Source organism: Trachemys scripta, chromosome 12, assembly GCF_013100865.1.
Source record: "Trachemys scripta elegans isolate TJP31775 chromosome 12, CAS_Tse_1.0, whole genome shotgun sequence".
NCBI lineage: Eukaryota > Metazoa > Chordata > Testudines > Emydidae > Trachemys > Trachemys scripta.
Genome location: NC_048309.1, coordinates 10,416,646 through 10,477,593, shown reverse-complemented (window position 1 = coordinate 10,477,593; position 60,948 = coordinate 10,416,646). Strand labels below are relative to the sequence as shown.

Sequence of the window (60,948 nt, the reverse complement as noted above, 5' to 3'; positions counted from 1 at the left end):
TCCCAAACAGGAACTAATTTAGAGAGCTCTGACAGAGAGGTCCTGAGATGCTAAAGAGGTAAGATTGGAAAGGTCCAGAGAAACTGAAGAGGTGAGAGAAGCGGCATCCTGAAAGGTGAGGTCAGAGAGGTCCAGAAAGGGTGAAGAGATGAGATTAGAAGCATCCAGAGAGGTTGATAAGGATAAATCAGAGGAACGCTGAGATGTTAAAGTGTTAAAATCAGTGAGGTCTAGTGAGGGTGAAGAGGTCGAAGAGGTGAGATCAGATACATTCAGAGAGGGTGAAGAGACTCCATAAGGAAGGTCCAAGGAAGTTGAAGAGGTATGACTGGAGAAGTCTAGGGAGGGTGAAGATGAGAGACTGGAGAGATCCAAGGAGGCAGAAGAAGTGGGACTGGAGAGGTCCAAGGATACTGAAGAGCTGGGATTAGAAAGGTCCAGAGAGCCCGAAAAGGTGAGACTGGAAAGGTCCAATGAAACTGAAGAAGTGAGACTGGAGAGTTGCAAGGAATCTGAAGATGTGAGACTGGAGAGCTCCAAGGAAAGTGAAGTGGTGATGCTGGAGACATCCAGAGAGGCCAAAGAGCTGCAACTAGAGAGGTCCAGAGAAGATGAAGAGGCGAGATCAGAGAGGTCCAGGGAGGATGAAGAAGTGTTGCTTGAGAGGTCCAAAGAATCTGAGGAGCTCAGACTGGAGAGGTCCAATGAATCTGAAAAGGTGAATTTGGAAAGTTCTAAGGAGGCTGAAGACTCAAAAATGGAGGGGTCCAGGGAGGCCAAAAAGGTGAGACCACGGAGATCCAGGGAGGCTGAAGAGACTGAAAAGCCAAGTAAATCCACAAAATGATTGGTGTTTTATACGATCGTAGGCAGGTTCAGCTAACACTCTCCAACAATTAAAATGCTAAGAAAATATAAAACAATGAGAACATGAAAACCAATTAATATTACTACTGAAAGTAACTAAACACTGATTTCACTCGGGGATTTTAATCAACTAAATTCTAATATTATAAGCTCACAACATTATCCCTTAGAACAGTGGTCTCCAAAGTGGGGTGCGCAAGAGGATCCTTGGGGTGCGTGGCAGGAGGAGCGCTATTTTTGTTTGTTTTGTTTGCTTTTTTGCTTTGTCAGTTCGGGCGGGAGTCCGAGTGGCTTTTTTTTTTCTTTTTCTTTTTCTTTTTTTGCTTCGTCAAAAATGGTAGAGCCGGCGTGGCAGGGGGTGCGTGCTCAAAATTTTTTTACTGATAGGGGTGCGTGATCAAAAAAGTTTGGAGACCGCTGCCTTAGGATACTAGCATTTCCCAGAATCCCAGACAAGTAAATGCATAGAAGCATTTGTGCATCAGTATGTATCTGTCTTTCTAAGTGTAGCTATGTCTCTAGACCATAGTATGTGCAAAATCTTAGCACAGGACCCTCCAAATACCCTCCTGTTACATACACAAGCTCATCACCTGGCCTGATGATTTAAAATAAAATAATAATTAAATAAGAGAATGAAAGTTACTAAACCTTCTTTTCAACTTCTGGTCTCCAGATACCAGAGCGCATTCAGATGCCATAGTGATTAGAGTGGAATAAATGCCATTGCTGACAGATAGATAGGTTTTTAATGGCTTACAGTTAAAACAAATATGTAGTTGTAAATGGCAAGTGTGAGTCCTACTTGGCCTATCACTATAAAGATATGATGGATCATTTCTTTCTCATCTGAATCAATGCTGAGAGAGGCAGCAGCATACTTCAGCAAAGTGCATCTCCTTGAGGGCATTAATAGAGATGGAAAAGAAAATAGTAATTCTCTCAGCAATAAGTGTTGATTTATTTTGGGGGGCAATGTCATTCCAAATTGCCTTCACAACTAATTAAGAAACGTATTGAAAAGGTCTGGCAGCTTCTATTATGCTCTTTTATTTATTTTATATACTGGTCCCATCTGATCACTTGTTATTTTTTTCTTTGGGTGTAATTCTTAAAAAAATAATGATGATCTTTAATTTGTGGGCACTCTGGCTGCCTTAATAAACTACTGAAGAGATCAATTATGATAAAAAGACATTTTAATCCTAGAGTGAGAACAAAGTTTGGCAAATGCTCAGCAAAACCACAGAACATAAGCAATGTATAGCTAAAAAGGGAACTGAAAACTTCAGCTTCTAGTTCAGAATGGTGCCCTTTAATATAGTTTGGGATAGATCACAAGATGGAAATTTTACAGGTGCAGGCCCTGCTCCTAGCCCCTCAAGACTGCACAGCAAGACAGTCAGCAGTTCCAATCTTACTGACACCAGTTGTCATGATGGGACACATGGCAACAGATGTATTTAAAAAAAATCATTACAAACATATATTCACTCACAATTGTGTTCAAACACAGTATAATGGGCCAGGACATGTAAAGCATGCACTCATGATGCAAGGCTGCAGTTTCTCAGGTGGTTAGGAACACAACTGAACTTTGTCTGTATCGTCGTCTGACTGAGGTGCAGACACACGCATAGTTGATTTAACATCATCACTCCCACTAAGTGAAGAGAAGTCAACAGGAGTTTAGTTGTAGCATGTACAGACTAAGGACCACAGGAATTTGGCACAATATGAAAAATATTTAATTCTACAAAATAAAATCCACATATGCAACAACACAAGGCCTAAACAATACCGAATTACCAAATAAACTTTACATTTATTTTTAATAAACCTGTGATTTTAGAGGTCATCCAATATAATTGTCATTTTATCAAGTGTACACAGTATATGGATCAGGATGGCAAAATACATGAAAATCTCTTGCCACACAGGTTTCAGTAGTGTTTATGATGAGCATATAAATCACTCTCCTTCTTCCCTTGCACACTATGATGAAACAACAAAAATTATGAACCATCTCTGAGAAATCCTTTCCCATCTAACGAATAAGGATCCATCATTCTGTGACTCTCTCTCTCTTCAGATTAAAAAGTTTCACGCATGCACATTACAACAGAAAACAAATAATTATAACTAAGCTAATCACAACACAATGAAAAGCCGATGTTGACATGATTTTCCAACACACTACAGATTCCAGTGTCCCTTCACTGTGTCTCTTCTGCATTTGTTTAGAGTGGCAAAGCTACTCTGCTTTTCCTGTGAAATGACACACATTGGAGAAACACGGAAGCATAGTCATTACTGCACAGAACATAGAGAGCGCTTTAATAATACTTCATACCTTCTCTAGTTGTGGATTTGTCACCTTTCTTCCCTAGTGTGAGCCATATTGGGCCCTGCTGTTAAAGCTCTGCTGTGCTTCCTGAAAATGACCCTAATCTGTTCAACAGCTACTGGAAATCATGCCATGCTGATTAAAATACAGGTAATCTTCTGGTAAATCCCTTACTGCCGCAATGAAGCACTCAGCATGGAGCACTAGTACATAATACTGTATTCTGAAATCATCTACACTTTTAATGTAAGGTTGCAGTTCTGTATTGTTTTCTGTTACAGAGCTAGATGTTGGAGATGAGCTGGTGATGTGGATGAACCCATTAGGTGTTTTTTAACTTTTGGACATTTGGATTCAACGCCTGGTTTAGACTGTAAGTAAAAATGACTTTGGCAGTGAAATTCTAATTTTCAGTTGTCCACTCTGCAAATTAGACACAATTTGGCAGGCTTGGCTGACTATTCTCAGTCTAGAGAGCCGTAGGTTTGGCATAATAAAGAAATTGTGGGTCAGGATTCAGTCCACATTTACTAGTTACAAATAACTATTGTAAATGATGTTAATGACTTTTTCTTGTTCTTTTAATTTAAAATATATTTAACAGTCTTATGCCCTGTCTGTTGTAATATAACATAATAATATAGGGTTTTTTTCCGTAAATGTCAAAGCGTTTTACAGAAGATAGTAAATAACACTGGGTACAATTTTCTAAAGCACCTACGTGACTTAAGAGCCTCATCAAAAGCAACTAAGACACTTAGATGTGGATTCACAAAGGTACTTAGGCACCTAACTGCCCTTGAAATCACTAAATACCTTTGTGAATCCAAACCTTAGAAGACTAAGTGTTTGCTACGCAGTGCATTAGTCCACTCTAGAGGGGTGTAAATGCTATGTGCACTAACTGGCCCATATGGACCCCGTTGGTGTGCATTAAAAATTCGCTAGTGTGTATTAACGTAGTACTGTTTGAAACTGGACTACATTAATATGCATTAGGGAACTTTTTAGCGCATGCCAGCAGGGTCCACACGAGCCAGTTAGTGTGCAACATGCTAGAATTCACACCTCTCTAGTGCGGACTAAGGCACCATGTAGACAAGCCCTAAGTTCCAGTGAAAGTCAGTGAGACTTAGGCTGCTAAGCCACTTAGCCACATTTGAAAATGTTACCCATTTTACAGATGGGGAAATTGAGGCACAGAGCAATAAAGTTGCTTGTCTAAAATCAGACAGTGGCAAAATCAGAATTATAACCCAGGTCCCCTGACTCCCAATCCGACGTCCTATATATTAGACCACACTGCTGCTACTAGTTGTAAATAAGTTTAAAACTGTCTGCAAACATGGTTATGCCCAAGCATAATTGTAACACAGCTCTGAGTTAAGCAGAACAGTGCTTGTTTTCAAATATGGTTGTACTCAAGCCAGGCTCTTTTGATGCTCCAGAATGTAAATGGCTTTAGGACCCGATACTCTTCAAGTTGCTGTAAACTGAGCTCTTCACCTCAAGCCATGCTACTGCTTCTATATTTTGCATTCTCTTAGTGGTTTGGGACATAGCTGCTTTGGAAGAGGAAAAGGGTTTTAAAAATTCTTCGTCAGAAGCAGGTTACTTATTCATCTCAATTTCAATGCAGGGAATATAAAAACATCAATCCCAGAGTCCCGACACCTTTGACTGCAATCCAGTGAAGACACAAACAGCAGCAACAAGCTCATAAACTGACTCCACAGAAAAGAAGTCACTGCACACAGCTGAAATTTCCCCACCTCACTTCCCACAAAACACTAGTCTAGCCCTAAATAAACTTCACACCCCAGCTGAACATTTTATTGTGCAACTCCCCTGTGACTAAACACTATTTCCATTCGTTTCCTAAATGTTTGGTTTGTTGACAAGAATAATTTCAGCTCAAACCCCAGCAACAGGCGAAGCAGCAAACATGCACTGGCTCAGCTTGAAGCGAACCTGCCAGCTGATAGGAAAGCCACAAAGGCTGTACAATCTTTACATGACGTCATATTTATTTTAAATACATTGAAAAATAAGACAAAAAACAAGCCAAAAAATCCCCAGGCTGCCAGCGAATCAGATGTCTCCCCCTTTCACTGGAATTTTACAAAGATTATTAACTGTATATGTAGCCCCATATGTTTACATTACAAACATAGGCCCTGGTCCTGCAAACCTCTCCATTGGAGCAGACCACTATACCTGCATAGAACCCACATTGACGGAGATTTGCCCAGTGGAGCTGCTTGCAGGATCAGGGCCATAAAACAGAACAAGTTTCTTTCTCTGTCTTTGAAATCTACAAAGTTCTAGGAATTTCTTTAAAGTCCACACTGGGCTCAATCCTGCTCCAATTTACTTCAGTGAGAACAAGATTTGGCCCATTGTTTGCAGGAAAAATTATTTACTATACTCATATGATTGAGTTTATGATCTCTAGTTGATAGCATAATAATAAAGGAAGAACTTTGATGGGCTACTAAGCGTTCCCAAGCTAGTCTTTTCTCTGTGCAGCATCACGTATTGGTATATTGCATATACCAGAGAGAGGATCACAAATTTACACTCAGTTAGAAGCATTAGGCTTTATGTGAAAGGGTACATCTACACTGCAATAAAAGACCCGTGGCATCAAGTCTCAGAGGCCCGGTCAACAGACTTGGGGTCATGGGACTAAAAATAGCAGTGTAGTTATTCTGGCTCATCCTGGAGCTGGGGCTTTGAAACCCAATAGGAGAGGGTCTCAGAATCCAGACTCCAGACCAAGCCTGAATGGCTATATTGTTATTTTTAGGCCTACAGATAGAGCTCAGATCAGCCTGGGCTCTGAGACTTGTTGCCGTGGGCTTTTTATTACAGTGTAGACATACCCACAATGTAGAAAGAAGCTACCAGGGCTAGATCCATGAAGGGACTTAGGCGTGATGTAGCTTTTAGGTACCCGGCCACCCAATGGAATCCACAGCCCTGAATTAGATTCCCTATACAATGCATGGGGAATGTCAGGCACCAGGGGGTTCACAGAAGCCAGCAAGATGAGTAGGGAGCCACTCGAGCTAGTCAGTAGGAAATGCCAAGAGGGGAGTGGCCTAAGCCCTACCCCTCTACAGCAGCTAGGTGCACATCACCACTTGGGATTCACAGCTGTGAACCCTCTCCTGGATTGATGCCTAAATCAGGACAGCCCTTTATTGTGAAAAAACAGAGACAGCCTGACCCTTGCCCCAGCCACTCCCCAATTATTACAACTAATAGTTACAACTAGTGGTTTGGACACTCACCCGGGATGTAGGTGAATCAGGTTCAAGTTCCTAATCTGCTTGTTTTGAACTGGGGTTTCCTACATCTCGTGGAGTGTTCTTCTCGTTCTGTCTCAATGAATATTATTTGTACAAAGGGAAGAGCTTCAACAGGAAAGACTGAGCGAGCCCCACTCCAGACAACCCAAAAGCTTGCTGGTTAGGGCATTCACCTGGACTGTAGGTGACCCACGTCCCTGCTCCAAATCAGATTTGAAAACAACCTCGCACACTTTAGGTGAGGGCCCTAACCATTGAACTATTGGGTATTCTGGGACATAGCCTCAGCCCCTAAAAAATCCTGATCTGGTTGCCCTAAGGCTGCCTTTTGTACAGATTAGGTATGGTCTGAGCATACCTACCAAATTGGGCCCCACTGGAAAACCTTTGTGTGAGCATCCCACCAGGGCTTATCTATGAGCTAGGGCATCAAGCAGTTCAACAGGACTTGGGCAGCTTTGCACATACCCACCAGTGGAAACACAGGCTCCTAGGAAACTTTACTGGCAAAAACAGCTGGTGCTTAGAGAATTTGGATGTTAGGCAGATTTTGAGAATCTCAGTGGCACCTAAATGTTGGACTTAGGTGCCTAAAATGGCAGTTAAGGACGTACGTCCTTTTGTGGCTCTAACCCGAAGTGCTTTGAGAGAGGGAAAAAGTGAAATGAAAGAGCAGCCGCTAACTATGAAGTTGAGGAGCTCTGAAATGACAGCTTTCACGAGGTCTCCTTGCATGCACTTCCTCCACTGGGTCATAAACCTGGTTCTGAACGTTGGCAGCAGGTTGATCTTTCCTCTGAATGGGATACCCATCAGTGTTTGGTAGTTTTCAAAGGATGCAATTAGGTATTTAGACTCTTAGACTTACTGTACATTAGACTGTTCTCAGGAATGGGTTAAGCTACACACTGTTTAATGGCAAGCCTAGACAGGACAAGTTATTTAGCACTCTTTTAGGAAATGGTGGTTGAAACTTGCTCAGAGCAGATCTTCCAAAATAGCCTGAACACAGCTTGGGCTGGTCTCCGGTTGCCGTTAAATTGTGTATAACTGAACTGATGCTGACACCCACTGTCAGCAATGGGTAATATTTCCTAAGTAAACTAGGATTTAGTTTTGCAAGTATTTCATTTCCATCAGTGTCTAGGAACCACTTAAGGGTGTATTTTAATATTTGTACTGACAAATACAACTGACTTTGCTGTCATAGCAAGTTCAGTCATTTGCATTGTGGTAGGCTAGATAGCTTTACTTTTAGCTGTTCAGATAGTGAATTGATATGTACTGTACTTCTTTCAGAAGAGCACTATTTTCACTCGGTTAGAAAGATTTTAATGCAGGATGAATTATACCCCAGTGCGGAGGACAAATGCAAAAAGTTTTCTGCACCATTTAAGACCTAAATGGGTGGGTGGGCAGACAGCTGCACACAGCTGCTGCATGCATGCCATGGAAGGGGGCTCCATGATGGAGGGTGTGGCAGGGTTGAGGGTTTGCTAGAGCCACCCTTATGTGGAAACCCCAAAAGTTGAGGGGGGCAAACTCCATCACTGGAACCCTGGATTAGATACTCACCCTAAAGCCTATGTAAATGATGCAGTGGGGGTGTGGGGGGAGAAGAGTAAACACCCATAGTGAAATTGTTTACTAAAACAAAAAAATCCCAAAACACTAGATTAACTAACCCACTAAACCCAAAGAAAAATACTGTTTTGCTCTTTTATTATTTTTAAATACACATTGCAGCCTTCAGCCATACAGTAGGAGCATGATTTTAAAAGGCAATATCCTTGATTAGCTAGAGTGACCAGTTAAAGGTATTCATAGAATATCAGGGTTGGAAGGGACCTCAGGAGGTCATCTAGTCCAACCCCCTGCTCAAAGCAGGACTAATCCCCAGACAGATTTTTGCCTGCAATCCCTAAATGGCCCCCTCAAGGATTGAACTCACAACCCTGGGTTTAGCAGGCCAATGTGCAAACCACTGAGCTATCCCTCCCCCCAAAATGAATAGCAGAAGCCATTTACTTAAAGAAACTGATGCGCCAAGCAAGGCTTGAACTCTCAACCTCAGCATCACTCCCGACAACACTGCTCTATAAGTACTGTGCACTACCCTATTGTGGGGACAAAAACTCATTGAACAGATTATAAAATTCGGTTGAAAATAATAGCAGTGGGGTAACAACCTAGATAGTAAATTTCAGTAGGACCTGAGATTAAATTGGCCAATGTATCATATTCCCAAATTTGATTTAAAATGTAAATTTCAAAGAAGATTAACTACAGCAGCACTAGTGGGCTTCACTCACATTAAAGAATCCACTAGAACTCTATTGGGTCCCTCTAAACAGGAATCCTCAGTTCAGGACGCAGTGGTTCTCAAACCTTTTTACTGGTCACCCTTCACATAGCAAGCCTCTGAGTGCGATCCTCCGTAAAATATATAAAAATGTGTTTTTAATTTAAATACTATTATAAATGCTGGAGGCAAAGCAGGGTTTGGGGTGGAGGCTGATAGCTCATGACGCCATGGCGTCCCAACCCCCAGTTGGAGAACCCCTGTGCTAGAAGGTCTGCTATGGAAACAGAACAGGAAAAATCTGACAGTATTGCATCCAAAATAGCTGAGAAGACAAATATAAAGTGGCAATAATAGTATGCTAGGCTTGGTTATGAACTTGGAAAGCAGACAGTGAGCACACAACACTGAGGAACCAACAACAGGCAGAATGGGCTCTGGCCTATCTTTATTTCTTTCTGGCTGCCTTCTGAGGGCCTGTCTATAAAACTCACACAGCCAGTGTACAGTTGTCTGGCAGGCTTTGAGTATATTTTTGCTTGTTGTATACATACAATATTGCTATTGAACTATTATTCCCTTGTAACAGTGTAGACTTGTAGTGTATAGTTTTGAGTAGGAGAAAAGTGATTTGGGGCCTATTGAGGATGATAAATTTGACCACTACATCCCTAGGATCTGGCAACTCCTACATTAAAAATTTACTCTGAATTCATAATGCAGCAACTTTGAAGCAGAACTCCTACTGAACTCAATAATGGTGATCTGCTTAAAAACTGATAGCACAATATGGCTCTTTATTAAGGATATCTAATTTCCTGGTTCAAATTAGGCATTTTAAACTCTGGACCAGATCCTCCATGCTATGCTCACAGCAAACCCGTGTCAGCCTAGTGGCTTTAAGTCACTTTTGTGCCTAAAGTCATTTGTGTGCCAGTCGCAGTATCCAGCATAAACCAGCTTCAGGGTTGCTGTAAATTAAGACAGCTGCTGATACCCCCCCAGAGGCTATTCAAATAGCTGTGGGTCAGCTAGATACAGGGGGGCCCTGGCTGCTCTCTACCTTGGGAGCTGGATAGAAGTGGTACAGGAGGCACTCTGGAGACTCTGCACCAACCAGTACTTCTCCTAAGCAAAGGAAATCATCCATTAGCTGGGTAAACTATTTAGGACTGCTTTGCACAGTTGGCATGGTACAAAAACAGCTTTACCACAGGGGAGAAATGAGCCCATTAGATCCAAAGCAAACCACTGAAAATGGTGAAAAGTCTACCACCCTCCTTCCTTGCTCCCTCTCCCATGAATGGCCTCACCATGTGAATAAGCCAACCTTTCAAAGCAGTTAAAAATGGTTTCACCTAAACCTATTTCTAAGTCTGGCCAGCCTACTAGTTAAAACATTTTTTAAAAACACGTTCCTAGACTGGTTAGGAACTAAGAAACTAGGTCCCAGGCCAGCTTTCTATAACCCAAGGGTTTAATGCCACGGTGATAGAGAAAGCAAACAGGTATAAAAAAAGAACCACGTTACTATGGTAACTGTGGTTCACAGTGTTGTCGCTCCCTAGTCACACTTGCAGGATGTTACCCCCAGTGCCACGGAGCTTTAGGAAATTTCTGGAAAGTAGTTCTTGTTGGAGGTCACAAGCTCAGAGCAGAAAGGGCTGCACAGCCCCTATGGCTTCAGTTCCCTGTTAACCCCAAGAAAGGTGAGCAGATATTGCAAAGAAACATGCAGACTCCAATGGACTTGGAACTGGGCTGCAGGTTAATGCCTGGTGGTCTTACAGAAAAGATACTTGGCAGTACAGAAAGGTTATAGGAACTGTTTGTGCTTAACTTATTAGTGCCTCTGTAAATTTGGGGATATGCTATTTAATAAGTAAATTAGAAAGCAGAGTGTCTCTTCCCCTGCATTCAGTGCTCTCCCTCCGCTACAGAACAGTGAAGAAAAGAATCAGTAGCCTTCAAACTGACTGCTACTCTAAAGGGCATATAGGATCTCATGACCTGACTGATTTCTTACAAACTAGCCAACACTCAGCCACAATTTTATTTAAAATAAAAAAAATTCACACACAAAAGCACTACCCTGCTCAGGAAGAGCACAAAAGCCTACTAAATATAGTCAGTTCAAGTTAGTTGGTCCACAGCGCAGCAAAATGAGGAAAATGTATATTGAGTTTAAAAAGCACAGAATTAAGCTAGGTTTAAGAGAAAAGGTACAAGTTTAAAAAGTTTCTAATCACTAATTTGAGCATTGCAACTTTTATCACAAGATACAGTATGACTACAGAAATTTTATCAAGTAGCAACATTTACTAATCTTTAGTTGAAATATAATTTCAGTTGTATGAACAATCTCCATGTGTAAAAAAAAGCCACAAACCCTAATGGATTTGAGTTGCTTTTACAAATGTACTAACAAAGTCTCTAATTAAAACTTCATAGGTTTTAAGTAGAAAAAAATATTAAATTTTAAGTAGGTAAATTTTATTTTGTTGCATTACACACACACACACACACAGTGTCTTTCTTCTATATAAAATCTCATTGAAGTTTGTGTTCCCACTATATTGAGCACTGTTAAACTAAGAAAAGATCTAGTTTTGTGTCACTAACACACAATATTCAATATGCAACTTTAGTATCACAGAAAAATGGCATATAACAGAAAATACTAAACAGGTGACATCTAATATTCTGAAAAACGACACAAAACAACATATGATTAGGATTAGGTCTGAAATGCCAAATGGACCCTTATGGCACCAGAATTCAGGATTTCCGACCAGTAAATCATTAGTGCAGTTTCTTTAATGCTACATTTTGCACTTTTCCCCCACACTGAAGGGTGCGTTAGGATTTGTCTACACTGGCACTTTACAGTGCTGCAACTTTCTCGCTCAGGGGTGTGAAAAAACACCCCTGTGCACTGCAAGTTTCAGCACTGTAACGTACCAGTATAGACAGTGCACCAGCGCTGGTAGCTACGCCCCTCGTGAAGTGGGTTTTTTAGCTGTGCCATGACTACACAAACCATGTAGGCAAGCCAGTGTAGACAAGACCTTATTTTATGAGATTGATTTACTGATTCCAATGGAATTATCTGCAGAGTAATATGGCACTTGACTTCAGTACAGTTGGCAAAAATCTGACAGTTAATGATAAGCTGTGGGAACTCAAGAATGAGACAGCACCAAGAATCTGTGGCCAGTACCAAGAGACAAGATTATCGAACCCTCTTCTAAATTCTGATTCCTGTCTTTCATTCAAAAGCCTTCTTTGTAAGCAGACATTTCAATAAGATATAAAAGAGGCACACAAAGCATTACATAGAAAATTAAATGCAAAATACTGTTTTTAAATTAAAGGACAGCCAAATAGTCCATGATGCCATGCTTAAAGAGTATTTTTGAAGCATGATTAGGCAACATTTTAAACATGTTTAGCGATGTAACAACTCCTGTAAACATACGAGGAAGTATCTCAGTCTCACTTCTACAATTCTATAAAGTTCCTCTAACATCTTCAAGGAAGTTTTTCTTCTGAATTTCAAAATACATTTCTACTTTTCTATGAAGCTTTAATGGTCTACAAAATTACATGTTAAAATGCACATGTGGTTACAGTACCCTTCTACATAGAGGTTGTTTTCCTTTGTATTGTGATGGTGGACGAAAAATAAATAAGCCACATAGGGCTAAATTCTTCCCCCAGTTATTGGCATGTAACACTCAATTTCATATTTAAGGACAGAACTTGGGCCTCAGCAGGTAAGTACACTATTCAAAACTATGACTTTTATTGTGAGTTTTAAGATGCTGTTTGATGGATATAGTTAACTTTAAAAGTACCGTTTTAGCTTAGCTATCCAATAACTTTTTAACAGCAGTTTATCAAAACAAGTATTTTTATACAAACATTCATTTATACTTCAGACTTCAAGTAATAAAACTTCCATCTAAATCAAGTTATATCATTCAACTGCCCAAGACAAACATAACACCAACTTTGCTAGAACAAGCCATTTTGCTTAATTATGGGCTTGGTCCCAAAAGAGGTAGAGTCCATGAATCAAACCACTAAATTCCACCCAAGTAGGATTCACTAACATGTCAATCTCCTGCAACATCTGCGACCTTACCTAGGATAAAAACTATTTTATATAAGTGTTCATTAAATACAGGAATGAGCTCTGAATGTTAGGAGGTTATTTCATTTGAAACAAACGTTCAGCCCAATGGAACTAACATGTCAGTGAAGCCCCAGCACATAACCTTCAGTCACAAGAATTTGTAACTTCTCTCCAAGTTTTAATTTAAAAACTACCTAATATACAAATATGCCTTTAAATAACAAATATAAGAATAAATATATTTCAACTTGGAGAGAAGTTTTAGTTTGCTTATTTCACTTAGACCTATTAATTGATATAGCTGTATTCACTATTATTTCTCCACAAATGCTGCCGCTGCCATAGAAGTCCTCATGCTTCCTCTTGCTGAAGCTGTGAACTCCTCAATTTCAGCATTCAATTTACTGATTACCCATTCCAATGCTTCACGGCCCTGCAATTAAAAAATACCAACGATTATTGAACAACTTATTCAAACATTTATGAAGAAAGGAAAGGTTTGTAAGTAAATGGCCAGGCATCATATTTTCTTGAAGACTAGCTAGAACAGAACAGTTGAAACTGGCCCTAGTTGTTTTTTTTTTTGTTTTTTTTATAAAGAGAAATTCTCTGTACAATGATGCTGTCAACATCAAGGACAAAGCTACTGACAAAGAGGAAACAGGGCATTCTCAAGAACAGGACCAAGGCTTCAGAGTGTACTCCACAGGAGATTAAAATTATCACAAATATTACAGCCTTCAGAATTAAGTGAAAACTCACTTCAGTTTCTCTCTCCTACAACTGCAATAAAAACCACAAAGAAGATGACAAGAAAAAAGGTATAGAAAAAAGGAAGAGAAAAATCAGAAAATGAATAGTACAACAATGAGAAAAGAGAACATTCACATAAAAACAGTTTAAAAAAAATTCACGTGACTGACAGATGGGAAAGCAAGGAGGAAAATTAGGTCTCTAGCTGTTCATAGATTGGATTTCAAATTCTTTGGGAGACACTCATAATTAAAATGATGGGCACTATTATAAAAACCATAAGAGAGAAATATTAGAGGGACCATAGATAAAATTATTATAAATGGCAATACAATTATCCAGTTTTGTCTTCTTGTCTCTGGCACCAGCAAATATAATGGATTATATTTTAGGGCTGAAATTTATCCCCATGCAGGAGGCCCACACAAAGCCTTACAAGTCCCTTATTCCCTATTTTAAAAGACAAACTATACCTAAGTTGTCACATGAAACAATGCGCAGAGCATCTTTGCACCGAGGTGAATACTATGTGAAGTAGTATTTTTTTTAATTAGGTTTATATTTACTGCCTTTTCATTTTGTCTGTCCCAAAGTTCTGTATTCTATGACAATATCAAAAGCTAGGGGTGACGAAGACCATTCATATAACTAATAAATTAAGTTTTAGCAAACCAAAGTTGAAGAATTTATTTTCTATAGAACTCAAGATGTAAATTAAATGAGACCTCAACACACACTGTTTCAACAAATAAAGCAAACAACCAAAGTATCAAGGAAATAAGTGCATCTTTTCATTAAAAAAAAAAAAAATAGATTTTCTTTAGTTTAGCAATGCTTAAATTATGATCTGCAAAGTTGCTTCTGTCAAACCTATGCTTCCCAACTGCTGTAGCGCAGTCCATGACCTATTTGGATTTCCAGAGGCTAGCTGACCAGTTGCACTAAAAAGAAGCAACTTTTTGCATCTGCTTCACATCTGCCGGATGTAAAATTTTGGATGGCACTTGAACTGGAGGAATAGTAAACAGTAAATAGTAAACATATAGAACAGAACCAAAGTTCAAAGTGACCTGGAGATGCTAGCCCAGGAAGCATGGGGATATTTAGTACTAATAAATATACAGTCAATGAGGGGGAAAAAACCCTAAAGGTTCACAGAGAGATGTGATCAAGCAGCCACACCCATCATGCTAAAACGTGCTTATTTTCATTTTGTCATCTTAAACATTAGGACAATATTAACAAAGTGCTATTGTTACGCTAGGGAAGGTGCAGAATCAGGATTGAGAAGTTGAGCATGGATATGTCTATGACAGGATCTGTATTTTAAGAAGTGATTCACACTACGATCCCTTTTGAGAAGCCCTGCTCTATTTTTTTCAAAAGTAAACTAAATGTAATACGAATTAAAAAAAAAAAAGTTTTTTTTTTATTATTATATACACAACTCCACAAATCAAGAAGCCAGAAGTCATAAAGAACATATATGTAGGAGTCATACTTACTTTATTCGCATTGGAAGAGATAGTGTTTTCCATTAATCCTTCTAGATAACTGCTGACACTGACACCTTTCACAGAGATTATTGCTTCTTGAGTCAAAATGGTTCTGAGTAAAGAAAAAAAAAATCACTATTTTTTCACATTATAAAAACAAGTACAGTATTATTTATAAAAATAGCTTCCTCCCCCCTTCCAAATTCCCTGCTTCCACAGATCTACCTGGCAAAATTGTTTCTCTCTCTTGCTTCTAGAATGCTGGAACAGAAAAGCATATACACACTCCCCACAATGGCTAATTGTTTTGAAATGGCCTATGTTGCTGTGAGGCTGGGTGTGCATGATTCTCTGTTCCAGCATTCCAGAAATAAGATACAGTAATTCCCACCCACCCACAAATGTCCCTTACTTCTTCTTGAATCCTTTAATTCTCCATAGTAAAGGGTAAAAGGGAGGGTCAACATGGATCTGCAGAGGGAATACATTCAAAGAACAAAAGTCACCTCTCTTTCTCCCTTACGACATTGCCAGGACATATTCCCACTGAGAGAGACTAAGTAGCAGCAACAATTTTCCAGGAGGGGGCTGTGGAATATTACTAGCTACAAAATGATAACACAGCTCTCCCAAAAGGAGCAACTAATCTGATCTACAATTACGTTAGTCGTTCTAAAAGAAATCCAGATGCAGATAGAGGTGTATGGTCTGTGTGCACTCAGGTTGATGGAAAGAGGGGGAGGGAAGAAAAAAAAGAGTAGAAACCCATGAAATTCCTTTTATTTTATTACAGTTTTTCATTTTATTTTCCTGCAATTTTGTGTTATTTAATTTTATCCATTTTATCAACATGGGGAGAGGGGTGATGGGTCTTGCCAAGGGAAGTCACAGAGCAAGCCTGCCCTGCACTCACCTGGCAGTGGCATCATGACGACAGAGGGGTGGCCGGGCCAAACCTGAAATGGCACTGAGAAACCATGCACCAAGTCACAACACCCCAGAGCAAGGAGATAGGCCCAGCCCCATGGGACAGAAGCCATAGCTGCAGGTGAGTTTTTTGCTTTATATGTTGTTTTTCATTTTATTTCATATTTGTAAAAAACACAGGACTCTGGAAATGAGAGACAGTTGGGAGACCGGGGATTTTTATACCCTTCATTTTAAAATGCTGAAACAGAGGGGCATATGCTCACTCCCTGAACAGCTGCTTTGAAATGGACTCCACTGTCATATGGAAGGGCATGCAATCTCAGTGGGGATTTGCAGAAGCAATGCCATTAAGGATAATGTAAATTTATTTTACTCTTCTAAGGTGCAATCTTGAAGACAAATATACATGTGCTTACTTTTCTGGCTCTTGAGGATGTGGTTTATAGATAAGCCTCTCATCTACTGATACCAGATTTGTAAATGAAATCTATGGAATAAAATGAGTTAGATTGTCATCACATAAATACAAAAAAAAAATTTAATTAAGATGATGAAATAAACACAACTAGAACAACCTAAGACCTTAACACTCAAATATCTGATTTTAAACACCATCCTTCAATGTGGTATTCTAATTTATTATTCTAAAATTACAGCTGAAATACTATTTAACAAAACTGGCATAATCATACACAAAAGAAATAAATCCTAAAGTTCAAGCTTGCTAAACTACTTTTTCTTCTTATGTCCTTCAACATGAACGGTAAGGGGGGGGGGGGGGGGGGGGGGGGGAAGAGGGATAGCTCAGTGGTTTAAGCATTGGCCTGCTAAGCCCAGGGTTTAACAATGACCATGTACAAATGATATACAGTACTGAGCAAAGTACTACACATTAAGGTAGCAGCAATACTACAAAATAATTTTTGAAACAAAGTGGGATGCTTTGTATTTGCTAATCACTAATCATTTCTAGTGCAGGTGTTTCATAACAAAGCTGGCAAAAAAGTTCCTTTACTACAATAGGCTGTTGAGAATATGAGGTATGCTATTTTCAAGATAAAATTTTCTCTTTCAAACTGTTTATACAATTTAAACATGTTAGTCAACTAATGACTTTTTAGCATTATTGATTAAAGAAATTACAATACGTACGTTACTTGACTTAAGTTCCATTGTTTTTTCCACAGGGTCAACTACAGAGTGTTCCTGAACATATGTCTTTGTTCTACAAGCACCGATGAGCTACAAGAAAGACACCCAAGATTATACACACAAACACACTGCAATAACTATTCTGAAAAGTTTAAAGATTTGTATTTACTTTTTTCCTTTCATTTCAACATACACCTCTACCCCAATATAACACGAATTCTGATATAACGCAGTAAAGCAGTGCTCCGGGGGGAGGGTGGGGCTGCGCACTCCGGCAGATCAAAGCAAGTTCGATATAACGTGGTAAGATTTTTTGGCTCCCGAGGACAGCGTTATATCGAGGTGGAGGTGTACTATGGAATATCAAAGTAAACATTACTATACTGAATAAAGAGTAAGAAATGCAACTAGCCTTAAAATGACAAAGTTGGTATTTATTTCCTGCTTAAAATAATAGGTATAATTTAATTCAATTTATTTAAAAGAAGACCATCGGTTTGAAATCTATCAATTAAAGAAAAAAGCTAAAAGTCCCACTGTTCTTCCCTCTGACAGTTTTAAAACCACATGCTCCTATTAAAAAAACTTCTCACCCATTATGCTGCAAAAAATGATTATGCAGGGGAAAGGGTGAATTTGTCCATAGACAGTTGTCAAATGTGCAGGGAAAAATAAAATAATTTTTCTATCATTCTTTTCAGTTATAGCAACTGTGTTACTTTTAACAACTGCAGGTAAAACAGTTTATATTGAAATGTGATTTAAGTTAACATCCTTTTAAACTTTGGAAAAGTATGCAACAGTCTAAACTATATTATCTACTGCTTACAAAACAGAATTCTGTTCAACATTTAAAAGTAATATCACAAAAAAAAAACAGAAGAATGCTATTTTCTCAACTAGATGAGAAATAACTGGCATGGTTTCCCAAGTCCAACCTTATTCTTCCAGAACATAAAATAAGAGCACTAGGTATTAAAAGGAAATAATACTACTCCCTTACCCCAACCTTTGTCTGTCTTGTCTAGTCAGACTGAATTTGGGGCAAGAACAGTCTCTGACCTTGTGTATGTAAAGTGCAACAATGGGATCCAATCTTGATTTACGGGGTATTTAAAACTGATAATAAGGAAGCATGTGGTTCTTCCACCAAGCTAATAAAGAAACTCATCATGAGGAAAGCCATGGTAATACATTGGGAATGATTTATGTACCTTTCAGGACCAAAGTATACTACAAAACTTCTTCAAGGATCAAACCACAGTACAAGAATGTCAGTGTGTCTGACAATCCAATACAAATTTGCCATTTTTGGAATAGGACACCTTAAGAGAACAGCTGTTAACCAGATTACTTGAAAAGCAGCAGCAGTAACCAAGCAATAAGATACAAGAGTTGTTGCTGCAAGCAAAGACATGAAAGGTCATATTGGGCTTTACCTCCACCTGCCTACACAAAGCAAGAATTAGATAGAAGAGCAGCTTCTGTGCTTGAGGGTGGGTAAAGTTACTGCTCCCTCCTAGTGCCACAAGGACATAAATAATTGTAAAGGAGATAGGGACGTGGGATGGCACTAAGGAATCATGCAGTACGTATGATCCCCCAGGCCCTGTGTTGTCCCAAAAAGAGCTGGATTGTAAATTATATACGGTTTTGATTATTTATAAAAATGAGATAACTCATACGTACTTTCTCAAGTCTTGTAATAATGTACTTACTGATTTTACGATAGAAGGCATCCCCCATTCTGTACTGAGCAGTCTATGGCTATGCAACTTTCCACTGGGGTCTACGTGTCTGTCTAGTACATCAACTCCAATCACACTAGGGTTCATGGGATTTGGGTATTTCTGCATAGCAGCTGTTGTCACGGTTTCCCAGGGGTGGCTGACAAAATAAATCAAAATTAACACATTTATAAATTACATACATTAGTTTGTCATACTTGCTATTACATCATAAAAAAAGATGCAGTTTACAGTTTGCTTTAAAAATACAGGTCCAAAACATATTCAGTTGAAACCATACATAAACAAACCAAACAATTATTTGTGAAATACCAGAGTAGCGAAGATTTCTTAATTATTGGCTTTATTGTAACAGAGCAGTTCTCAAGCGGTGGGTCATGACCAGGGCTGGCTTAGGTCTGGTCTATACTACCCGCCTGAATCGGCGGGTAGAAATCGACCTCTCGGGGATCGATTTATCGCGTCCCGTCGGGACGCGACAATCGATCCCCAAATCGGCGCTCTAACTCCACCAGCGGAGGTGGGAGTAAGCGCCGCCGACAAAAAGCGGCAGAAGTCGATTTTGCCGCCGTCCTCACAACGGGGTAAGTCGGCTGCAATATGTCGAATTCAGCTACGCTATTCACGTAGCTGAATTTGCGTATCTTAAATCGACTCCCCGCTGTAGTGTAGATGTACCCTTAGACTGGCTGGGGCTTGGGGAAGCCAGAGCCCCACAACCCTAGGCAGCGGGGCACAGGTTACAGGCCCCCTGGCTGGAGATAAAGCCTGGGAAATGGGTTTTGACCCCTTCCTCGCCCAGGGTGGCGAGGCTCAGGCTTTGCGCCCCCACGCCACCCGGGGCAGTGGGACTGAGGCGGGCTCAGGCTTCGGGCCCCCCCCGCGGGTCGTGGAGCAATTTTTGTTGTCAGAAGGCGGTCGCAGGGCAATGGCGTTTGAGAACCCCCCGCCCCACCTGAATAACAACTATGTAAGGCCCTAGCCCGCACCCACAATCCGCGACGGGCCCCCCCGTCCCAACGCCCGCCGGTCGCTACACCGGCCCGGCTGGGGAACAAGCCTCTCCAAGCGGGCCCAGGCCCCACCGGGCTCGCTCACCCCCCGCACAGCGCGCGCGCGGCCCCGCGGCCGTTGCCCCTCTTCGCCCAGCCCTTACTCGAAGACATGCTCCGAGGTCCAGATCTTCATGGTGCCGGCGGTGACCGGCCCGGGGCGGGGCGGGGCGGGCGGTGCTGCGGCCGCGCGTCTCCTCCTCACGCGGCGCCCCTGCCGTCCCTGCGAATGGAATGGAGGCCAGAGCCGGCGGCGGGCCCTGCGCCTGCGCCGTGAGGAGAGTGAGGCCCTGCTGGGGGTGGGTGGGAGACTCCCGTCTCCCCTCTGACGCTCTTGCGTCAGTGTGACATCAGAAGGGAAGCGCCGCTCGTCGGCAGGGCACGCAGCGGGCCACGTGCTGCGCTGGCTCCCCTCCCCAGGCAGACGCGCCCGCCGGCGACTGTCTCGTGACATAATTGCACTCAGGACGCATGCGTGCCTAGAGGCCGGCTAACCCCGCAAGAGCCCCCCGCCCCTTCGTGGTTGTTTCTCGCGCATGCGGCTGCGCAGCCTTGGAACTGGCTCCCACTGAGTCAGAGAGAGTGTGGTTCCCTCGCCGGCCTGGCTGGGGCGGTGTGCGGGGGGAGGCGAGTGGGCCCAGCGGGGTGGGGGGGCAGACAAGTACCTTTAGCACTGCACTGAGGGGGGAGGGGGGTGCAGTGTAAGGGACTCGCTGGCCCTTTCGCTGCAGAGGCGGGCAGGTAGCACTTGTCCAGTGCGCATAGGCTGATCAGACAGCAAATGTGAAAAATCGGGACGGGGGTGGGGGGGTAATAGGAGCCTATATAAGAAAAAGACCCAAAAATCGGGACTATCCCTATAAAATCGGGACATCTGGTCACCCTAAGACTGCGCTTTGCAGCACAGCTCGCTCGCTCGCCCTCTTACACAGCCAACCCCACTGTCCTCTCACAGCAGCGTTATGTGCAAACAAGAGGCAAGGGGGGTGTTACCTACTGCAAAGTCAATGGACTCCACCCATGCTGCATAGGTAAAAGTAGCAATTACGATGCAGAAGGTTCCTTTTAAGCGGGAAGGTGGCATGTGCTCTCAGAGCTTGTAGAGAAACATCAGATTGAATAGGGGAGGGAAAACACAATTATCCAATTAAATTTATACAAAAAGCAAACAACTCTAGGTAGTATTAGCACTTGCTTTATTTCTAAAAATGAATTAACTCCTAGCCATTTAAATATTACATTCAGGACAAGCTATTTCCCACTACCTCTCTACCCTGAGCCTTAAGACCTACAACACTAGTGTTTTTTTTCTTTCCAGCGTCACAAAAAGTTCTCTACGTTAGTGTCTAATACTCCCCAGTCCTGTTAATTCTAATAAACTGAATCCTAATCGGATTTAAAAAAATCCAGCCATCTCAGAAAAGCACCAGTAGTCAATATTCCAGAGTGAGAATGTCTTTTCTTGGAAGTACGAGTTTATTGTTCAGCTGCTTTATAAACTGGTGGGAAAATCCTCCTTGAATTCTTCTTAACCCATGGATGTTTTATTATTTCTTTGAGAGAGAGCCTCAAAGAAGGAGTGCGCTTAAGTGTTTTTGAAATAAGGTCCTTCGCACCATCAGGCATCCATGTGGGAAATGTGAATTTAACCTGGAGGGAGGGAGGTGAGGAAAAAAAAAAAAGATTAGTTCCACAAGGTAACAACAGGTATGATGCAAGTACAATGAATAGTATATCACCACCTAAGAGCCTGCATCATGGACCAGGATCCCAATGCACTAGGTGCTGTACAAACAGAATGAAGGTGTTGGGGGAGATATAGTTCGATTGCAAGCTTTCTCGAGCAAAGTCTAAGTCCACGAAAGCTTATGCTCTAATAAATTTGTTAGTCTCTAAGGTGCCACAAGTACTCCTGTTCTTCTTAAGACAAACTGACACAGGAGACAGCACTGGTCAGCACAATAGACTGTGGTCTCGACAATTGCTCGGTGTCTAGTGTGTTAAGTTTTTGTAGTCTTCACAGCTACAAAAAGTACTGCTTAACGGGTAATGAGTGATGTAACAATATTACCAAAGCCAGGTAATTCCATGATAGTAAATTAGTGTCTTAAAAAAAACCTACGAAAATGCAAGCGTGTTACTGACTTGGAATGCATACAAGTCTGATAGCGTATAGTTGGGTTATGATGACAACAACTGAATTTCAATGAAAAGTAAGATTCTTTGTGTGCTCCAGAATTACACTGCAACATTTTCTATACCAGATCATTGTCAGAGCAGCCACAGAATAGATCTAGTCACAAGAACTTTATCTGATATACTTTTAACCCTGATTAATGTGCAAAATAAGATCGATGTTTCTGGCATAATACACTTCCAATTATCTGTGATACAGTGTGCACATTATAGTCACACAGTCAAGGACACTAGCTGATAGTGTTCACTGGAATAAATTGGTTGGCTGCTTAATTTTAAAGAGACGTTTTGTACTGAGCAGTGTAGAAGACAGAATTAATGAAGGAGAGTAATCTTCATTGAATAAGGCCAGTATTAGAACCAACTGCTACATTTTGTATCTGTATCCCTAGTCTTCAATATATTTATCTACATTTGTTCATCCCCCTCCACCAGGTCAATTTTGCAGATAGAAAAGATATTACAGCCTCAGTCTTGCTCCCATTCAAATCAATGGCAAAATTCCGTAGATATATGGGTACAAGACAAGGCCCCAAATCTATATCCAAGATGATCCACTGTTTCAAATTAGGTAGTTTACATCTTGTCACCACTTTTCACCCCAAACTCCGTACAAAAAAGGAGCAGCTGTCCGAAACACATCCAACACTAATTTAGATTTAACAGTTTTGCCATATGTATTGCCAGTTGAAGTGCCACAGTATGTGTTTGTGCTATTTTTAGTAACTAGGTAGCACAATTGATGAGTGCTTCAGTAAAAGGGAGTGCCTCACATTACTATTTAAGGACTCTTGTTGATTTAAGAATGAGCCCATGTGCTCTGAAGGCATTTTTATCCAACCCTGCTCAACTACAGACTTTGAAGAGGGAAATGGTGAGGGCAAGAAAAACTAACCAAGATTTTCTTGTAATAAACAAACAATGTTATTTTGACATTGTTCTGAAGATTTTAACTGGGAATGTCAGGGACCCTAATGAATACAGAGATGGTATCAAACAAGATGCCCAGTTCTCTGTAATGCACTCTGACAGTGCTTTAACCAGTCATGTTTGAGGCCAACGAAATCAAAACCCAGGCAGTGTCTGATTCTAAAGAAGAGAATTTATTGGCCTGGTTATCAGTGGTGCTGACAGTTGTGGGTTCCTAGTCTAATCTTTTATATGATTAGGTTATTTGTAGGCTTGCCAGAATTTGATTTTTATATAATTCAATAAATATCAAATGTTTAAGCTTTTTTCCATTTTTATCAATTTAAATTTTCAGTTGCAGAAAATGGGGGGGGGGGGAGAAAAATCAGACAATTATTTAATGACAGATGGCGAGATTCAAAAAGTTAAAGCGTTATAACCATTAAAACACAAGTTGTCAACATCAGTCAAAATATACAAAGTAAATATCCTTAAAGCACAAAGTTCTCAAGCAGCATTTTTCGTACTTTGCCTATCTGTAAACTTTGATCATCATCAATTAAGCTATTATTTCATTAGTTTGTGCGTACCATGAAATCATCTTTCCCTGATTTTAAAAAAAAAAAAAAAAAAATCCTTCCGAGCCTAATTATTTGTTTGCCTGTGGGAGGTGGTTTTCTTTGCTCTCAAACCAAGTAACCTCTTCCATGGATTTAGGAAAGCTTACCTCTGCAATTCTTTTGTATGTTTCATTGCGGGTGGGTGCTTCAAATGGCGCATACCCCACAAGACACTCAAAACATAGAACACCAACACACCAGACATCAACATTTTCATCATGGGTTCTCCCATCAATCATTTCTGGGGCAAGGTAATCTGTTGTGCCACAAAATGTTGTCCTCCTGTTTAAAAAAATAAATCACCAGTCATTTTGTTGCATTCAAATAAGGTAGAGTAAATTTATCAATAACTGATTTACTACGGACATCCACACCCAATTTAGAATTTTAGGGGCCAGATTTGGACCCACTAGAATCAGAGCTGTTTTGAAGATCTTGCCCTAGGTAGGATGTCAGCTTTGTGGCCTAGGTGTGGGGAAAGTAGATTAGCTTCTGTCTCAATCCTAGGAAGTGCTTTACTTACCCAGCAATTAACCTTCTGACCAATTAAGGCCCAAACTTTCAAAATTGTGTATGCAAGCTGGGTGGCTCCATGCATACAATTTCTTAAGTTTCAGTCTAAAGGAGTAGTTTTGATTAGGGACTAGACATAACTCCTGAAGCCAGAGATCTAGATTAGGTCAAACAGAAGCTACATGAGGGGTTGGGCTACAGAGTCAAAAACATTCTCTTAGTGCTTTATGAAAGACAAGAGGCACTTATATGGCTCCATGACAGTAATATTACAGACTATAGTCTGTGTCGCAAGAATCTTTGGAAAAAATAAAGATTCTAATATCTAAGAAAAGCCATATGCACTGTTTTGCTTTCTTTCCTCAAAGTGCCAGTCAAGGTGTAGAGATAGCCAGCCTTGAAGGAGAGCTTCTCTCAGCTGTTGGTCCTGGGGCTGCTGACAAACCTCCCTGCTCATGCTGTCTCAAGGACCATGTAGTGGAAGCAAAGCAGGGCACAAGGACTATACTTTTCATGCCTTTGTAGAGGCCAGGAGGATTCATTTCAGTGCTCAAGGGACCACACAACCTTGAACCAATCCTGCTCCTCCTTGCTCACCATCAGTGGTGTCACAATCCAATGATTGTCCACAGTTCATTTCTTTGGAGACAATTATGTGGCATCAGTGAATCAAGATGAGAGGATTAGGATATTAGACAGATTTTTACCCAAATGTTGTCAGTGGAGGAGCTGTAAATACAGGATAGTCGAATAGAGACTGAGTCCATATAGTAGTGGTCTTACAACTGAAAAGAGGAGTCAGACTCACCTGAGTGATGGAGCATGCACGGACCAGCCAAAGTCTGCTAACTTCAGTTCCCCTTTAAGTCCTAGCAGGAGGTTTTCAGGCTTGATATCTCGGTGGATCACTTTCTGAGCATGGCAGTATATCAGAGCATCAGATATTTCTTCTACATACTGCAGAATGTGCCACACCCAAGAGAATGATACAGTCAAACACAGTTTATGTAGTGGTTTTCTATAGGAAATATGATTTAGCCATTTAGTAAGTTGAATACAAACCTTGTTGTGGCTCAGCAGTGAGTGATTTGGTTTGATATTTACCATGTTTGTTTTGACATTGCTTGTAAGAGTTGCGTAGAAAGCTAATGGTAGTACTATATAAAACCAGGGATGGATGTACTGAACCTTTGAAGATTAGAAAGGAGCCTTGCCACATCTTGGCAATTCCTGGCTCTATCCAGGAACTGGAACGTTGGGAGTCACGCGAGACACTTTGTGAGCAAGATATTTCCAACTAGTTTTACTTAGGCAAGATGATTTGTTCTGCATACAAACCCAGAGTGTATGCCTACAGTGCATACATTATAGTAGTTCCAAGATGAGATTCCATTCCCCTTCACAAAACATAAGCAGCATCAACGCTTTACTCACCGTGGCAGTTCTAGTCTCCTCAAAATGCTCATGTTTTTGCAACTCTTTGTACAGCTCCCCTCCTGGAGCATATTCCAACATCAGGTAGATCCGTGTTCTGTCGTGAAAGTAGTTATAAAATCTCAAAATATTTGGATGCCTAAAAAAGCCAGAAAGGACACATTTGGTAGCTGAAAATCAAACAAGTATCACAACACTGAAGCCAGATGTTAAGCTAGTTTCTTGATTCCCGCCACCACATTCCTATTCAGTTGGATCAGGAGTGTTATGAAAGCTTGCACATGTGGGAAAATAATAATCCCATAGTTTAGTTGGTCTAGTGATTAATTAAATGGATCAGGTACGTAAAAAACAGACGATACATTAACGTCAGTTGTCCTATTGTCCTTCTGTTAGTAATTAGCATTGGCTGCTGATTTAACAGGAGTAGAAGCCATGCTGTAGAAATGGTGCTTGTTATTTCAGAGGTCTGGGGGGAAGAAGGCTAGAAAATTCCCCCCAGGGTTAGTGTGATGGATTTGGAGCGGCTATGTGACAATTTATGAATGCTGTATGTGACCTGGCTTTTGGCATGTTTACTGCACTGAGTTTATTTGATAATAGGATTGTCAGAAAATGCAGGAAGCCAGGACAATTGCCCAGAGAAGAGACTTTCAGCAAGCACCCAGGAATATGGACCTTAATGTTACTACCCCACTCTTCTTGAGCTATCTGAACTGGTTTAACTAGGCTCAGAAAACACAGGAGAACAATAAAACTTGGGGCTGGATAAAGAGTCACTCAAGAGAGGGAGGGTGAAGCCAGACTCCAGAAGTTGAGTGTCTGGGTAGGTCTCTGCTAAGGGACAGCAAGCCTTTAAGGCAAGACAGATATGTAGGTAGCCCTTTTATTGCTTTAACAAACCTTTGTCTTATGCTTTGTTCATGCTCTTAAGATTAAATTCTTTCCACTAGTCACAAGCTCCCAAAAGGGAAGAACCACAGGTACCCAAACCTACTTGGACCTGTTGGGGTGAGCACAGACAATACACAGGGTATTGTCCCCTAGGAGTTGGTGGGAGAAGGGCACAAGGCCTAACACCTGACGGGGTGCACTCAGCTCAGAGGCACAGTTAGCCTTGTAACTGCGACAGTCAGGAATTAGGTTAGTCAGAAGCATGCTGAGATTGGCACAACTGAACCACATTAGAAATCAAGACAACAAGCTCAGCATCTCAGCTTTCCCAATGAGATCCTCTTTAGTTCACAACTGAACCGTGATCAAAATTAGGACCCTCAAGATTCTAGCCTTAAGTAGACAACTGAAAAAGGCAAAGGAACAATTTCTTGAAGGCATGGGTGGAGAGTGAGGCCCACCAGCAGCACACCATTTTGTTTGCTGTATATTTCTTAGAGGATAGCAATTAGTTTGTAGGGATAGATCTCAGAGATTTTCCTCACCCATATGACAAACTAATGAGCAGGACTACCTTCTTTCCCACCTCTCAAGTTCACCAATTCAGGTTAATTTGTTTTTGAAGTAAGGTAATCACGTTTTCCACTTCTCTGTATCACCAAAAAGGCAACCCAGAAGACTGGCGCCAGTTTGTTGAGCTTGCCACTAGGGTGGTCTAGAATGAACTACAGTCTGGCTTTTGCTAAAGTGGAGGGTGCCAAGACTAAGTCAGCCAGGGATACCAGCATTCCTCAGGCTGTAAGTCCCACTCCATGGTTTTTATTTAATTTCAGCACAGGTTCTTACCTGAGATGACTCAGAATTTCTATTTCTCTTCGGAGCTGGTGCTCCAATTGTGATTTCTCCAGGGCAGACTTGAAGATGACTTTTAGGGCTAGGATGAAGTGGGTATTTTGTTCACGAGCCAAATAAACGGTTCCAAATCTACCTTTCCCAAGTGGTCGCCCAATTTCAAAGTCATCAATGCCCCACATTTTCCTGCATGCAGTACAAGAGTCAGTATTAAAGTTATAACATTAGTAATTCCCAGTAAATGGAGAACTATCCGTCAAATTCAATCTTAGTGTAAAACAGATGTCACTGCACCTGCTTAGCCCTATCATGAAGGTGTCAGTATATTTCAACATGCTTAAGTTTCCTATTGACTACATTTAGATATTCAATAGAATATAAGTGAATGGGTAGACAAAGTTACTGATGACAGTCAACACAGCCTAAAACAGAGCCTTTCCCCAGTGTAAGCCCTCCATGCTAAAACAGTCCTACTATTTTAGCAAAGTAAAGGTGTATAAATAAAGTCTTGGTAGACTCAATTCTAATCACCAACTTACTTGAAAAAAATAGGGCTCAGGTTATCAAGGTCATACATGCACCTGTATGTTCAGTTGTGCTTAATTTGTATATGCAAATGGAGAGTTGGATACTTGACTGCCCATTCATGCTCACATCTGCCATGATTTCACATATACGTCTCTGCACTTTTGCATGTGCACATTTCTGAAAAATCTAGGCCTTAGATACTAGTCTCTACAATGTAAGATATAGAGAGTTCTAAATATCTTAGGGGAAAGGCCCTTTAAATATCTGTATCTTTTAAAACCAACTTGGGAAATCGGCAAGACAATTCTTACACAGAAAAAAGCTAGTAGTTTTGTAGTATCTAGAGGTTTGGGATGATCTGGAGACTTATACAGCAAACAATATTAATGCTCCAGAAACAGCATATTGAGATATTTTCTGAATAGTTACCTGGGCAGCTGAGAAACAGAGGTACGTTTGGTGTCCATTTTTGAACCATCTTCCTCGTCTGTAAAACAAATGCATCAGCTTTAGAACAGAAATTGTGTCTTTTTATGCTGTAGCTTGTAGAGTGGATCTGAGAGCTTTTGGATGGATGAATGGGGGAAGGAAGTCTTCACTGAATAGGAATTCTACAGTGAAAACAGACAGCCCTAGGAGTGTTTGGACATAGCGTTAGACATCATGTCACCCATTAATTGTGGTGGCAATAAAGTACAATTTAAAACAGTAGGATGAAGATGGAAGAGGTGGGAGAGTAATGACCAGAGCCCAGAGGAAAAACAGTGATCACTATCTCATGATGGAAGGGGACTGAAGAAGCTGGCATGCCCAGGCAACTCTTGCATCCTTGAATAGGAAGATGATCACTGAAACTACCAGCATGTTTAACGTAAGAGTCAAGGGGGAATATCAGACGGTCCTTAAAGGAAAATTGCACCTAATTTTATTAATCAGTCTAAAGGTGTGTGGAGTACAATAAGCATCAAATATCTCTGGGCCAATTTCTGCCCCTTGGTACATGGAGCTCCAGCCGACTAGGAATAAACACACCATTAAAAAAAAAAGTTTCAAAGGCTCATTTGTATCTTTGTAGAAGGTCCTATGTCTTTTGTACCATTAAATACGGAGAGTTCTTTTTAAGGCTGAACTGCCCTTTATGTATTGCTGACATTTGTATTGTTTCTGCATTTCTTTATCAAATAAGAGACCATGAACTGGGAAGCAACACTTCTTTGCTCAGGAACCCACTGAAACTGAGTTATTGAAAGGGTGGAGCAGCTTATCCTTGCCCGCTTTGTCGGAGCTCAGCTAGGTTACTTTTGACCAGGTGAAAAAGCACCCTTATTTCAGTTACTTCTGCTGTTGTCACCTAGCTTACATGTTTTTTTAAGCAATGAAAGTATTTCACAAGCTTCTTGGTGCACATAAACTCCTTAACAGTGAAAGTTATAGGACTAGTGCCTACATTTGAAGCTTTCAGAGCCAGTCAAGTCTCAACCAGATTTTTAAGGGAAGTAGAGAATCCTGTTTCACCCTCACACCACCAAAGAAGTCACTGGCCAAATAACTGCTGGATTACTCCTTGACCAATTTCAGCTCCACTACCTTGACTCTATATTTTTTGAAGTTATGGTTGAGACTTTAAGCAGTTCTTTGGCAAGTGGGTGACCCCTTCAGGATGTCTGGGAACTGGAAAATTCCCAACTCCACATAACCTGTGGGATGGGTCCAGCTATGGTTTGAGTAAGTAACATACCCTTTGACTCTGATCCTGCTTTGGCTTTGCTTATGATATTCTTGATTGTTGGAGAAGATGGCCCCTTGCAGGAAAACACTGAAATGCAGGAACTACTCAAATATTTTCTCATGTTCTTCTGGTCCACATCTGAGCTGCTTACAGTCATTGGCTTTGGAGACAACTTCAACAGTGAAAATCCAAGAGATAAGATTAGATTAAAAATTCTTTGGGACAGGGACTATCTTTTTCTTCTGTGTCTGTATAATCCACTGCTATTGTCACCTGGCTGTTCTCCATTGCCCCTCTGATTTAAATGCCTGCCACAGCCCAACCCCCCCCCCCCCAACATCTCACTTTCAGGAAGTTTCCTATTAGCATGGATATAAGGGGGTAAGAGGATGAAACTAGAATTCTTTGGCCTCCATGCTGTTCTCAGAAGTGGTTACTGATTTTGGGTGCCTAATTTTAGAACAGCCCCAATTTTTCAGCACTCTCCCTATGAAAATCAGGCCCTTTTAAGGTGTCCCAAGCTGGGTACCTATAATCACATTGAAATCTTAGGCTATCCTTTGCAAGCTGCTATGTTCCTTCATTAGTCACCATGAGCATGTAGCAATTTTACCCAATCACTTACACCTGGTAAGATAGTTAGACCAGATCTCATTTAATCAGACACACGCATTTCACAAGAGCTGAGGCTTTAACAAGAAAATAGGCACACCAGTCACACATAAACCTGCTCTAACAAGTACTTTATAGATATCAAACAGACCAAAGCTTGGCCAGAAACTAAGCTGCACTTCTGTAGTTTTAGATAGACATGTTATTATTTAAGAACATTTTGTAAGAGATTGCCCAGAGGCATTAAAACCTTCTAAATTAGCATTTTAGGATTCATTAACATATGTATTGAGTACTAAGTTTTATTTCTAATACAATAGCAAAATATACCTATATTAAAACATGGATGTCCACAATTAAGGGGTTTTGTGTGTTCCAGGACCCCTGATAACTTTCTAATGAAACCAACTAAAATAAAATAAATAGACCAGATTGGCAGCACTCCACTGGCTCAGGGCACTACGATAAGGCTGTAGATCTAGAGATATGCCTGAATCTCAGTTCTGACCTTCAGTAGATTCTACTCTCTCTCCCCTCACCAGCTAACATTGGAAACACAAATTAGTTCTAAAAGCTCCCTTTATATAGAAGGCCAGGGTCATATGACCTTAGGCCTTAAAGTCAGACTCCCCACATCTGATTTCTAAATTGTGAAACTGAGGCACAGAGGCTTGCCCAGAGTCACACAGTAAGTCAATCATAGAGCCAGAAAAAGGATCCAAATCTTGTTCCAGGCCTGTGCCTAATGTTAATATAATATAATTAGATTTAGAAATGGGCCAAGGAATGAACAGCGCTTTAGGGAAGATTGCTTTGATTCATTACAGAGGAATAAATTACAGATCTTTACACACATGCTTTGAATCAACACACAACTTAATGCACTATATAACCCTAAATAAAGGCAGAGAAATTCCTTTTCTGATGAATGAATTAATATTTTGCAAAGTGTTTGGGAATCAGTGTGACAGGTTAAAAGCTATTGTATTACTCATTATTATTATTAGCAATGGACCAAACCCCTGAATCTCAGCATCTCCAACAGTGGGGTAGGGTTGGAATCTGAACCCAGAACTAGTTCTCAGTTTTGAGGCCAGCCCTGAGTTCTACAGTCTCAAATCCCAATTCTAAACTTTAAGGAATCAGAATCCAATCCTGGATTTGAATGTCACAGTTCATCCCTCACTCTAGGACAGGCAAACCCATGACATCAAAACTGAAAATCCCAGTATATGTTGATTCCTGTGCACATTTCTAATCACAATTATATTTATATATCAATGTTAGGCAGCAACTGCCTGGGAGTGAGGAGACCTTGGGGCTGTTCCTGTCTCTGATACTGATTCATGGTGCAACTTTTGTCAACTAATTTTCTTTCTTTGTGCCTCAGTTTTTCTACCTGCAAAATGGGGATAATGATTCTTACCTATCTTTGCAAAATGCTTTGAGATCTACAGGTGAAATAAGTGTTATGATTATAATTACATTTAGTGGTTTCTTCAAGTGGTCATAACTGGGAAATATGACAAACCGGAATTACCTGGGGAAAGACACCTCTCCAGGGGCCAGTTATAGACTACCTTGTATACATGTTAAGGCCATGGCCCTGCAAACACTTGTGCACACACTTGAATAGTCCAGTTGAAATCAATGAAACTGCTCCTAAGCATAAAATGAAGAATGTGCTTAAGTTTTTGCAGGGCCAGGATCTAAGTGCTGTAATTTTATATAATATATTTTTTAAAATATTATTTTTCAGTCCTGGGCAAATTAATTGCAGTATTAACAATCTTCATGATTTTATCACCAACCTTGTGATATTTAATATTTTTTTCTGAAAGCTCCAACTTCTGGAGATGTTATTTCATGAGAAGCTCAGGGATGGGCTTTGTTTTGTTTAAGCAAGTTTCTGTTCTTCACAGTTGCAGAGAAAGGCCAGAAAACATAACCCAAATGCACTCTAAAGCTCAGAAATCAAAAGAATGTCACATTTATCATTTGTTAAAAATCCCATGATTTCTAAGACTATCTCATGATTCTTCTGGCCCTAATTCATGATTTTTGCCTGCCTGGGTTAGCAGTACAGAAATTGCTCCACATAACATACTAAATATTAGCAAAATAGTTTTTAAAAATGCATTCGAAGAACAACATTTGGAAGGCTACCATGAACTGAAAACACCAAAACAATATTTCCTTTCAACTTGAAATGGCTTACACCTGGGCGACAAAGCCCATCTTTTCATAAGGACGTTAAGTAGGGTGTGGGGTGAGATGGAGATATGTATGGGCAGTCCTTTGTTTATGTGAGCTCATTTTTAATTTATGGAATAGGTGCCCAGAGCGCTGGATGGGCAATTGTAGTTGTATTTGGTACATATAAATCAATACAGATACCAATCCATTGCTATGTAATCAAGCCATCTATTTCCAGCATTGTTGAGCACCTATCCTCATAGCATTTAAGCACCTATATGGAGCCTGCAGACTGTTGGAAGCTAAATCTTTCCTATCAAATATAAGCTTCTAACAAGTGAGAACATTAAAAGTAAGTTTAATAAGAGAGTCTATATTAGGGTCCTTGCTCTTGATTGCACATTACCTTTATGAGCAGCAGAGTTAATACTGAGTGAAAATCATCACAGTTGCAAGGAATCTTCTCAGCTCTTCAGCTGAGCTGGAATGTTGCATGGAAAATACTTCACTTCTTCAAACCAATGGTGCTGGCCCTGACACTGAGTACTGCTGTTCTTTGTATTTGCATTCTGTGTTGAGGGAGCCTGAATGCCAAGCCAAAACATTCTGTGGAGGAGAGAGGCTCCCTAGACAAGAGGATTGCAGAGGGCTGGATCTTCTTCAGCTTGTAGCACAGTATTGTTTTCTGAAACAATGCACTGTGTCCTGGTTCATGGGCCATATTTACTCAGAGGAACATAGTCAACTACAGGGTCACTCATGTAATTCATAAAGCTTTGTTCTCTATTTTGGGATAGGGTCACCAAGCAAACAGCCTGTCTCACTGCAGAATTGTATTTTTCATTCGTGACAGGGGAGGGTTTCCTGAAGAGTTGTCCTCTGTCTCCACCTGGCATGAAGCAGTTGGCACTAGAGTTCCAGCACTCAGCAGTGCGTTTTGTTATTTGCTTTTCACAAATGGGAGAGCTACTAGAAAGGTACTGGAAACGGGACAGAGTACAGGAGTTAGGTAGCAGACATATATTAAATGGATATTGATCAACTGAGTGATAGATGCCTTCCATGTTAGAAGCAACAGAGAGTCCTGTGGCACCTTTAAGGCTAACAGATGTATTGGAGCATAATCTTTCTCCGTCTGACGAAGTGGGTATTCACCCACGAAAGCTTACGCTCCAATACATCTGTTAGTCTTAAAGGTGCCACAGGACTCTCTCTTGCTTTTTACAGATCCAGACTAACATGGCTACCTCTCTGAAACTTGACTTCCATGTCAGGTATCTGTGGTGCTACAAATGTTGGATTCTGAACAGATATATAGATATACATTTCATTAAAAACTATACTAAAATAATGTTATTTAGGTTTCAATGTCAAGAATTCAAAAGTTAGGAAATGCCAGAGTTAGTATTGCCTCTGTCTCTTGATTGTGTCCATCCTGTGCACTGAATGAGGCAGGAGTCCCATGGGGAAAAAAACAGTATATGATCATGTCATTGACAACAGCATCATAATGTAAATGCATAGCAGGGCCGAACAAAGGTTATACACAGGTGTTAAGGCTTAATTTAGTTTCTGAAGCACACTACAATTAAAACGTGCTATAGAACGTATTGTCATTACTAAGCAACAGAGGGTCCTGTGGCACCTTTAAGACTAACAGAAGTATTGGAGCATAAGCTTTCGTGGGTGAATGCCCGCTTCATCAGACGCTTATGCTCCAATACTTCTGTTAGTCTTAAAGGTGCCACAGGACCCTCTGTTGCTTTTTACAGATTCAGACTAACACGGCTACCCCTCTGATAATTGTCATTACTATTTCTTATGCTGTTCCTGTTTATTGCTCTTTACTGGCTTGAATGTCTGATGTCGGTTTTGCACACGTAAACACATACAAAACCTCAATCATTACTCAGTCATTGAGGACTTTGTTTTATTGACATTGTTAAATATATTTTTTAATAAACTGAAACTAAGTATCACTTAGCACTTTAATAGTGCTTTACATATCCAAAGCACTGTACAGATATTAACTACTGAATCTTCCCCCAATCTAAAATGGTTTCATGTTACAGTTAACTAGACATTCAGTCTTCCTAACGGTATAGAGAGTACACTTATAAAGTTTGCGAACAATGCCAAGCTGGGAGGGGTTGCAAGTGCTTTGGAGGATGGAATTAAAATTCAAAATGATCAGGACAAACTGGAGAAATGGTCTGAAGGAAACAGGTTGAAATTCAATAAGGACAAATGCAAGGTACTCCACATAGGAAGGAACAATCAGTTGCACACATACAAAATGGGAAATGACTGAGGAAGGAGTACTGTGGAAAAGGATCTGGGGGTCACAGAGAATCACAAGCTAAATATGAGTCATCAGTGTAAACACTGTTGCAAAAAAAGCAAACATCATTCTGGGCTGTATTAGCAGGAGTGTTGTAAGCAAGACAGGAGAAGTAATTCTTCCGCTCTACTCTGCGCTGATTAGGCCTCCACTGGAGTATTGTGTCCAGTTCTGGGCCCCACATTTCTGGAAAAATGTGGACAAATTGAAGAAAGTCCAGAGAAGAGCAACAAAAATGATTAAAGATGTAGAAAAGATGACCTATTAGGGAAGATTGAAAAAATTGGATTTGTTTAGTCTGGAGAAGTGAAGATTGAGAGGGGACATGATAACAGTTTTCAAGTACATAAAAGGTTGTTACACGTAGGAGGGAGAACATTTTTTCCTCATTAACCTCTGAGGATAGGACAAGAAGCAATGTGCTTAAATTGCAGCAAGGGCGGTTTAGGTTGGACATTAGGAAAAACTTCCTAGCTGTCAGGGTAGATAAGCACTGGAATAAATTGCCTGGGGAGGTCATGGAATCTCGTCATTGGAGATTTTTAAAAGCAGGTTAGACAAACACCTGTCAGGGATGGTCTAGATAATATTTAGTCCTGCTTTGACTAGAAGATCTCTAAAGGTCCTTTTCAATACTAAGATTCTATGATTCCCTATTTCAAGTTCCTTGTACTCCAGTATATCACCATGTATGGCATCCTTTCTGAGTCCAATCTTGACATGTGTCAAACCATTGCAGTTATCTTTCTTAAATCAATTTCTTGCCATAGCCATTTTCTTATCACTTCATTTTATTTTCTGCAGTTATGAAAGTCTCAATATTCCCTTCAGCCAGTTCATTTTTACAGTCAACATCTTATATTCATCAGCTTTCCTCATACTCCAACATTCTGCCATGACAATTGTTTCATACACACCAATTTTGATTTTTATCTAAATGTCTTTAGATTTTCAAATCTTACAGAGTTTTCTAAATGCAACAGCAGCTAGTCCAAGGTTCCTTTTTATGTCATCTTCACAATTCCCATTCTTCGATACTAAACCTCCAATGGACACAAATTTTTCCACTGTTCTAGTTCTTTGTCTCCGACTTTTATCTATGCCTCTTCCCTGTCTTCCTATTGCCACAGGCTTTTGTCTTTGCCACACTGATCTTCAGTCTGAATTTTCTGCCTTCCCAGTCTACCTTGTAAGTTATTCTCCGTAAATACTCCTTAATCAATCCTATGAGGCCAATATCACCTGAAATCTATGCTTATTCACTGTCCTCCGACATAACTCATGTCATGTCATGTTAACTAGGTGTATTTAATTTAATTTTTACTGTACAGTATTTGAAAACAGATCTATTTGACACTAAACTGGGAGGCGTGGTAGATACACTAGAGGGTAGGGATTGCATACAGAGAGACCTAGACAAATTAGAGGATTGGGCCAAAAAAACCCTGATGAGGTTCAACAAGGACAAGTGCAGAGTCCTGCACTTAGGACGGAAGAATCCCATGCACTGCTACAGACTAGGGACCGAATGGCTAGGTAGCAGTTCTGCAGAAAAGGACCTGGGGTCACAGTGGACGAGAAGCTGGATATGAGTCAACAGTGTGCTCTTGTTGCCAAGAAGGCTAATGGCATTTTGGGCTGTATAAGTAGGGGCATTGCCAGCAGATCGAGGAACGTGATCGTTCCCCTTTATTCGACATTGGTGAGGCCTCATCTGGAGTACTGTGTCCAGTTTTGGGCCCCACACTACAAGAAGGATGTGGAAAAATTGGAAAGAGTCCAGCGGAGGGCAACAAAAATGATTAGGGGTCTGGAGCACATGACTTATGAGGAGAGGCTGAGGGAACTGGGATTGTTTAGTCTCCAGAAGAGAAGAATGAGGGGGGATTTGATAGCTGCTTTCAACTACCTGAGGTGGGTTCCAAAGAGGATGGAGCTCGGCTGTTCTCAGTGGTGGCAGACGACAGAACAAGGAGCAATAGTCTCAAGTTGCAGTCGGGGAGGTCTAGATTGGATATTAAGAAACACTATTTCACTAGGAGGGTGGTGAAGCACTAGAATGCGTTACCTAGGGAGGTGGTGGAATCTCCTTCCTTAGAGGTTTTTAAGGCCCGGCTTGGCAAAGCCCTGTCTGGGATGATTTAGTTGGGAATTGGTCCTGCTTTGAGCAGGGGGTTGAACTAGATGACTGCCTGAGGTCCCTTCCAACCCTGATAGTCTATGATTCTATGATTCCGTTTGCCTATCAACCACTAGAGGGCACAGGGATGCTGTGAATCCCATTGATAGAGCTAGAATGATGCCTTTGGAGAGGTGATAACATGTATAAACATTATTTATACTGGTTTATTCATGATCATCCCAGACTCTACCCACAGCAATTTTTTTGGTGTTAGCCAAATTGTTTTGTAACCCTGCTGGCTGGGAGTTGTTTTATAACTAGTAGTTATAAAACAGCTTCTTTCATTATCTTCTCTGGCATTTTCCTCTTGTTACAGAGCACCTATTCCAGAAGATAATTGCTTTCTGTTGTCTGTTCTGGCCAGTCATTCCTATATATTTCTGGAGTGAAACAGAAGTGATTTATAAGCATAATAAAACACACTCACACACACAAAAATCCAGCTGTAGCCACAAAAAAGGTCTCCTAAAGATTGTTGACATGTGCTTTAATCAGCATTTCCCTTCACAGTTATAAATATCACATGAAGTAGGAAGTGACTTGATTTGTGCAAAAATGAATCCAATATTTTTTTAAAAGGGAAGAATATTACAGGCCATTATTATAGTGCACTCTCTAAATGGCCGAGATAAGAGATCTAAATGTATGTCACTGGCTGTTTTCATTTCTCAGACTTTGGGTTTTAAATAGAAATCATATGAAAAAAATAAAAAACAACAAAAAAACAAGAGGATCTCATCTTTAATTGTTCTGGGACAGATTCTGCCACCCTGACTTACGCTGAGTAATAACTTCATCCATCATTTCAATGGGACTATTCATAGTGCAAGGTGTTAACAGACAAGAGTTAGTGACAGCATGGGGCTCTTACAATTCTTGAAAGGAGCCAAACTGAGAGCTCTGGAGACAGGGGCGCCAAGCTCTGGAGCACCAGCGCGTCAAGCTGCAATTCGGCCGAAGGCTGCCTCACTGCCATGCTTGGGGCGGCAAAATACTGTCTGGAGTGTGAAGTTCTTTCTCCCCAGAGTATATGTAGCATGGGCAGCAGCAGTACAAGCTTCCCCACAACAATGAGCCAATATGTCTCAAAGCTGCATTAGGGAAGAAAGAATAGTTCAGTCTCAATGGCTCAGTGTCCCTGGCTTCTCTGTTGAGACTGCCACAAAAGGGCCAAGCAGTGCCAACTGAGATGGTGGTTGTTTTACATGGACAACCCTCAACTAGGAACTGATTGATAACTACTAACCTGTGCAGCGCTGATGACTTACCACTAGTTGACACGGTTTAGGAAGGAAATTCCACATGGACTGGTTATTTCAGAATTGTCCGACGTGAAGTTTCTAGCACCTTCTTCTGAAGCATCTGATACTGGCCATTCTGTTGGGAGTCTCACATCCAGTTATTAAGCTGGCTTCTTATTTGCTATGGTCCTGTTCACAGTAAGGGTCAAATACAACAGTCCTTACTCAGAAAATTACCATTGAATTCAAGGTGAGTGGAGTTTGGGGACTGCCTGGTTTGGCCCTAAGAAAATACCCATTATAGACGGACCCATATTTAAAAATGGACTCTGCTAACGCCATTTAAAAATGCTTTTCCTACTCAATATGGACTAAATTAAATTCACTTTAAAAGGTGCTTTAAATTGACTAGGGACCTAGTTATACAGTTTAATGCACAGTTACATAGTTTACAGGACCTCATTTTTTGCGAAAGGCTAGGTAGGAATAGAGGGATTGGCTTTAACACACTTTTGCTATGTCCAGACAAAAAACCTAGTTCCTGTCAAAACATATTTTCTTAGAGCCTGATTCTGTGAGGTGTTAAGTGTCAGAGTTACCAGGCTAACTGTATGTCTGACCTCTCTTGGTCTTTCGAACACCACCCCTACTGCCCTAAATTAGAACGCTGAGCCCAATCAGCAGCTGGTGAGACTCAGCATAGCTCCAATGAAATCAATAAAGCTAGATAAATTTATACCAGCAGATGATCTGGCCCTAGCTCTAAACTAATTCCTCCCTTCTTCCTGTGTCATTAGGGACATATATTGCCTTACTTATGCCGCAATCCAGCCTTTAAACAGCGTTGAAGCACTATAGAATTAATCTCTTATTTCAGAAGAGATATTATAGGGTTGCCAATTTTGGTTGGACATATTTCTGGAGGTTTCATCACATGACGTAATCTTTAATTGAAGATGAATCTTTAATTCCTGGAGACTCCAGGACAATCCTAAAGGCTTGACAACCCTATGATATTACCCTTAGTGGGAGAAACTTGATAACAGTTTAAAACTGATTTGGAGATTGGGTCAGATTCCTAGCTGGTGTAAGTCAGGATAGGCCCACAGACTTCAAGATTCTGGCCTGGTATCTTCTTAAAGTGCAGGTCTAGTCTGAAAAACCATTCTGTAAAAATGACATTGTGGGGCTCCATGTTTCCTGTATGTCAATGTTTTCTGTATCACATGTGCTCAGTTTACAAGTGACAATAATGTTTTTCCTAACTGCCAGCTTTGCAAATTCAGCCTGGGCTCTCAGCATAAAGTGGGTCTCTTTCCTTCTTTTATCTTCATCAATAATGAAGGGTGTGCAGACCACACTGGGATCTTGGTTACCTCTGCATAAATAAATGGAGATGTCCTATCTCCTAGAACTTGGAGGGAGCTTTGAAAGGTCATTGAGTCCAGCCCCCTGCCTTCCCTAGCAGGACCAAGTATGGATTGTGCCCCAAATCCTTAAATGGCCCCCCTCAAGGATTGAACTTACAACCTTGGGTTTAGCAGGCCAATGCTCAAACCTCTGAGCTATCCCTCCCCCCAAATAAATCTACTGCCTTTGAATGATGCCCTCTGACGCATGTGCAAATCCATTGTCTTCAATGGCGTTGCACAGAGCTGACTGGAACTTTGTAAACAATTCTGTGGATAATGCACAAGAGCCCAGTTCCTTCTCTGTTAGCTTGGTGGAGCCAATACAGCTAAGAGGAGTAAAAGTAGTGAAAACTTATTTTTGTCATTGAAGCCAGTAGATCTGATGCTGAATGCACTCAGGGGGCAGATCTGTTGAGTAAAGAGCTATACTTATTTATTGTTATTTTTCAGAGAAAACTGTACTTTAAAAGCTTCTTCAAAAACTTCTGTCTAGAAGCATTTGTGATCCTTAGCAATTCCATGTGCATATTTGCGTATGTTGCTAAATGAAAGTGAAAGAAAATGGCAGTCTTCACAATTATATCAGTTTAGTTTGAAGATTGGCAGAGGGACTAAAGAAAAGTAGAACAGATTAAAATCATTATATACCATCAAGAGAAGAAAAAATGATTCAGAATGTCTTATGAAACATCTCTGGTTGAATTTTAAATTGTTCCAGAGGATCCTCCAAAGACATTTGATTTGAAAAAAAAAAAAAAAAAAGCAGCATGTTTAATCTGTTCCATCCACTCACTTGTAAATTTTGTTTATTACATTTCTCAGATTTTTTTTGTTTATAAGTGATTGGTTTACTTTTCTTTCTTTTTTTTTCCATTTCAGGCAATTCAAATTATAATTCTCACCCTCCTTCCCCCCCCCCAACCATCACGTTTTATTCAATGTGACATTTCACTCAAGCTGCCTCGTTTTCCTTGCTTGAAGTGAGCACCAGGTTGCAATGAAATACATGTCAAAACTGTTTCAGGGAGCCAAATTCTGTGTTGGAATGCAGGTATGTGGTCTGAACATAGAGGTGAACCAGAGCTGCACACATGCTTCAGAAGGTGGTTTTGTGGTTATTCAAAAGTATGTGTAATAGCTCTTAGTCCATTCACGGCTCTTGTGTGGAAAATCCATGGCGGGGGGAATGGGAGAAGTAGGAGGAAATCTCGATGAAGTTCTTCTCATTGAGAATTGTTGCTAGTCATTCCACAAGGAAAAGGACAGGACTTGCCCTCATAAAACAGGCTACAGGACTCACTCCAAACCCTGTGTATCCCAGGGGATCAGTTGGCACAGGGTTATCTGAAGGAAGTCCTGTGTCTCCACACTGGCTCTGTGACCCTAATGGCATCACAGCTGTATTGGTGCTACCCTTCCAGGGCTCCCACAGCCAACAGCTGCCCCAAGGTAGCCTGTCCACGGAGTCTACAGGAGGTTTTCCTCTAGAGGTGGGTGAGTCCTTACTTCCATGTGTGTGTGAGTGATATCCACAGATAGAGGGTCCCCTCTGTAAGTGGACCAGGGAGATACAATTAGGCCTTTTGTTAATAGTTCGTAACAGGAAATAAGAAGATGATAAAAATAACCAGAATTCACCAAAATAAGGAACCACGCCCTGGAATGACCCTTAGTCATGTCAGTTGCCACATCTCTGTCAAGAAAACTATTCATGTAATCTACTCCTACAAGGAAGGGCTGCAGCATCAGAGCTTAATACGTCCCTTTAAAAATAATAAATGCTCCCTGCTGTGCATGTTCTATCTTGTTTAGATTCCTGACTTCATATTAATTATCTGCAAAGCACCTCAGTGCGTCTGAGTACCAGGTAGACTTGATCATTCCAATTTTACAAGGCATTTCACATACAACACTTTCATAGAATCATAGAACTGGAAGGGACCTCGAGTCCAGTCATCTAGTCAAGTCCCCTGCACTCAAGGCAGGACTAAGTATTATCTAGATCAGGGATCGGCAACCTTTGGCACACGGCCTGCCAGGGTAAGCACGCTGGCTGGCCGATCCGGTTTATTTACCTGCCGCATCCGCAAGTTTGGCCAATCGCAGCTCCCACTGGCCGCAGTTCGCCGTTCAAGGCCAATGGGGGCGGAGGGAAGCGGTGGCCAGCACATCCCTTGGTCCATGCTGCTTCCCACAGCCCCCATTCGCCTGGAGCGGCGAACTGCGGCCAGTGGGAGCCGCGATTGGCCAAACCTGCCGCATGCTAAAGGTTGCCGATGCCTGATCTAGACCATCCCTGACAGGTGTTTGTCCAATTTGCTCTTAAAAATCCCCAATGATGGAGATTCCACAACCTCCCTAGATAATTTATTCCAGTGCTTAACCATACTGACAGTTAGGAAGATTTTCCTAATGTCCAATCTAAACTGCGCTTGCTGCAGTTTAAGCCCATTGCTTCTTGTCTTATCCTCTGAGGTTCAGAAGAAGAATTTTTCTCCCTCCTCCTTGTAACAACCTTTTATGTACCTGAAAACTGTTATGTCCCCTCTAAGTCTTCTCTTCTCTAGACTAAACAAACCCAATTTTTTAAATCTTCCCTCATAGGTCATGTTTCTAGAACTTTAATAATTTTTGTTGCTCTTCTCTGGACTTTCTCCAAATTTTTCCTGAAATGTGGCGCCCAGAACTGGACACAATACTCCAGTTGAGGCCTAATCAGCCTTTCAGCTATTTAAGTAGAAAAAGCATAGACGTACATGGGACTTGCACATTATTTTGTACAGAGTGTATATATGAAGTATGCCTGATTCTCCACTGCCCTGCACAATTACATCTCTGCAAAATGGGCATAAAACAGTACCAAATCACAGTGGTAGTATTACACATCACTTTGACGAGGTGTAAAATGACTACACAAGGTGCAAGGCAGTGGTAGCATGTAATTCATGCTGAAAACCCTAGGCCTGATTCTTAATTGCCCTGACCCTTTACGTTAGAGTAAAATGAGTACAAATCAGAACGGCAGCGATTCACATCCACTTTGCACTCACCTTGCACTGGCGTAAATGACTACGGAGGATGCAGAGTAACTGAGAATCTGGCTCCTTATGCTGGTAATGTGCAATGAATGCTTAACACAAAGAAAAAAAAATCCATTGCCTGATCTTCTATAGTTTAATCCCGCCAATGTCTTGCTGACGAGATTAAAGGAAATAGAAGAGCTTCAAGTAAAATAACAATCTCCTAAAATGTGTACAGCCTCAACCCTGCATCTGCCTTGATCACAGTGGGTATGTGGAGATATGGAACATACAGTAGGACTCCTGTGAGTAAGCATTACTCAGAATATGTGATTTGGGGACACTCTGGACAGATGCTATAGATTTATTTTCCAGATATTTTCCTTTAATTTTCATGTACAAATGTAGAATGGAAACAAAGCGCACAAAAGCCTGTTGTTCATTGGACAGTACCATATTTATGGCTTGCACAGTTTGATGCTTTGCTTTACATATAGCTTCATATGTATTATTAACTTACTAAAGTAACAGACTGCATTGGAGCTCAAGCAATATAATATGACCTTCCCCTCCCGCTTCACTTCTTGCCTTTTAAAAACACAAAAGAAGAGGGAGCGTATCACTATTCATTCTAAGCTATGTTTTTTCTTGTTTCTCTGACTGCTTCACTGGGGCGGGGGGGGGACGGACTAGACATTTCCCCCCATGCGTAACAAGGCATAATGGGTCTTTTTCTGCGTTTGATGGCAGAGTTCCAGTAAGGATTGCAGTAAAGTGTTGTATGCTGATCATCCCGTAAGCCTTGTATGGTAGCATGATTTTTCTATTACCAAGAGCTTGTAATATCAAGGCAGCAGCCAAAACTCTGCTTTCATGTATAGTAATCTCATGGGACACTGAACCCCCCCCCACACTCTATTATAATATTTTTTGTTCTAAAAATGACATTTTTCTTTTTAGGTCATATTCAAGCTGTAAAATTCCCCCCAACATCACTGAGCTCAAAGATGGCATGTGATCTTTGTAAGACCCCTGGGATTTATTTGTGGAAAGGAAGGAATTCGGAACGGGTATGTCTCTGATCTGATGCTTTCACTTAATTTATTTACTGATGAGCCAGGACAGTTAACAACATATCAACCTTGTTATTAGCTGACAAAAATTACTCTGATGCACAATAAATACAAAAGGTTGTCACTTAGGGGATGTCTGTAGCAGGCTTTAAGCCGAAGCTTTTTGTTGTGCGCCTGGTAACCCGCGGTACACGAGTTGCCCCAACGGTGCGCACACTGAACTCCTGGTCTGTTTCCAGTTTGCAGTGTGTAAACACACAGCAGCAGTTTGCTGCAATTTGGGACACCTCCAAAAAGCACCAAATTGCTTTTTGGAGGTGTCCCATGGTCCTTTGCTTTGCTACTGAGCAGCTCGCATCCTGGTATTGTTTTTGCTATGAATTGTGGAAGCCAGGAGGATTCAATTAAAAAAAGCCAAAACCCTTTGTAACCACTGTCTCCACACCATACTTCCTTTCTGAGCTGGCTTGTGCCATTTTTGAATGTTTGTCGGCCAGCATTGCCCCACAATGCTCCGCACTGCTATGGCGACAAGCACGAATACACACGGGCTGTATTATCACACTTGGAGCCAGTTTGGACTTTGCCTATTGCACCATTGAGCAGATGATGCTGGAGCAGACTGTTCTATGACAAGAGCAGCAGCTCCTCTGGCAGCAGGAGGATACTCTGAGGTGGTGCAGCAGGACAAGACGGAAAACCAGTAGGATGCCGAGCTGTGGGAACAAAAGGCCCAGTTCCTGGAACACCTACGCAGCAGACAGAACTGTTTTTGGGCCCAGGAAACTAGCGTGGATTGGTGGGAGATGATCGTTCTGCAAAGGTGGGATGACGAGCATTGGTGGGAGAACGGGTTATCTTTTTTGAGATCTGGGTAGAACTGACCCCGGAGCTTCAGCAACAGCATACCACTATGTGGTGCCTCCTACCCATGGAGAAGTGGGCCACCATTGCTATCTGGAAGCCGGACACCCCAGAATGTTACTGGTCCGTAGCCCACCAATTTGGCATGGGGAGATCAACTGTTGGGGCCCACTCTCATGCAGATCTGCTACGGTATGGATAAGATGCGGTCTAACTAGGTCACCAAGCTGGGTAATGCTCAGGAGATTATTGATGGATTTGTATGCATGTGGTTCCCAAGCTGGTTGGGGCAACTGATGGAACCCGTGTGCTTATCGCCCATCCACCCTCCTCCCCATGGTGCGCACTTTATAAACAGAAAGGGTTAGATCTCCATGGTGCTGAAAGGACCCATGGAACACTGTGGCAAACGTACAGACCTAAATGGTGTTCTGAGAAGGTCCATGATACTAGGATCGTTCAAAAAACGTAGTGCTATTTACAATAATGGGAAAAGGACTGTTTAGCCCCAGGGTCATTGTGGACAGTAACGGTGTGGAGGTTGGTCCATTTATTCTGGCAGACCCAGCTTACTCCTGATTTCCTTTGGGTGGTCCTCATTCTCCATGACATTACACTGAGGTGGATGATTAGGAGGCAAAGAATGCTCTTACTCAGAAAGGCAAAGGGGAGACCCCAGAGATATTCTTTGAAGTTATTCACCAGGATGGTCTCCCCAGAAGCACTGCAGGAGTGGAAGGCATTTGCAAGATATAGTGGGAAGCATGGTGTGTGGGGTAATACCTTTTATGGGACCAACGTCTGTTGGTGAGAGAGACAAGCTTTCAAGCCACACAGAGCTCTTCTTCCTTTGACTGAGAGGTAAAACTACACTGTCAGCTACAATGCATGTTACAACCATTTACTTCAATGGGCAGCATTATTGTTTGTGCCTTACCCTGGCACGCACTGTGCATTTATATCTTATGGAAACTAACCACATTTCTTTTCCTATAAGCATGATATAAACTGTTGAATTTTCATTATTCAGATCTGCTGCAGGAGGGGGGTGGGCACAGATTGCGACTGCATCATCCTGGTGGACACCTTTCTGGAGCAGCAAAAGGGGGCTGGGTGGGAGGGAGTAGGGGGCTCGTAGCTGACATCCGCCACCACCACCAATAAATAATAAATTGTAAAGACAAGTACTTATATGCCCAAGTTCCCTCCAGGGGATCTGACTCTTTGGTCCAGGCCTGGGTTTACGGTGAGACTTGGGCTCAGCCACATAGGGCAGAAATCGGGGTCCGCTGTAAGAGGGCAGGACTGGAGCTGACTTTCCAGCTGGCTGTCATCAGCTGAGTCCAAAAAAGATCCCGGCCCTCTTGGGGGCAGCCCCTCTCTGGGATCCTCCTGCTCATCCGCTGATGGGTCCAGCCTGATCCTGGGTGTGAGGGAGCACTCTCCAAACAGTGCCTTGAACGGGGCATACTGTAATGGTGTAGAATCCAGTCCAGTTCATCCAAAACCAGACAGGTCACATGTGCCCTACTGGATTGTCTCCTTTTATTCCTCCTTTCAGTGTACTGTCTCCTGAGTAGCTTGCTCTTTATCTGGCACTAGTCGGCATCCTGGTTGTTAACCACAAAAAGGGTTTTATTCCTGTGGCTGGTCACAAGAGCTTCCTGAATAAATGCTTCTCCCCAGATGGCAATGAGATCTAGGGTCTCAGCACGACTCCGGACAGCTGCACGAGGCATACTGTGGAGCTTCGGGAGGGCTACTGCAGTTGTAACACCACAATAATGATACATTGGGATCCAGGAGCATTTAGGCAAAATCTGGCTCTGCACCACCCTTTAAAGGGTAGAAGGGTCATCCTGGAAAATTGACACCGGGGCAGAAAGGGTACACAAGTAAAGAAACGGGTCAGTAATGGTCGACCTGCACAGCATTGTGAGATAGCTGTTGGAAGCATGCAGAAAGTGTTGTGCACCAATTGCGTGCACGCACAGAAGACGGAACTAATTCAATCTGAAGCAAATTTAGTACACTTTGCAAGTGGACTCCACAGCTCCTGATAAATGTGGAGTTAGTGCGTAATGATGGGTTGCACTGTGTATGCGCAAGTGTTTTCAAACCAGATTAACTCAATTTGATCCAGTTTAAAATCCCTGTGTAAATAAGCCCTTAGTCTTATTTGCCTAGGGTGAAATTCACTCCTGTGCAGAGAGCCCACACAGAAACAGCAATGTTTTCCCCATCTCATTAGCCTGCAGCTCTGTACCTACCAGCTCTGTACCATCCCCAGTGCAGGAGTGTACCTAAATGGCAGTTTTCCATTAATATGCATCCATCCTACAAAAAAGGTTAGCATAGTAGAAGAATCAATTTGCACTGTTCCTCCCTGCACCGTTTTGTATTCAAACTCATTTGCACCCACAACCTTCCACACACAATAATATGCACATGCAAATCACAGACTTTACACAACTACCATTTCTAGTGAGACATCTAAGAATAGAATGACCATACAGGGTCAGACCAATGGTCCATCTAGCCTAGTATCCTGGCTTCCAACAGTGGCCAATCCCAGGTGCTTCAGAGGGAATGCCCAGAACATGTATTCATTAAGCCATCTATCTTATTTCCATCTGCAAATGTTGTTTGCACCAAGAGAACAAATGGTTAAATGTCAAAATTCTATTATTTGAGCCCACAAATAATTGTGAATGTAAATTTATTTGCCTGGAAATAATACAATGCGCACATCATGAATACCTCAGATCAACAGAGAGGTCATTTTGGAGAATATGGTTTTAATGGCTTAGTTTACCTGATAAGCATTTAATTACTGAAAAAATAAGTGACTTTGTAGCAATGCATCATTTCAGCAAACAAATCTTTGGGTGCCTTTCTTACAATCAGTACGAAAGGGAGTGAGTAATTGGTCTCTGATTTAGTGTTGTCAGTGGTCTTCCATCAGCTGCACTAAAAGCTCCTATGGACCCCACTGGATGTGTTTAATCACAAGCTGAAAATGCAGCTGTTCCTTGAACTGTAAAATTCCTGCTTTTTCCTAGAATTAAATCATTATTGTCAGGGTTGAACATACTCATTTGCATACACTGCTAGAACACAGTGGAAAGTAATTTTTTCAAGTGAACAGACCTCTATCTAGAATTACTTTCTCTATTCAGCTAATGAAGAGTGAAAGCTGGTTCTACTAACAGGATATTTGTCTACCAATATTTCTGCAGTGGAATAATCAGTTCATTGATCAACAAAAACAAAAAACGGCAACATTTTTCCTTGCAAGTTGCTTTCAGATGCGAATGCTGCGATGTCCTGATGGTTTTTTTAGTAAAACATTTTGGTTTATTTCCCTCTAACACATACATTTTTCTCTAGAATTGTAGTTTTGTAGACAAAATTCTACCTTCACTTACACCCTAGGACTCAGAGTGTAGTCAATGATATTATATGGGCGTAAGCAAAGGTAGAATTTGTCCCACCATTTTTTTTCTTTACTGTTACAATGCTAAATAAAACAAATATTGAGGTATGGAAAAAAGTTTAACCAGCAGCGGTTACTGGTGTTCTTCTCACTTTCCACGCATAAAGACCTGATCTTGAATGCTGCCTTAGGACACACATGAAAAGGACGGTGGTCTCCTTTTTAGATCTCTTTTATGCACATCACCAAACCACAAAACAAGTAGTATGAATGTCAGTCTCTGCTCAGACAAGAGTCAGGACTTGCAAATAAGTGGATTTGCAGGTCAGAGCTACTATGCAATCAGAAACCTTTACTTCACCTGTGTATACTGGATGAAATCCTGTCCCCTTCCCTCTTCTGGCAGCAAAATGGCCAAAGTGCAATGGAATTGCCATGTTCTGTTAACACCGCAAAGCCAAAATGTAGAAGAGACATGGAAACGAGCCATATGGACCCATGTACTGCAGAATGCTCCATTTTGCAGCGTCATGTAGGGAGCGTTGTAGGTGAACTGCAGAACTGACAGGGGCACAAGTAATGGTTCTGTGACCTGCACAGCTCCACTGGCCACAAACTGCATAAAATCCACAGGGAAAATCATAATGGATGTCACCTCACAGCCCATGTCTCACTGCAGTAGAAATCACAATGTCATGCAGGGCCGCCTCTAGGATTTTTGCCGTCCCAAGCACAAACAATTTTGGCTGCCCCCGCCACACACCCCCGTTTTTTTCTTACCCCAGCCCTGACCCCGCATTAGCTCCGCCCCTTCCCCAAATCCCCAGCCCTGCCTCCTCCCCCCCAGTCTCTCAAGCCTAGGAGGGAGGGAGGGAGAAGTGGCGTGTGCGCCGCGGCCACTCGGAGTCTCCCCCTCCCTCCCAGGCTCTCAAACCTGGGAGGGAGGGGGAGCAGCGGCGTGCGAATCAGCTGTTTCACGAGCCGCGGCTACTTGGGATCTCCCCCTCCCTCCCAGGTTTGAGAGCCTGGGAGGAAGGGCGAGCAGCAGTGTGCGAGCGGCAGCAGCGGAGGTGAGCTAGGGCAGCCGGGGCACATTTTTAGGGGCAGCATTCTGGCACCGGCCATGCCGCTCCTAAAAATGTGCCGCCCCAAGCACCAGCTTGTTTTGCTGGTGCCTAGAGCCGGCCCTGATGTCATGTGACTTATGTATACTAATACTCTCTTCCTTTCATCATCCAGTCTCAAGCTGATTGTTAAAGCTTTAGGAAACTTGGTTTCTCAGCGCGGGGCTAAATTTGACCACCATATCAATAATTGTAGGAAATTTTCACTGACATTTAGATCCAATTGTGATGAGTATCACAGAAATATAAGTAAAATAAAATAAGCTAATGGAAATTGTTCAATAGTATGTGAAGACAGAAATTGGCTTTAGGTCACCTTCCAGTTAATCTCAAACCATAAGGGGCCCATGACGGTATTAAGGATTTACTACTAGCTCCAGTTCTACTCAACAAGTTCAGAGTGAGCCATAAGCAGATACTTCAGCCTCAATGTCTGAAGTTAAAAACCCAGCGGAATGTCCCAACAGAGGTTGGATTTTTAGTACCAATTCTTTGGGTGCTCCCCCAAAATATGCGAGGAGTGGGTACCTCAAACCCCCTCTTCCCCCACACACAACCACACAAACCCACACGTAAAAGCACTCTCTCTGCCTCAAAGAGCAAATAGTTTAAATTAGAGCTTGCAGTCTCGATTAGGTAGAATGATCTGGTGACTTAGGCACAGGACCAGGAGTCAGGAGACATGATTTCTGTTCTCAGCTCTGTCACCGACTTCTTGAGTGGCTTTCCCAAATCACACCACCTCTCTGGAGTGTCATTTCCTCACTTGTAAAATGGGCAGAAATGCTTACCTCACAGAGGTATCTGAGGCTATAGTAATTGATGTGTGTGAAGTATGCCGAGACCTTTGTCTGGAAAGTGCAATATGATGCAAAGAATTATTTTTCAATCAGATCTCTTCCCATCCTAGAATCCTACAACATCCCAAAAGTCAAAGGATACTACTTTGGCCACCTCTGACCCGCTTCACAAGTGTTGTATGCCCCTAGCTCTGTTACATGCAGTCTGCAAAGTCTCTTCTGCTTTAACATATTTAAACCACCCATGATTAAATGAGATGCCATATTACACAGGTGCAATCATACTTTTTTTACATTTTGCACATAACCAGAATGTCAGAAGTAGGCGATACACAACTGTCTTAAATGGTTTTCTGCTCATGAATGATGCATAATTTCAATTTAAAAATGACTCAGAATTTGTAACAAAATGTACATATTGTATGACTCACACCATTGGCACTCTTCCTTCCGACAGATTTTTAACAATAACGGAAATAAGCCTGACTTGTATCGTTCTGAGAATTTTGACTATGGGTGTACTAAATAGTTCTCTTTATGATTCCCATCCTGTTTGTGCTTTAAATGAGGCGCAGCTGTAACCAGCTATTTCAACCAGTTGTATAACTGGTGGCATAATCCTACTGCATGTGAAGTGAGTGAACTACCCCCCAGTAATGCAATATCTCACACTTCCAATGTTTTTTTAAAAATCTTCCAGGTTATGACAATTATAAGAGAGCTGTACAACAATTCATGCTCACAATTATGACAAATGTGCATATGAATTGCATAATTGTGAAGACATATGCTAATCACATATATTTGCATATGTGTCCTTGAACAATCATAGTAACCACATAATTGCCTACCTTAACTTGTTTGAGAGGTTGCTGTCCTTTAGTTATGCAATAAACAATCATAACATTTCCAGACTTTGATCCTTGAAAATTCTGAATCTAATGATTCTACTATTTATTATAAAAATGTAATAGGAAGTTCCATTAATCAATATATGGCCTTGGAGAGTTACACAGAAATGTCTGATCACAAGTTCATGAATGGCTTCCTGCCTTGGTCCATCCTGCCAGTGGCCGAATCCTGCATATGGTCTTACCCTATATATATGGCCCCCCCTAAACACATTCCCGATCCATCAGCTGGGTGTCTCCATGTTCACACCTCTGATGCAGGCTTGAAACCTGAATTTACTTATCACAGCCACAGTTCACAGTCCTAAACCTGCAGAGAGGCAAGAGTTTCTCCTTTCTGTTTAAAGGGCAGATCCTGCAGAGGGGCCATGAAGCTGTTAATTGAGAATTCCTCCTGCATTGCCCTAACATAAGAACGGATAGAATGCCTTTGTACTCCGTCAGTTCCTATTTGTAATAGGCCCTGGGGACTATTACCATCTTGTGCAAATTAGAACTGCTTTGAGGCTAAAATAACTTGTGCTGGCCCTCAGCTAAACTCAGGATAAGGTGGAGGGCAAAGCATAAAGCAGGCTTTGTTTTCTGTTCCTCTCTGGGTCCTGTACCCAACAGAGATCAGCCAGATCCACAGATCAAGCCTACCTATACTGGACTTAGTGTTATCTACTATATTATGCCACAAAATGCTTGCTGCACAAAATAAGAAAGAGGGACTATTTAAAAGTTTTGATACCTTATTATGACACAGATAAAACTCAATTTTTGGTTTTTAATTTTGTGGAACATTGCTATCCTTACCAAGTGTCTACTGAGGGCTGTTTTACAAGTTTATTTTATCATGCTTCTGGGGTAAAATGTACAACCATTATAAACAAACATTGAAAACCATAATCACAACTAGTTAGAATGTTCTCTATTTACACAATCTCAGACAAAACACAATTAAAACAGATTAAGTCTGAGTTTATATTACCCTTAAATTATTAGTAACAAAGTTATTAAAAACACTGAGCATTGGATAACCAGGGGATTTATATCTGAAGTTACCACCAAAGTGAATTCTTCATCACGTCAAGGAACGTGGGAATACTGAATAAGACCAATGGTACAACCAGTCCAGTATTTTGTCTCCAATAGAGGCTATTACCAGCTGCTTCAGAAGAAGGGGCAAGAACTCCTACAGTATTCAGTTCTAGAATAACTTGCTCACAGGAAAAATCTCCTCTTAATCCAAATAGTTAAGAGGCTGGTTTAAGCCCTGAAGCATGAAGGCTTATATGGTGTTATTTTTTAAATGTTTAGTTATAACTTTGGACATTTCTATGAATCCTGCTAAGTTCCTGGGGTTAGTTTCACACGGGGACTTTAAGCATTACACTGCTCAGCATTGCAATATCTAACTCCTATGTCCCCTGCTTCTTAATGGAATTGTTAGCTCCAAGTTAGGTGCCCAGGATTACATAGGGGAGAGATAGGGGCCAGATTCATAAGGTATGTAAGTAATATTTAGGCGCCACAGACATTCTCAAAATCGCTGCTCAGTTGCCACCTAACCTTTATTGGTGGCAAAGTTTCCACTGATAGGAATGCACAAAAACACCTAAGTCCTGATGCTACCCCACAGCTAATGAGCTACTTGGAGCTATTGCTCATGCCTATTCCCTGACAGACGTCTCAAACTGTGCAGCCTGATCTGGCAGGTGTACTTGAAGCATGTCTACCTCCAGTCAAGAGAACTGGGGGCAAGCTGGGAATTTGGGGGGCTGGTTTGTGTCCCTTTGGTAATCTACCTCTTGGTTCATATAGCTGAATGATGATCCATTGTTGTGACCTATATAGGGTACAGGTAGGGGTTGACTGTCACACATGAGCAGGGTATGAAGGAAGGATTAAGGGTAGATCCTTGTGTTTTTGGATTTGGCCCACAGGCTGGCAGGGGTTCTGAAACTGGTGAGCAGGCAATATACATATGATTAGGTTTACACAATTTTAAGTGGAATAACAATATTTTAAATTTTGCACTCTGTTTTAGTAGAAAAATATCTCATTATGGAGACTCATAATTTTGAAAGAATTATTGCAAGTTATCAAGGTGGCATGTGCACAAAAACAGATCTCACGTCAGCATTAGTGGTGAAACATTCTTTTCTTTCAGAATAGCAGCCGTGTTAGTCTGTATCCGTAAAAAGAACAGGAGTACTTGTGGCACCTTAGAGACTAACACATTTATTAGAGCATAAGCTTTCGTGGACTACAGCCCGCCCACTTTGGGCTGTAGTCCACGAAAGCTTATGCTCTAATAAATTTGTTAGTCTCTAAGGTGCCAGAAGTACTCCTATTCTTTTCTTGTTTGCTGTATTTTCCTATTAGTAACTGTTATACCCAGTATCAACTGTTCTAACCCTCAAAAGTAAATAGCACAAAATTACAATAAGTTATCTGATTAGGTATGACAAAAGTGCTTTTTTTAGACCTCAACATCTTTAGGTTATTCACATAAAACATCATAGATACAAATCCCAAGCTCAGAGGTTATTTATATTCAGCATTTTAAAAAGATTAAACGTTCTTCAGTAATGTTCTGAATTGATTACAAAACAAAATACTATCTGTTTCTAGCAAAATTCAAGACATCTAACGGAGTTTTACTGATTTATAAACCACATCTGCCTATGATGATTTGAACACTATTGTCATAAGCAGAGCCATCCCTTGGGTATGGCAAATCGGGGCAACTGTTCCCACGCTTTGGGAGGCCCTGTGGGCTGGTGCAATTAGTCGGTGTGGTTGGTCCCGAAAGTGACGGGTCAGTCCCAGAAGTGACAGATTCATCACTTCCGCCCCGGGCCCTACACCCCCATAGGGACAGTCCTAGTCACAAGGTACAATAAGCTTTGCAAGATTGAGTCAGTGACATGAAATTTAATACTGGATATTAGAATTCTGGAAAGACTGAGTTGGAGAGCTGGATTAATTATTACCAGCTGAACCCTACCACCACAGAAACACCATTTTACAGGACAGGGAATGTGGTTCAGGCTTCCCTGCATCCCAATGATCCTCAGCCACCATTATCACCCCTTTAGAGCTGTTGGCAACCCACATAAGTTAGAACAACTTCGGGCTGCTCTCACTAAAACCAAGGGACTGGATTGAGGCACATCGAGGCTAGTCTCTGAGAAGCACAAAGACCAACTTTGACCCCATCTCCTCCTGAGCTCTGCTGTGTGTTCTTTGGGCATATCCATAAATCTGGACCTATATTTAACTTGTTCTTCTGAGTTTGTGCAACTGTTACAAGAAACAATTTATTGAAAGCAGTTAGGAAGATAAAGCACTGGAATAAGTTAGAATAGTGGTCTACAAAGATTTGAAGGGTGTAAACTTCAACAAGGGAGAGGCTGACCCAAGTGAATATAACTAGAATCAATTGGGGAGGACGGGGTGATTGAGAGAATGAAAATTTAGTTTGAACAGTAGGAGAATTGTCCTAATACCAAGGTCTGTTAAACTGTGTAATATTCTTCCCAAGAGAAGTGGTGGAGCCCTATTTTAAGGGCTTGTCTACACTTTGCGGTCGATCGCCGCTCGTCGATTCCCTGCTGATTGCTCTCCTGTCGATTCCTGTACTCCACCGGATCAAGAAGAATAGGGGGAGTCTCCCAGCGACATCGCGTAGTGCGGATCCCGTGGTAAGTAGGTCTAAGCTACGTCGATTTGAGTTACGCTATTCACGTAACTCAAATTGTGTAGCTTAGACCTAATTTTCCCTGTAGTGTAGACAAGGCCTTAGAGTGGACAAGGCACTCAAGAAAAGAGAAAGAACAATCCAGGATTGCTCTTCAGGGCATTAGTTTATAAATATTTTCCATTTCCAATACCAGGGGTCCAAGTTGAAATATACCACAATATTAGTCACCCATTACGAGGCAAATTACAGCAATTAAATATTCTCCTGTAGATTCAAAATCCTAAATCTGGCTTGGCTATAAATGCAATTGAAAGGTTGTTAATGTATTTAATCCATCCAAAGAAGGCCTGAGATTAATTATGCTTCATGTACTTAGTAGGATGTTATTATGAGTCAATATTTTGCAAGCATCTGGATAGTTATTTTTATTTTTAGATTGAAATAAATGGTATATTAGGGTTCATAAGGTTATATTTTGTTGGTCTTGAAATCAAGATTAATGATTAAAGTGGCAGTTTAATGATATGGCTGATGTTTAAGCTCCCTGTAATATTATTTAATACAGGACTGTTCTAACAAATGTTGGACATAATGTAGTGACATTTAGAGCCTAATACAGTTCTTGAACTGACCCTGGGAGAAAATTGTAACTTCTTTGAGCATTAAAACCCTAAGGTTAGCCAGAACCAGATCCTCTTGGGTAAAAAATGCCAAGCATTCTCCTGGCCTCAATATGTATGTGCATGTGTACACACAGAGATACAGGCAGGAATATATATGTAAACCATTTTTTCTATATAACTGGAGTGGGAGTTTGTTAGAAGCATTGAAATCTTGATTACAAATTAGCTTTTTTCCTTATAGATTGCTTGACTGCTTATCGGTATAGAAATATTTTTATTGTTTTGAACAATATATTTGAGAGATGACCGAGTATATTTCAAAACAGTGCAAGTTGGCATCTCGATTTAAAAATATAAAATGTTCATAAATGAACTCGCACTTTTTGTGACCTACTTTCAGCTTCCTCTCTATCCTTGCTTCTTATATTTTCGAAAGTCACCTGCAAGAAAGGAACAAATTAAAATTAAGTAGTGTGGACATTTCAATCCTGGCCTGCATTTCCATTGGCGGGACTCTCCTAAGTATAGATTTCTATTCCTTAAGAATTGTTTCAAGTTGTCTAATGGCTCTATATCAACTAGAGACTAAACTGAGGCCACTAAACTCATTCTCGCTTTTAACTCAAGCACGATTTCATCCTAGATTTCCAGAGATGAAAATTGCACTGAAGCAGCAGATATTTACTTATAAAGTTCCTTATTAGATACAATCAATCATTCAAGAAATTTATGTTCTATGGAAAGAGATGAGAAAGCTCTGTGCTGACCACTGTGGTGAGGGAAAGATTTAGACAGAAGATTTCTCTGCTAACACATATTTACTGTCCTTATCCCAATTAAAATCCTGTAACAACGAAAATTCTCTGCATTGCTTACCCCATAATAACTTTGTTAGATGCTCTCCAAGTAAGTAGAATCCTATCATTACGAGGTAGGAAATGGTAAAAAGTACCGCCTTTCCAGGTACGCCTAATACTTCTAAAATTGGGTATGCCCAAATTCCTGATGCATAATTTACCCATAGTACCCTAAAGCAATGAAAGACAAACAGTATTGAGAAACAGAACTAGACATATCTACATTTTAGTTTGCTTGACGATTATAAATTGGCTTTATTTCTAAAGCCATATGAAAATCTCCATTCTTGTCACTTTTAATTTTGCATTTAAAAGGAACGTTTGGTAAATTAGTTAAATTTTCAAGCAATTTTTTTCCAAAATGTTCATAAATATTTATATATTTCAGTTAAAATTAAAATAGCTTTGTTTTGATTTAAACTTTTCTCTGCAGTAACAGCAACGTAAGGGGGTTTAATGGAGTGTAGTGAGGATAAATTAGTATTTATAAAGTGATCTGAGATTATTGAGGAAAGGCTCTAAGAGTCAAATGTAATATAATTACTATCATTTAAACAATTACACGTAATAATGGTTTCAAATTCTCTCGCGCCTCTGAACAGAGATTGGCAAAGCATTTTTCAGCCATTACTTAAGTCACAAAACTGCAGATTTGCCAAACAACAAGTTACAGTATATATCATATGTGCACACAAGAAATTCTTCATTGTGCCAACCTGTGTTACTATCAGATGTTCTTTTAAGTGTGTGTGCATTCTGTCATTTAAACACAGAATATTAAAGTAAAACAATACTGAAGGCCAAATATTCAAAATCTCGTGCAAGACAAGCCCAGAAAGATTGTGCAAACACTTCTGAATCCACAACTGTAATGTCAGCACAAATCAGGGTACCTGAACCTCTAACTAGGTTCTTGTGGGTGCAAATATGCAAATTTGAATTCATATTATGAAGTGTAAAAATTAGCCTGCAAAATGGGAGGCTGATCATGAGCGCTTCTGAAAATGTATCCGTGTGTGAAATGTATAGAGCAGTGATTCTCAAACTAGGCGGCCAGCACATCCCTCGGCCCGCACTGCTTCCCACAGCCCCCATTGGCCTGGAATGGGGGACCGCAGCCAGTGGGAGCCACGATCGGCCAAACCTGTGGACGTGGCAGGTAAACAAACTGGCCCAGCCCACCAGGGGCTTTCCTTGAACAAGCAGCGGACAGGCTTTGAGAACCACTGGTATAGAGGACCTTCAACATTGGATATGTGCAGCTAACCTCACTTGGGCCAACAGTGGGATTTGAACCTGTGCCTAAAAACACAAGCCTGTCACTTGTGCTAAATGACCGTTCTCTAGGTGTAAGCAGTAGCAGATTCATAAACCTCTGTCCACTAGAAAGATAAGTAACACATAACTGAATGGTGAATTACACATCCAACTGTTTGTGCACACAAATCCAAATTCTATTTGTATGAGCAAACAAAGCATTTCTGAATGAAAACTGTCATCACTGAAAGCCTATCTACCTCTTATGATTGGTAATTAAGCAATGTTGTTTTTGCATGAACAAGTTTTGCATGGGTATGGACTGGATGTCCTTTGAAAATGTGACCCTAAAGATGCAACACAAACCCACACAACCAGAGCATTCTGAGTTACAATTGCATCAGACATTATAGCAGGTACAGAACTGCCTCAACCCTAGGAACATTTTATTGTAATGGTTATTTAAATATTTTATGCTGTTCCCAAACTGGAAAATGTATAACTAAAGATTAGCTAAGATTTTTAATAAGTCCTCCATATCCCCTGCTGAGCACAGAATCATCCATATTTTCCTCACTCCCACCTTTGAGGCACCATGTAGTAGCTGCCAGTCTTCCACCTGAGGACTAACCGACCTTCATTCCCAATCAATGTTACCTCACAATTGGTCAGAGAAGTCACGGATGGACAATCTGAAGGATTCCATGCCCCAGGGTTAAGGTCCAGATTTTTAAAGATGTTTAGATACCTAACTCTCATTGATTTCATTGGGAGTCAGGTGCCTAAATACCTTTAAAAATCTGGCCTTAAGTGCTCACAATGCCAGTTGGCCCAAGCAACAAGGTCTCGGGAATCAAAACTACATCTGTTACTCTGCAGAACACTAGCAATAAATCTGAGAATCTTATGCCCTCTCTGGTTTCTGTGGAAGGCAGCGGAGGTATGATAAAGACAGCGCTCTCTGGAAGGGACAAATAATTACTTATGAAGCGCTGCATTGTTTCAAATAACTCTTAATATTTCTAATTAATCCTCACAGCCATTTGATGAAGGAGACAATGAAGTGACTTGCCCAAAGTCACAGAGTAAATAAGTGTCAGCCCAACTAGGTCTTTTGGCTTACAGGTCAAATATTGCATAGAATGGAATTGTCACTTGAAATAGAGGATGGCAGATGCATTTTTCTGCATCCAATTAGCAGCATCTGCTATCAACACTTGGGACTGATGTCACCAGATAGTTATGCACTGCTACATCATCCTTCCAGTGAGAAGTCTGAAACTAAAAAAAGAGAAACTTATCAAACAAGAGTGTGTTATGTGGGAGAATTTGAATAAGAGGAAACTGAGTAAGAGGAAAAACAGAACTGCACTAAAATTTACACTAGTAATAAAATAGAAATCACTAACAGAAAGAGGGTTTGAACTTTATTGTAAAGCCTTTCAAAATAACATTTCCTGAACATTCATTCTCTTAGCTGTTGTCAAGGCTGACTCCCCACTCTGTCACTCCGAGTGCAGAAAGTGGGGGCCCACAAGGATTCTAAAAATTAATACTCGCCACTCCAGGCTTGCATTAAACTCTCAAGGTTACAGCTTTTCCCTGACCTTGGCTTGGTAAATGCTGCCACCACCCAAATGCAAAAAATACCCCTGGAACCCAGGAAGCAACACTTGGGAATTCCTCCCTGTGGTGTACCCTCAAGCCCTTTCACCTCCCCTCCTCCCGCCGAAGAGCTGAGAAAGAAAACAAAGGAAATTAGCTGTGCAACCAGCTAATCAAACATGCACAAACCTCTTAGACACCAAAAATCCAATCCTGTTCTTTTAAAAAGGTAAATTTTATTAAAAACAAAAAGGAGAAAAATACATCTGGAACTTAAGCTTTTGCTAGATTTTAAAAGAGCAATTTCAAAAATTAAGCACCCAAACTAGCTTTCTTGGGGGTTCAGCTTAAAGGTTACAAGCAAACAAAAGCATCAGGGGTTTAGCACAGAGGAGTCCACAAGCCAGTAAGAAATAAAAGAAATAACCCTGATTGCATCTTTTTAGATATTCCCTAATTTTACTTACATATCTGAGCCTCCAGATAAGTAGGTTTGAGGTATGAATTGATAATCTATAAGAACATAAGAATGGCCATACTGGGTCAGACCAAAGATCCATCCAGCCCAGTAGCCTGTCTGCCAACACTGGCCAATGCCAGGTGCCCCAGAGGGAGTGAACCTAACAGGTAATGTGTGATCTCTCTCCTGCCATCCATCTCCACCCTCTGACAAACAGAGGCTAGGGACACCATTCCTTACCCATCCTGTCTAATAGCCATTAATGGACTTAACCTCCATGAATTTATCTAGTCTTTTTTTAAAAACCCTGTTATAGCCTTAGCCTTCACAACCCCCTCAGGCAAGGAGTTCCACAGGTTGACTGTGTGCTGTGTGAAGAACTCCTTTATTTGTTTTAAACTTGCTGCCCATTAATTTCAGTTGGTGGCCCCTAGTTCTTATATTATGGGAACAAGTAAATAACTTTTCCTTATTCACTTTCTCCACACCTCTCATGATTTTATATACCTCTTTCATATCCCCCCTTAGTCTCCTCTTTTCCAAGCTGAAAAGTCCTAGCCTCTTTAATCTCTCCTCATATGAGACCAGTTCCAAACCCCTAATCATTTTAGTTGCCCTTTTCTGAACCTTTTCTAATGCCAGTATTTTTTTTTTATTTTTTTTTTTTAAGATGAGACCACATCTGTACGCAGTATTCAAGATGTGGGCGTACCATGGATTTATACATAAGGGCAATAAGATATTCTCCGTCTTATTCTCTATCCCCTTTTTAATGATTCCTAACATCCTGTTTCCTTTTTTGACTGCCGCTGTACACTACATGGATGTCTTCAGAGAACTATCCACGATGACTCCAAGATTTCTTTCCTGATTAGTTGTAGCTAAATTAGCTACAATCATACCTGGCTTAAATCTTACACAGCATTATTTCTCCATGTGCCTGCAGCCCAGAGAACCACAGACAAAGGAAAAGTTTCTTTTCCAATTTAAAAGTTCTAGCCTTCCCATTGGCTCTTTTGGTCAGGTGCCCACTCCTTTTCTTTTACCTATGGACTTGTTAACCCTTTACAGGTAAAGTAAGCAGAGAACAGACACCAAGAGGGATTTTACAGCTAACTGGCTGTCTGGGTGTTTATAAAAGGGAGCTCCCCCTGCCCTCTTCATTTATCACACACCTCCCAAATCACAGACGGTGCTGGCCAGCCTGGTTTAGGTCAGGTCCATACTGGCTGGGATTTCTTCCTGGAGGTTTAGGAAACAGAGTTAATAAGATACATGCACCTCTAATTTTACTAATAATTACATAAAGAACTAAACAGTACTTTTTACATTTCAAGGACTACAATGACTTAAAATGCAGGGGCATTTTTACCCAGCTGATTCTGGGAAACCTTCTTGGGAGAGTGCATCAGCCACTTAGTTAGAGGCTCCTGAAATGTTTTGTATCTCAAAATTAAATTGTCTTGAAG

The 60,948-nt window shown here is 41.1% G+C and overlaps 3 protein-coding genes across 4 annotated transcripts in view; all 3 read right to left on the bottom strand.

Annotated features, from left to right (window-relative positions):
• Positions 1-9,243: 9,243 nt before the first annotated feature.
• PRELID3B (PRELI domain containing 3B) lies at positions 9,244-20,371 on the bottom strand. The gene is made up of 6 exons (XM_034787856.1): positions 20,204-20,371; positions 19,018-19,186; positions 17,300-17,389; positions 16,564-16,634; positions 15,227-15,329; positions 9,244-13,401 (listed from the first exon to the last, which is right to left on the bottom strand). The coding sequence occupies exons 1-6, from the start codon at positions 20,233-20,235 to the stop codon at positions 13,282-13,284; spliced, it is 585 nt and encodes a 194-aa protein (XP_034643747.1). The 5' UTR covers positions 20,236-20,371; the 3' UTR covers positions 9,244-13,281.
• Positions 20,372-21,278: 907 nt separating this feature from the next.
• On the bottom strand, positions 21,279-33,182 carry LOC117885862 (aurora kinase C-like). Of its 2 annotated transcripts, XM_034787383.1 has the most exons (9): positions 32,989-33,182; positions 32,198-32,346; positions 29,784-29,946; positions 28,475-28,532; positions 27,512-27,703; positions 25,772-25,910; positions 25,146-25,294; positions 23,932-24,106; positions 21,279-21,749 (listed from the first exon to the last, which is right to left on the bottom strand). In XM_034787383.1, the coding sequence occupies exons 3-9, from the start codon at positions 29,929-29,931 to the stop codon at positions 21,576-21,578; spliced, it is 1,035 nt and encodes a 344-aa protein (XP_034643274.1). In that variant the 5' UTR covers positions 29,932-29,946; positions 32,198-32,346; positions 32,989-33,182; the 3' UTR covers positions 21,279-21,575. The 2 variants fall into 2 exon arrangements, with proteins under 2 accessions (XP_034643274.1, XP_034643273.1); XM_034787382.1 differs by lacking the exon at positions 32,198-32,346.
• A 22,430-nt stretch (positions 33,183-55,612) lies between these two features.
• LOC117886334 (androgen-induced gene 1 protein-like) overlaps positions 55,613-60,948 on the bottom strand; it is a 13,914-nt gene continuing 8,578 nt past the window's right edge. Inside the window, exons 5-6 of the mRNA XM_034788042.1 lie at positions 56,177-56,328; positions 55,613-55,740 (exon numbers count right to left, since the gene is read on the bottom strand). Of these exons, the coding sequence (XP_034643933.1) occupies positions 55,709-55,740; positions 56,177-56,328 (184 nt within the window). The 3' untranslated portion in view covers positions 55,613-55,708. The remainder of the gene's footprint in view (positions 55,741-56,176; positions 56,329-60,948) is intronic.

Coding starts and splice junctions, on each gene's coding strand:
- PRELID3B (XM_034787856.1), bottom strand. CDS start 20,235: ATGAAGATCTGGACCTCGGAGCATGTCTTCGA. Junction 19,187..20,203: donor ACCTCGGAGCATGTCTTCGA/GTAAGGGCTGGG, acceptor TTATTTTGTCAG/CCACCCCTGGGAAACCGTGA. Junction 15,330..16,563: donor CATCCTCAAGAGCCAGAAAA/GTAAGCACATGT, acceptor TTCTTTACTCAG/AACCATTTTGACTCAAGAAG.
- LOC117885862 (XM_034787383.1), bottom strand. CDS start 29,931: ATGACTGTAAGCAGCTCAGATGTGGACCAGAAGAACATGAGAAAATAT. Junction 25,911..27,511: donor GAAATTCTGAGTCATCTCAG/GTAAGAACCTGT, acceptor TGGCTTTTTTAG/GCATCCAAATATTTTGAGAT. Junction 21,750..23,931: donor CATACAAAAGAATTGCAGAG/GTAAGCTTTCCT, acceptor CCCTCCCTCCAG/GTTAAATTCACATTTCCCAC.